The sequence below is a fragment of the Sus scrofa genome, chromosome 4, assembly GCF_054392235.1.
Source record: "Sus scrofa isolate SSC_HxYL_T2T_F1_AM1 chromosome 4, Sscrofa_HxYL_maternal_Yorkshire_Landrace_v2.0, whole genome shotgun sequence".
Lineage (NCBI taxonomy): Eukaryota > Metazoa > Chordata > Mammalia > Artiodactyla > Suidae > Sus > Sus scrofa.
The window spans coordinates 91,266,422-91,338,510 of NC_139386.1; the positions used below are offsets into that span (position 1 = coordinate 91,266,422).

A 72,089-nucleotide genomic window follows, 5' to 3' on the forward strand; every position below is an offset into this window, starting at 1 on the left:
TCTGGGGACATATTGTAGAGTATGGAGACATTAGTTAGTAATACCATATTTTATAGTACTTGGAAGTTACTAGGAGAGTAAATCTTTTTTTTTTCAGGGCCACACCTATAGTATATGGAAGTTCCCAGGCTAGGAGTCAAATCAGAGCTGCAGCTGCAATCTATGCCACAGCCACAGCAATGCCAGATCTGCGTCACATCTGTAACCTACACTGCAGCATATGGCAATGCTGGATCGTTAACCCACTGAGCAAGGCCAGGGATTGAACCTGCATCCTCATGGACACTAGTTGGATTCTTAACCCACTGAGTCAAAATGGAATCTCATAAAAGAATAAATTTTAAATGCTCTTACCCCCAAAAGAATAAAAAAAAAAAGCAATTATGTAAGATGTTGGAGATGTTAACTAACCCTATTATCATGATTGTTTCACTATATATACATGTCTTGAATCATCACATTGCACATCTTAAGATTTTTTTTTTTTTTTTTCGCTTTTTCAGGGCTGCTCCTGTGGCATATGGAAGTTCCCAGGATAGTGGCCGAATCGAAGCTGTAGCTGCCAGCCTACACCACAGCCACAGCAATGCAGGATCCGAGCTGTGTCTGCAACCTATGCCACAGCTCATGGCAATGCCAGATCCTTAGCCCACTGAGTGAGGCCAGGGATTGAACCCACAACCTCATGGTTCCTAGTCGGATTTGTTTCCGCTGTGCCACATGGGAACTCCCGTACTCCTTAAACTTAAAAAAAAGTGTTATCTGTCAATTACATCTCTAAAAAAGCTAGCAAATATTAAAACAGCGTGCAGCCTAAACAAAACCCACTTGTAAGCCTAATTTGGTTTGCAGGTCATCAGTTTGGAATCCCTAATTTAACCCCTAAAACTTTAAGATTTAACTAAAAATAAATAGGCATGGGAGCTACAGTTCATAGAGTCAGTTGAAGGCAAATCTGAATTATTGCCTGGCTTTCTGTCTCTCGGTCCAAGGCTATTCTTCCACTCCAGGTTGCTTTCGCTTCCAACAATTGGAAAGCAGCATTACTCTATCATGATTTCTTTGCTTTCCTAACCTTCTTTCCCATCCCTTTTGTAAGAGATATGTATTTATGGTTCAGTAAAAAGAAGACTGTAATTTTGAATCAAAATTATGGGTCCAATCCTGGTTCTATTGTACAGTAGCAGAAGGTATCCATTTGTGGGTACTGGAGACTGCTCATCTAACTCATTCAGTTTTAAATCTTAATGGTATTCAATTTTTTTAAAAAAAATTACTGTCCAAAGACTTGTACACTGGGCCCATTCTAGAGTGCTTTTTATTTGAAGTTCAGAGTCACCACTTTCACTTATTAAACTAATGACATTTTCTGTTATTGAGATCCTCCCGCCAAAAATGTCATCCATTGTACAACAGATCTCCATTGTAAAAACTGATTTCCTATAGATCTAATTACCCCCCATTAGAATCATTTTAGAAAAACTAACCTTATAAGTACTTGTTTAGGGAGCATAGAGTTTAGACAGATTTGGGATTAAAAACTTGCTCTATCACTTAAAATCTTTGTGACATTGGATAATCCTTAAGGCTTTGTTTTCCAATCTGTAAAATGGAAGAATAATAATTGGTTCATCAGCATATGAGTAAATAATGGTAAATGCAATGCATCTGGCAGATAGGAAATGCTAACATAATAGCAATTTATATTACATATTCAAACATCTCCATTAACCCTCTTATTTCCTTTCCTACTAAAGACTTATATGACCAAAACACAGGTTTACTCTAGAGGTTCTAACTTCTTTGTTCATAGAAAGATTTTATGAACATTTTTGTCCTAACCGAGAGTCTGGAAAACTGAAATATGTGACATAATTTGAATGGAAGTAGCACTTGGCTGTTTAACATGGATCTGACTGTCATAAATATATTTCCTAAATTTTCCCAGTAGGACTGTTCCCCAGGTGGTCCCTTAACTAAAACAACATATTAGAGGAGAATAAAGAATGTATAGTTTTTCAAAAATTTTGTGCTTTGGATTTTCAAAGATATTTATGTTCCAAATGAATGACAGGTGAGAAAAGCTCCTGCCATACTCTCCCACCTTTTCCACAAAGGGAAAATCTTGAGTGACAGTTTTGTGCTCATAATCCAATGTTTAGAGAAGTCTCCAAAGGATTTCTTCTTTGAGCATGTGGAGACTTGGTTCAAGTTGATGAGTTTAACTGGAGAATGATGGGGCTTGGCCCATTGCTGGTGTGGGGGTTTGGGCTGGATCAAGTAAAGAAGGGATGTTGGGTGGGAAAAAGGGTCTGGGGGGCTCTTCTTGTATTATCCCTTTGCCCCGATCCCTGAGGACTTCTAAAACTCTTCATCTTATGATAGAGGTAGCATGTTTGGAATTGAAATTTTGGTACACTCATCTAGGGATGGAGTTCACTCTGTCTTTTGATTTCAAAGGAAACTACCCATTCAAGATTTGCTCCCTGGTTAGAGTTTAAACCAGAATGAGAAATACCAGTTCTGATGATACTTATAGAACTTACAGTATGCCATGACTTCAAGCACTAGAAATTTCTAAACCCCTGGCAGATGAGTCCTTTGATATAGGATCTAATTAACTTTATAATTTGAACTCTTTTGAGCTTAATTACTATTTTTTTCTTTTGCTTTTATTTTTAAGGGCCGCACCCATGACATATGGAAGTTTCCAGGCTAGGGGTTGAATCAGAGCTACATTTGCTGGCCTACGTATGCCACAGCCACAGTAACATGGGATCCGAGCCATGTCTTCCACCTACACCACAGCTCATGGCAACGCCAGAGCCTTAACCCACTGAACGAGGCCAGGTATTGAACCTGCATCCTTATGGCTACTAGTCAGATTTGTTTCCGCTGTGCCTCAATGGGAACTCCTTAACTCCTATATTTGACAAATAAAGAAAATAAGGCTCAGAGAAGTTGAATAAATTCCCTAAAGTAAGAGTTGGCAAACTATAACTCATGGACCAAATCTGCCCACCACCTCTTTTTTACAAATATAGTTTTATTGGAAAACAGCCATACTCATTCATCTACATATTGTCTATGGCTGCTTTCATCCTCCAATAGCAAAGTGGAACCGTGATAACAGGACTGTATGACCCTCAAAGCCTAACGTATTTATTATCTGGTCCTTTACAAAAATGTTCGCTGACCACTGACCTAAAACCACTCAACCCCTTGGCAGAAAAGCCAAGATTAGAATTAAGTTCTGAATCTTCATCCAATGGCCTATCTCTTGTATCACACCGGAGAAAAGAAATATTGTGAGAAAGAAAAGTGAATGAATATAAATACTCAGGGCCCTCCAAATAAGAGAAATTACTGAATCTGAGATATTTCTTTTATTTATTTATGTATTTATTTCTGCCGTAATCAATACCAGGAGACCCTCTTAAATCTACCAGTTCTGGACTTTGGCCAAGGCCAAAAATTGAAGATGGATTTTTTAGTTCACTGAGTCCTCCTTGGCCTCTGTTCACCTTATCCCAGATACCTGTCAATCTGCTTATTAGATATGCTGTTCTTACACATTCTTTTTCTGTGCCTTAAAAAAAAAAAAAAAAAAAAACTGTTTAAAGATCATTCAGCATCCTAATAAGGATTTCATGAAGATTAAGCAGCAAGGGTATTTAAAGAACAAATCACACCCGACAAACTTCATAGCCTTTTACAACGTAATTTCAAATTAGCAGATGAAAGGAAGGCAAGGGATCTTATATCTCTGCCTTTTAGTAAAACATTTGAGACAGGATCTTTCACAAAATGTTAGTGGCAAAGCAATTTTATATCAACCTTTGCCAATTCAAATGGGCTTGAATGTTTCCATTTAGACTGAAAAAAAGAGTGATGAAAAATGGCAATGCAAGGAGTTTGGGCATGGATGTGGCACCTCTGAGATTATTGAGAAATATCATAGTTGACCTTGAAGAGGGCACAATAAGGTCATGATCATCAAATATGTGAGTATAGTCAAATATATAAGAAAATTCCAAGGAAGTTCAGGCAAATAAGAAAAGGGAATTAAATCAAAGTAGATGTATGTTCATGGACACAGCCAAATGACAATCCATGGAAATAAACACATAAGTCAGAGACTTATCACTGAATCAGCTCTTCCAAATTTCAGAGAACCAGAAATAACTAAACACCAAAAATATTGAGCTGGAAGTTAGAGTTATTACTACTGAATATGAAAAAATGGGTGCAGCGCACCCCATCCCAGTTGTGAAACTGAAGAAATATGAGTAGCATGGCAGATTGGCAGTTAAACAATAAAAGAGAATCATTGATTCATTTATTCATGTATTCATTCATTCATTCATTCAAAGACCATTTCCTGGGTGCCTGCCTTTTGCTTGTCACAATTTTAAGCACTGAAGTTATAACAGCAAACAGAGCAGGCAAACATTCTGCCCCTCATGGACTTCTCCCTTTCTCTTTCTCTAACTCTCTCTCCCCTCTCTTCACACACACACACACACACACACACAGACAAAATTTCTCAGAAAATAAGTGCCAAGAGGTAAAGTACAGCAGAGTAACATGATAGATAATGATGGGAGAGTGGGGGATGGAGGGGATGGAGTGCACTATTTGAAATGAAAGGCTGAGGGCAAACCTTCCCATGAGGTGGCTTGAGTAAGGGAAGGATGTTCATTCATAAGAAACAAAAGTGTTGAGGTCCTGAAATGAGAACACACTTGACCTTTGGAAGACTGAAAGGAGAAGTAAAGAGAATAAAAAGAAAAGTTCTTGGAACTGAGATCAGAGAGGCAGACAGATTCCAAAGTGATATTGTCATGTAGGATTTGGTAAGGATTTACATTTTATTTTTACTGAGATGAAGAGACATTTTAAGATAAGAACAAACACCTTTAAAAGATCACTGTGGTTGCATTATGAAAATGGACTATAAAGGGGCCAGGTAGAAGGAAGACCAGTTAAGAGTTATTGTAATATTTGAAGTGAGAGATGATCTCAGCTTGGACTTGGGTGGATGTAAGCAGTGGGAGTGACTGAAATAATTGGATGGTTTGTTCATGGTTTATGAGTAGATTCTGAAGGTAGACCCAAAAGGATTTATCACTGGTTTGGGTGTGAAAAGTAAGAAAATAAAAGAAGTCACAAACATATCTAAGGATTTTGGCCACAGCATCCAAATGAGTCAAATAGCCATTTTACACAAATGGGAAAACTTGCAAAAAGGGACGTTTCAGGTGGTAGAAATCAAGTGTTTAATCTCCACCAATTTAGTGAGTCATAGGAATGCACATACCCCCTTCTTTATACTTGATCTTTCCAAGAATCTTCAGGAGTTCTCCATCATACAACCCTAAGAGGCCATCATGAATTGAAGTTTATGCCGTGATAACCAACCTTAATGAGCACCTATCAAGCTCAAGAAGGAAAACATTTAGTAACAAAAAGAGAAAATGAGAAAGTCACAGAGCAGAAATAAAACTGTTTCACCAACAAAAAGCTGAAAGTTAAAGTTGTTGGAAAGAGTAGCAGAAAATGGCAAAGAGCAATTTGGTTTTGGTGGCTTTACACTTAAAAACAGATCTTGGTGTGAGCAAACTTACGGATGGAAAAAGAAAAACAAAAGGAAGATTAGGTGAGAAGATGTTAGTTTGTGTGCTGCATTTAGAAAGTAGAGTGTGATGTGTGAGAATCTATTGTTCTTAAATTCAGAGCAGAAATAGCAAACTATTAATAATGTTCAGTTGTAGAGCATTATGATTAGTTGATTACCTCCAAAAGTTATTTTATTTCTTGGACCTTCAGTTTCTCTGTTAAATATAAGGTTTGGATTAGATAACCCTTTACATTTCCATCTTCAACATTTGTATAAATTCTAGATTATAGCCATGCCCACTCTCTTATCCTCATTTCATAACATGGGCCCCTCCTACATGAAGATGCAAGTTAATTGGAGTTCCCTAGTGGCCTAGCAGTTAAGGATCTGGCATCGTCACTACTGTGGCTTAGGTTATTGCTTCAGCATGGGTTTGATCCCTGGCTGGAGAACATCTGCATGCTGTGGGCATGGCAAAAAAAAAAAAAAAAAAAAAAAAAGCAAGTTCATAGATGAAGAGGAAATATTAAAAAACATTCCATTAGGAAGATAATAGTGGCATCAACCAAAAGTAGGGTCAAGAAAATGAGATCGGGTCCACCTTCATTACCATGGGAAATCACAAAAATTCCCAGAGTCCTCTTATCCTAAGAATTCAAACCTTACCACTTCTCCCTGAGGTTTTTTGTTCTTCTTGAATTTCCTGTAAGATACATCAGCCATATACTGCAGGATCTGATTCCTCACAATCCAAATCTCCCACCCCACCTCCAACCATCAAAGGTAGTGTTTCTGAACCTCCCTATCACTGACATTTTGAGCCAAATAATTCTCTGTTGGGCAGGGGAGAGCGGAGGTCCTGTGTGTTGTAAAATGTTTGGCAGCATCCCTAGATTCTACCCACTAGACTCCAGAAGTAATACCCTTCCATCCCCTCCTGTTGTGACAACAAAATATATCCCCAGACACTGCCAAATGTCCGCTGGGGGACAAAATTGTCTCCAGTGGGGAACAACTGATTTAAGACAAGTGGTCCAATGATTCCACTTCCTTCCTGGACTGAAATGCTAGCCCGGGTACCATGCCCTCTGACCACTGCTCGTCAAAGCAGTTTACAGATAACAACATTTGCCCATGATATAAATTTCCATCCACACAATTAAGGGAGACATGGTTTATTTGCATATTAGCACATCCAGCTGCTTGTTTGCCTTTGCTTGATATTTCAGTCCAAGTATAGGGGTTTGGCATAAATAATATCCAATCAGCTGAAGGCTGAAAGATATTGTAAATATCCAAGTCCTAAACTACTGCTTCTTTTTTTTTTTTTTTTTAAAGTATAATCCATACAAACCACTCTTAGATGGAAGGGGGAAAAAAACCCTACTCCAATGCCATTTCTTAAATAGACCCATTAAAAATGAGCTGTGAGTGAAATACGGCTTTATTAAACAGATGACATTACATCAGGAATGATGAATCATAAAGTTTCTTTTCAGTATTACAATGGTATACGACCTTTTAAACTTTAATCATTCACCTCATATTCTGAACTACCATCAGGTGTGCAGGCTTCTTGCTGATTACATTAACATGAGGCAGCTGGGGAGCCATTGGCATCAATTCTCGACAGCCTTTTACCCGCATGGCTTAGCGACACACAGCCAGAGCAGGGGCAGCCCCAGGCCTGTCTGGAAAGGGAAGTGTAGACTCTCTGTGATTGCCAGGGTCCAGGAGTGACAGGGAAAGAACTCTCGTGTCTAATACATTGTTGTATTCCCAGAACCTGGCAAAAGGTCTGGCACATAGTAGGGACTCTATCAATCAATGTTCATTGTACAAATCTCAAAGTCCAAGAAATTGGAAAATGGTGCTGCATTTGGACAGGGCTTTCAGTTTCCAAAAATCACGATTTAGTCTTTACAGGGACCTTGTGAGGAAGGCCAAGGTTATGTTGGTAGTAAATAGTAGCGCTAGACAACAAGTTTGTTTTCCCTTCACAACTTTCCACAGTCGATATGAGACAGTACCATGCTATTGCTAAGAGCACATGCTTGGCTTCCATCCCAGCACTTCTACTCAGTAACTGTGTGCCCTTTCACGAGGCACTTAAACTCCCCAAGATCCATGGTCCTCAAAGGTCAATGGTGAGGACTGTTTGAGAGGATGCATGTAAAAAGCTTGGCATGATGGATGGCACATGGTGATTATCCAATAAACATTATTTATAATTATTAACAGCTTGAAACTATCCTGGAGAAACAGAAAACTGACATCACAGAATCTTTAAAGAAAAAGCTGAATTTGAAATCATAAGGACTTGATGGACTATCACCCCTAAAAATTAATTGATACCCCAGCTAATCCCCACATAATTTTCTTTTTGACTACTCTTTCTAGAGGAGAGTTGTCAGGATACAGACTAAAGGAGAGTTTGTCACTTGCTCTCAATAACTCCGTCCTGCAACCTGGTACCAAAAACATCCTTGGACCTGTTTTGAGAAGTTCCATACCATGATGTCATTATGTCAGTGATGCTCTGACTAAAAGGTAAGTATTTTTATGGTAGTTCTCCTGCCTCTGGGAAGTATTAAGTCTTCCCATTAATACTTTAAATGGCACAGGAAAAATATAAAGAGGTTCATTCAAGAAGAATTTTAGTAAATTTTATATGATTGATCTGAAGCAGATTAACAAAAACATAGGAAATTTTGAAATAAATCCATAATCTTTTGTTATAGCCATTTAGGAAAACTATCATAATTTTCCCCTGAATGTCCACAAATCTTTCTTTGGGGACAATATAAAAATTTGAGGTCAGCCATTATTTTGTCCTAGGGAAGTATATACTATATTTTGCATGAGACTCAATCTAAAATTGAATTCGTGTATCATTTAGTATGCTTTTTGGATATAAATTCCAGAAATGCCAATTTAAGTAACAAATGATAAATAGCAAAAGTCAGGAGATATGTTGATTTTAGAATTCATTAACTTCTGGTGGTGCAATGATTATCAGCAAGGAAATAGAAATAGACCCATAGACAGAAAACAAACTTATGGTTGCCAAAGGGGAAAAGGGGAAAGGGATAAATTAGGAGTTTGGAATTAACATATACACACTCTTATATATAAAGTAGATAATTAACAAGGACCTACTGTGTAGCACCGGGAAATATACTCAATATCTCATAATAGGTAATGGAAAATAATCTGAAAAAGAATATACATACACACATATGTATTTGTATATATAACTGAATCACTTTGCTACACACTTGAAATCAACACAACATTGTTAATCAACTAAAAATTTTTTTTAAATATTAAAAAAAGTAGTTTAAAAAGATCCAGTTTCTTTTCATATGTCGTTTGCCATTGTTGGTATGTTGCCTTGATTTTCTCTCGATCTGGCTCTGCCCAAGATCTCTAGATAGCTACCACATCTCTTCCACATAATTATATCCAGAGGTGGGAAAAAAGAGAACTGTTTCCTCTCAGAAGTCTCTTTTGTTAATAATAAAGAAACATTTCCTGTAATTTCTCTTTGCTTATATATATTTTCCCTACCCTATTGGTTACATCTGGGTTCTATAACTACCCCCAAAACTAATTCTTGCCAGAGATGATACAATTAGGAACAATTAAGATTCACCCCATTGAACTGGAAGGGTCCTCGCCTTTTTGTACACATGCTTATTTAATGCCTAAACAAAACTGAAGTTCTGTTGGTAAGGAAGAAACTGATTGGGAAACACTGCTGGGTGGAGAAAAAATGGGCATCATCTCATTAGCCATTAGGGTCGGTGATTCCTAAACATGTCACCATATTAGAATCGCCTGAAACATTCGGTCATTTATATTACACCCACTGGGGAGAACACAGGAATCAGTATTTTTGAAGCTCCCCAGGCGATTCTAAGTTACATAGAAGTTTGAGGGTGACTACTTTAGCTATTGGTTCAATACTAGGCATGCTAGCAGGGTCTACTGATCTATTTCAGTGCTTGTCCACGGCAATCCTGTAGATCTCATTCAGTTTCATCAAGCACATATAGAAATGTCTTGTGCTAGAGTGTTGGCTTGACTAGTACATGAAATACACCATCATACCACTACAGAAGCTACACGATACCAAAAATCCGAGAGACAATGAAGAGTTTCTATAAGTGAACTGAATGTTCTAACATACCACATATTTTACCATTTTGAGTTTTTAACTAGGTTATTGTTGCCAAATGATAAAACAGATGAGAAGGCTCTGGACCTCCACTATCGTCATGGAGATGTGGAGTCATAAATGTTGTCTAACCCAAACCCTGGGACACTAGCTTCATGAAGGCAAAGATTTTTATCTATTTTGTTCACTGCTATGTCCTTACTACCTAGAAGAATGCCTCATGCCCCGTCCCATACTTATACCATGCCTTAGTTTTTCCAGTTTATCACTCCATAGCTTAATTTCCTTATCCTTTGTATAGGAACATTAATATCCTATATGCCTGATGTGGGGAAGGAATAACTGCATTTCAAAGATGCAACACTAAGATCCACCAGCTGAGCAACACAGCCGGAATCATTGGATCTCCCTGAGCTTCCGTAGGGAGAGAAATACTGCTTTGTATCTCAAAGAGTCTCTATGAGTCTCCAATATGGTGATGTATGCAAAAGTGCCTTCCAAAATATACATTCCTATACAATTATGAATTATGACTTCAAAAGGGATAAAGGTAAATGTTTAATTAATTCAACGCAATATTTAGGGCACCTTCTCTCTAACATGCACTTTTCTTTTTCTTCCTTTTCCTCTGTCGCTCTCAAAATGTTAATACGGGTCTCCTCTATAAATAACGATAGTGGCATACTGACAACCAGATTTAAATGCTGCAGCACAGCACCCTGTACAAGAAGGCTGACACAGAGCTTCTATTTTTATATGTTTAGTGATATATCCAAGTGTCACTCAACAACAACAGGAAAGGAGCGACTGTGCTGCTATCGTTCACTCATATCTTCACCCCTCCTCCGCCTACTACTCAGACACATCCCTGACAAGCGCTGCGTGGCTCCACCTGCTCACCAACCTGTCAATATTTGGGTTAAAAAGAAAGACTCCAGCACATGACTCTTAATTTTCATTAGGATATGTGTGGATATTGTGAATAAGAATCTATGTTCAGCTCTTACAAGACCACAGGAATTTCATTGCTGTCCTTTCTGGAAATGCTCTATCTCAGGGTCAAACAATCTCTGCAAAGGCTATGCTGGAATTACTGAGATGGGAATTGAAATACACTCTGACAGTTGACTGAGGGCACTGGAGAAATGCAAGGAAATACCTTGGACTCTATGATTCAAACTTTAGTCAGGACAGAGCTAATTCTCTGGACTTCAGGGAAAGGTGACTCCATAGCTTTACACCTTGACTGAGCCAACTGAAATTATAGCCCCTTCTCTTTTCTACAGTCTTTCCAAAGTCTGAACTGAGGCATATTTCAAGGACAATTAGGGGGTTAAGTGCTTCATCTACTGAGAATTAGTATGGCTCACCACTATCTCAAAGCACCTACAGGAATGTTCACCTGTAAGAAGATGAAACCCCACCAAACAGACAAGGGACATCCAAACCTTAACAGCGCTTACAGACAGGAGAAGGAGTAGACATAAGCATTCATAATTCATTATTTCGTGGTTATTCACATTATTCACATATGCTATATGTGATTTACAGATTTGCATGTCTTATAAACTTGATTGGGATAGCTGGTCATAGTGAATTAGTGCCACTATGAAGCCAGACAGTCATGGTTCAAATTTTAGTTTTGGAATTTCCTGGCTCTATGATTTTGAACATTCGTTTTATTTCTCCAAGCCCATTTCCTTACCAGTGAGATTTGACCATGCCGAACTTAGAAGACTACTATGAAGATATGAAAGTATATTCACAAAACACTTACACAGTGTCTGGTTTAAAGTAAATTATAGCTAATACTTACTAAGCCCTAATGTATATTAAACACTGTTTTAAGCACTTTCTAAGGTACCTCTAATTGTATTAGTAGTTTAAATGGCTTCCTTCTCTCTGAAACTTTACTTCCATAATTGGATTTTACCCAAGCTAATAGTGTCAAGATGAGGACTGTTTTCTATTTGTTGTTCCAGATCATAATGTCTTAAAGAAAAGGCACGGACTTATAGCATGATGGGTCTAATCAGAAAGAAGCCAACATTGAAAATCTAGTACAAGATGCACACTACTGTTTATAAAATAGGTAACTAACAAGAGCCTACTGTATAACACAGGGACTCTACTCAATATTCTGTAATCTGTAGTAATCTATGTGGGAAAAGAATCTGAAAAAGAATGGATTATGCATATATAGAATGGAATCACTTTGCTGTACACCAGAAACTAATACAATGTTGTAAATCAACTATATTCCAATAATTTTTTTTTTGGTCTTTTTAGGGCCACACTTGCAGCATATGGAAGTTCCCAGGCTAGGGGTTGAATTATAGCTGTAGCCACAATAGCAATGTGGGATCCAAGCTGTGTCTGGGACATACACCAGAGCTCACTGCAATGCTGGATCCTTAACCCACTAAGCAAGGCCAGGGATAGAACCTGCATCCTCATGGTTACTAGTCAGATTCATTTCTGCTGAGCCATGACAGGAACTCCACTCCAATAATTTTTTTAAATGGACTATACAGGCTGCAGATGGAAAGTTATGACTGAAGGTGGGGCAGAGTTGCACCCAGAGAGGCAGGCAGAGTCCTGATTAGTGGAATCTATTTTTCTCTCTCCTGAGAGCCACTATGTTCTGATTGACCCAGAACTTGGACCTGGTGCTTGAGACTTGTGGTCAAGGGGCCCAGGGCAGTGTTACAGCTCTGTAATCAAAATTACCCTCCTGCCCTGGGGTAAGAACTCTAATCTTGCCCTGGCTCTAGCACTATGATGGCGTGGTTGAGACAGGACCAGGAGGGGCTTTGGCTCTGTCAGCGATACCAACAATACATTAGCAATGCAGTGATGCTGACCTAAAGGGAACGCCCCTAGCATGTAATTCCTTTTCATCCCAAGAGGACTTAGATGTATGAAGGTCTTCTCATTCTATGTTCAGGTATCAACAAAGCAGATAAAATAGATAATAAATGTATCCACCAAGATGAGAAACTCCTTCCTTTTTCCAAGTTCAGATTTGGCTACAGAAGGCAAAGGGAAGACAATGTGTATTCCTGGAACCTTATATAATCCAGGAACTAGGTGATTTAAATCCATTCTTTCAATTTAGCCTTTATTTTTGATAATGATATTATCTTAACTTTATACATGGGGATATTGAGTAATAAAAATATTAAGAAACTTGACTAAAACTGCATCACAAGGTAAAGATTTAAATTCAAAATGATATTTTCCTGGTTCTAAAGCCCTTTATAAAACAAACTCTCACTATAATTAGTGTGAAGAATAGCATTCTGTTATTTAAGACTTTCTAATTTATCTCTACTGCCTATTGGGTCATGCTCAACCTTTTTAGCTTTATATGCAAGGTTTGCTACCATAACTATAAAATCATATTTACAATTAACAAAACATCGTAGTCATTATTAAAACAATTATGAATGCAAAGACAGCTCATAGTACCAAATAGGTGCTTAAATATACTCATTGAATTGAATTTGAGAGAATTAGAATTAGCAAACAAAAACAAAATAATAATGTTTGAGGTGAGAAAAAAGAGATGTAAGAATGTTCCAACAACAATTGGACCATATCTTATAAGAGAACCCAATATTTCAGAGTTGTAAATGGGATTAGAGGTCCACGCAAAAGCAGATATGCACTATAAAACCCTGAGAAGGGATTATACAGCTTCTTAGTGAACATCATCAATGATGAAAAACTCAAACTCCTGAGATACCTATTTCATTTTCCAAAAACTCAAACTGTTGGAAGAAAAATTAGGGTTCCCCTTGCTTTGCCAGTACGCTATAGTGATGTCTTCCATGTCTACTCTGCAAATGGCTATGACACACCCAACTCTAGAAAACTTCAGAATTCTGTAGTTTCCCTTCAAGAATAAGCACCAATGTGTCTGCAGATGCATGCATTTGAGCAGTGGTTGCTTCTTCCTGCTGGACATGAATTTTTAGCCCCCTAGGAATTCAGGGCTAAATGTCCTTCCATTGAAAAGACAGAGGTCCCTGGAACAAACAAACAAACAAAAAGATTGCAATGCATGACAGCTTTCAGCAGAAAAGGGGAACTGAAAATGTGCCAACTTGTAGGGGGATGTGGAAGTGAGAAAACCTTTGATCAGTACTTCATTAGAGGATTGAAGGGGAAAGGATTTGGAAGCTGATGGAAAATCAAGCAGTCTAGCAGAATTGTAAGCCTTAAATGCTCTTTTCAAAGGGTTTACTTATTTATTGAATTTCAATTTTCTTCAGTGCTCTTGTTTCTGGTTTTCCTTTAACTTACTAATTTTCTGCTAAGCCCACTGGTCAACCAGTGCTGAAAGGGATTGATAAATCTCTACCAAGCCATTTTTCAAGATACCTCTATTCTTCAACTGGTGAACTTAGTATGGAAAGTTTTTCTGTTCCAGGAGGGTTTTCTTAGGGTGATCTTAGAGCTTTCTAGCCTATGAATATATGGGTACCATATGACCAAGTTAGGCTTACTGGTGATGGTGAGAGAATGAGAGAAGTTATAGGCAAAAGAGAAAGACTTGGGCGTTAAACACTGCCACTGATATCAAATCACTACTTAAAAATCCCCTTGTAGGAAGATAGTGAGCCTGATTATCCAAAACCTTTGGATGAGGTACTACACCAGCCTCTATCCTATAACCTTCAATAAAAATTAGCTCAAATAGTTGAGCTATTGCTCAATGTCCAGAGAAATTAAAGATCACTGAGTAAAACTACCTCTAAAGAAAAGATAAACTTTGGAAAATTCTGAACAATAGTATATTTTATGGAAAACAATCTTATTGCACTAAATATTTGCTCTATCAGGATTATTTACTAACAGAAATTTGAGGTGTTTTGAGACTAAAAATTGCATTCTTAGATTTTTATTAACATACAAGTTTCAATTATAATTAATTGGTATTATGGTTAAAGCTAAACACTACATCTGCCTTAAAAATAAGAGTTGGTGTCCTAAGAAGGCCATTAAAGCCCCTAGACAATCCTCTTTACACTCTCAGGTTTGTAAAGCTTCTTTCATATGTATAAAGAAAATAAATCTCTGCCGAACCACTTTTCAAGATACCCCTATTCTTCAACTGGTGAACATAGTATGGAAAGTTTTTCTGTTCCAGGAGGGTTTCTTAAACAATGAATATTGGTGGTTTTGTCCCACTTTCCATAAAATAGATTTCCCTCGTATTTCTTATCCCTCCTGTTTTTCTAGCTACCACCCCCTCCCTTCCTCTTTTCATAGAACTTATTTTCCCAAGCTGTTCTCAGTTAGTCTGTGTCTGCAAAGAGCGCTGATGTTTCCACTCTGTGAAGTCTCCAGTGATTACACCCAATCTCTTTCATGCTAGAACTACATATTTATCAACCCCAGAGAGAAAAGATGAGGCGGCACCAGGGTAGTGAGTGATGTGAATTCCTGTCAGAGCAGAAATTGTGCTAGGGGAGGTCTCTAGACAGAAAAAAAAAAAAAAATCTTTGGGTTGGGGATGGGTGAAGAGTACAAAGAAAAAGAAAAGAAGGGATGAGTTTTAAAAAATGCAGGAAGAAGGCAGTAAGCAATTAGAGAAGACTCAGTGTGTGCACAGTTGTCAGTCCCTGCTGGAAATGCCCGCCAGTGGCCAGAAGTGGGTCATGAGTGTAATGAGCCAGTCAGCCTGACATCTGCACTCTTTAGTCCAGCCTCAGGTTTCCACCTGGATCTAGCAACTTGCGAGCTTCAGAGCAGAGAGGTAAGTGCGTGATTTTCTTTGGTTCTTGCCTCCCTTGTCAGACACGGACACCTATTTCCCCACATAGGGCAAAGTCTACCTTCTTGACTAACCAGAAATAACCAGAGGAAGCTATAGTCCAGACTGGGTCTCTTCCTTCCCTCAAAGGCTGTACTGATTTAAGAGAAAACTTGCTCTGACCCCTGCCAAAGCTGATAACTTATGAGTTTCTAATTAACACCCACCCCAGGCCTTTGAATTTGTAGAGATGCAAATGATGCTCATTTCTAATAATTTAATTCTTCCAATGACAGCCATCATTTTTGTGAAGACTTCAAGAAAACTGGGCAAGAATGATGCAAAGTTCATCCAAACCATGGCTACTGCTTGTGAAACTTCCCAGAGCACCTTTGATCCTGGCAGTGGATTAGTATGGTCATTATCAAACGCACATATGGCAACCACATTTTCTGTACCTCAAACAGAGACATATTAGTCTAACAATAGGAAAGAATATTTGATAATGGAGAAATGGTAGCTCTCTTACTCCTGCTTCTTAGAGTGTTAGCGGCCTCTCTTTGCTATCTTCTCCATGACTTTCTCCATAAATTCTAGATTGAGAATAACTTTTCTTCTACATGTTAATTTTTCTTAAACTTTGCCCTTTATTCCCCTAGCTTTATGCTCTATCATGTCACCTTAGAGAGAGCATGCATCTGTTAAAGTTGAGTAGAGAAAAATCTAAATGCTGCTTAATCAATGCTACATCATTTTTCCAAATGCACGAATGGTATTCAAGCAAAACAGAAAAATGGGGGAAGACATGTATTGATTCTAGCAAATTTGCTTCAGCTTCATGAAAGGAGCAGAGAACAAAACTCCAGGTTAAGAGGTTGGGCCTATATAAGCTTCCTCAGGTTCTTGGCATTTGGGAAAGAAGAAGATACTATTTTCACTTTAAGGAAATGTATGCAAGGAATTGTGGATCACTCCAGGAAAAAAAAAATGTGAACTGGTTAAGTCATTTTAGTATCTCTGAATTTCTTTCTTCCCAATCTTTACCTTACTCCCTGTCTCCTTTTCTTTCTCAGTAGGTCTAGGTTGGCTCCTGACATTCTGTATTTCTAATAAAACCCCAGATGATTTCAGTGCCATGAACTGCCTTTTTGCTTTTTTTTTTTTTTTTTTTTTTTTTTTTTAGGGCTGTACTAGTGGCATATGGAGGTTCCCAGGGTAGGGGTTGAATTGGAGCTGTAGCTGCCGGTCTACAGAAACTCGGGATCCGAGCTGCATCTGGAACCTACACCACAGCTCATGGCAATGCTGGATCCTTAACCCACTGAGCAAGGACAGGGATCCAACTTGCGTCCTCAAGAATATTAGATTCATTTCCTCTGAGCCACGATGGGAACTCCCATGAAATGCATTTTTGAATAGCAAGAAACTAGATGTCCAAGTATGAGACAAGCTAAAGTCAATACAAGGATATGTGTATTTTCAGAATATTCTGAAGAGCATCCTCTTAACAAGAACTGAAGGAAGGGGTCACTAATGATTGAAGAGTGGAGAACAGACAAAACATGAAATTTGGCATGTCTATATGCAGACTTTAACATTTGCTACCTGAGTGACTTCAGACTAGTCATTAATATTTATGATGCCTAATTTTCCCATATCCAAAATTAGATTTGTAATAATACTTACTTCCAGTGGTTGTGAAAAACCAAAGGTACAATGTATGATAAAGCTGCAAAGTGAGACTCACTCGCTAATACAGTTGAATTTAGCAAGCCATTGCAAGAGATAATTTTAGGCAAAAGGGTTTTCCCAGGGCCCTTCAAATCACATCAGCACGTCATGTACTTATTCTCCCACTTTAACAGGCAGTCCTAATTGACTGTATGGGAATGTACAAAAACAAACATCACAATTAGAATCCATTGATCTAAGCAGGTGACTTTGTTTTAATCAATCATCCAGTAGTTATGGAGCAATTTGATATATGTTTTTATCTTGTACATATGCTTCCTGAGTTGTCTCAGGCCCCATAGCTTCAACAAAACTAAGATAAATAGCTGAGCAAAAATTTTCCAGTCTGTTCATTGCTCCACTGTATCTGAGTCCTTTTCTTTTATGGTTTTTTCTAGAAGCAGATTAGAAAGAATTTCAAGTCCCAAGAGAATGGTAGCATGTTTGGTACACAGAGCACCCAGCTGGTTGGGATTGCAAGGGACTCATGCTATTCTTTGCATGATTTCACAATAAAAAGAAGGAAGAAGCAACTTGGTCTCAGAATAAATAGAACAAAGTGGATGCCACCCCTACTTGCACCCTGGAACAATACAAGGGCTATGTTAAAATTTCCTGAATACTTTGAAGAGAGCTTATTCATCATTTTGTGCTAAGATCTGACCATACTTGCTACCATTTATGAATTTAAGTTTCTTTTTTTATTTGGGCAATGCCCACGCATATGATATTTCTCAGGCTAGGGGTAAAATCAGAGCTGTAGTTGCCGACATACAGCCACAGCGATGCCAGATCTGAGATGCTTCGGCGAGCTACACCACAGCTCATGGCAATGCTGAATCCTTTAACCCCTTGAACACAGGGATTGAACCTGTGTCCTTACGGACGCTAGTCAAGTTTGTTACCACTGAACCACGACAGGAACTCCCGAACCTAAATTTTAAAGAAACAAAAATACTTCCAAGATGTGGTATCCAGCTCCATACAAGATCAAATCCAAGAATTCACAGTGGATGAAAGAGGCAATATGAGTGCTGTATTCAATTCATGAGGCAAGGAAGTTCATTAGACAAGAAAAGAAGGTGAGAGTTGCCAAATAGTTGGCTGACAAAACCAAATCAAAAATGGGTGCCTAGAAAAGTAGATGAGGTGATAGGACATGGTAAGAGGGAAGAATTTACTCAGCCATCTGCCAATTCTGCTTGACTTCTCTCTAGCTCAGGGCTGTTTGCCTAAGACTTAGTGCTAGCCTACGGCTTTGGCTACTGGGCATTTACAGGCACCACCCAAAACCCAAATGAGTGATACATCACCTTACCAGGGATCCTAATGCATCAAGGCCCTGCTTATTTTATGTCTGATGAAATTGTAAGTTATTGAAAAACAGACCTGTATTTCATTTCCACACGTCAGTTCTATGTCCCAAACAGAAGTGCAATAAATTACAAATGAATGGAAAATTGTGATAAAGCCTCATGTCTAATGCATTTGGGATGAGGAGTTATGCTAACTTGGGGATGTAGTTGCACCCATCATGTTTTGCTTTCCTGACCTGTGTAGAAACACAGGTGCTATCTACAATATAAATAGGGACATTATGTTACTGGGTCCTTTGCCATGGAAAACAAATAATTTGACTGGCTTTGGCTAGATTTTGCTGTTGGGCAGCAGAAGCATTGGGAATTATATAGAATATCATTCCATGTCAGAAAAGAAGGGATTCTTTTCTGTAATAGAAGTCCCCGATTTCTTGCTCCAGGTTGATCAGAGAATTTCTCCACTGCAGACTCCTAACTAGAAATGTGTTTTTCTCTTGCCAGTCTGGATTATGATAAATATCTACCCTACCCCTGTGTCTTATTAGTCTGCCTGCTGACAGGAAGGGACTCAGCAAGTTGGTAATGTGGGAGATTCCGTTTTGATATTTGGCACAACTCGATTTGATTTCTAGTTGTCTTTATTAATCCTTCCCCACTTGATTTTGGCTGTCTTGGATTCAAATGACATCTTTAAGGAGAGAAACAAAGAATTTGCAATTGTTTCCCAGCAATGTGCAAATTGGCACTTAATTGAGAATTAATGGTGTGCTAACTGCTCGCTGCAGCCATTCCCACTGCAAATTGCACTGGGACTGCTTGCACTTTTGACTTTGACATGCTTTTTATAGGGTTACATGAGTAATTTGATCTGTAAAAGGGAGAGAAGATTCCACCTCCTGAAGGAAAAGTACTAATTAGCAGCAAAATCTAACTGCCTTTCTCTGGCAGGGTCTCCTCTTGCTATGTTGGGCTTAATGCAAACCCCTGCCATGCTGAGTTTCTACACTGATTGTCCAATACAGCCTTTTTAATTTTAATTTCCTTTAGCAGAGTTGATATTCAATTAGCCACACCAATGAAGGGTTGCATTAGTACGCATAATAATTCTCAACTTTGTATAGAGCTTTAGAGATTGCAAAGAGCTATTACATTTGCCCCTTATAGACATGATTATTGTATTTAGCAACAATATCAGACCCATTTTACAGATGGATAAATTTAAATTCAAAGGTATTAAAGCTATGTCCAAGGCCACAAGTAAGGAAGAAGTGAAGAAGATAGAAGATCCAGATTCCAACATTTTTAACCCATTGCTTTTTTCCCTACTCTATCAAAAGAGAGTGTGGTTGATGCTTTTTAATCCCGTGTCTATGTTGTTCATTAATTCACTCATTTTTTTCAGTACACAAATCAACTGATGAACACTGTGTAAGTAACACCTGCAACATATTCTTGGAGAAAAAGAAAATGCAGGATGGGATTCTCAAAAAACTTGTTAAAGATATGGCAAATATACACAGCATGTAAATGTTAATGTTAGACAAAAACCCAATCCTTGAGGGTAAGAACTATGTCTGGTTCATGATTTTATCCTTCTACAGTTCCTAATATAGTGCAGGACCTAGCAGAGAGCAGACAGTGTATAAATACTTGTTGGAAAAAATAGTAGAATGACTGTGCCCTATCTTACTACATATTCTCAGTCCTTTCTTCCTTTTTTTTTTTTTTTCCTGCTTTTTAGGGCTGTACCCACGGCATATGGAAGTTCCCAGGGTAGGGGGCAAACTGGAGCTACAGCTGCTGGCCTATGCCACAGCCACAGCAACACGGGCTCTGAGCTGTGTCTGTGAACTATACCACAACTCACAGCAATGCCGGATCCCCAACTCACTGATCAAGGCCAGGGATGGAACCACAAACTCATGGATGCTAGCTGACTACTTCATTTCCGCTGAGCCATGATGGGAACTCCCTCTTAGTCCTTTCTTTATTTTTCTTTATAGTACTTAGTACTCTTAATGTATCTTTTAATACGTATTTATTCTCTGTCTCTTCCACTGGAATATAAGAGGACAGGGATCTTTGTCAGTTTCACCCACTGATATCTTTCAAGCATGGAAAACAGTACCTGGATTTCACTGAATACATGGCTAAAACCTGGATGATATCATTTGAAAGCTGGCTTGGTTGACCAGAAAAATCTAAGACTGAATTTTGTATTTTTTTTTTTTTTTTTCCCTCCCTGGTATTGAAGCCATAATCTGAGTTTGGAAACTTCACCTATTTGCCTGTCCAAAGAGAGAAGTTTTCTCATTCTCTGAAACAAAATCTTATTTGGGGACTTATTCATTAGTATGCTGGGACAGTTTGGAGAAGAAATGTTTTATAGATCTTTAACCCTGTCCTTCCTTCCAAAGTACGAAATCCAATGACCTCCTGCCTTAGTTGACTACTATACAGAAAATCAGGCTAAGAGTCTTCATGTCTTAGAAATGCCTCCCTGTAAATTTAGAACAGCCTCAGAGCAGGAATATCCAAACAATCAAGTGGATCTGAGAACTTCAGTATGCTCGTTAAAAAGCCTAGGGCCCTGGGCCATTTTCTGATCTGTGACGAAAACATCCTTCCCAGGATTCTTCCTTGACTGGGATTGAGGGATTGAGAAGGAGGAGGAAAGAGGCCTCAGTTTTCTGCTGTTAGGATGTGAGATTTCCTGCTGTACCAACCCTCATTAGCACCTGGGGGGGGGTGGGGAGAGCAGGCAGCAAAAGTGTGGAGGACTTTGGCTCAGAGCCCAGTCTAAGTCCCCTGAGATGGTCCTTAATAACCCTTTTGGGAGGGGCTGGAAAAATTAATTAGGATGTATAAAGATAGTCCGACTACTTAAAATCAGAAGAAGTTGGAGAGTATTAAATTATTTTTAAAATCCATTTATTTTACCAAGGGGGCTAGATTTCTTGTTTGTGGGGTTTTACCGTAAAAAGCATAGTTAATATTATAGCAAGTGGTAGTTAAGAAAGGTTGAGACATTCAGAGTATTACTGACAGTGGCATGTGGCTTCTGGATCTGTGCTCTCCCATTCAATTGCTACTAATCACCTATGTATGGCTAGTTGAGTACTTGAAATGTAGCTAGTGGGACTGAGGAACTAAATTCTTAATATTATTTAATGCAACCTAATTTAAATCTAAAACTGGATACCTGATTCAGTTACTAGAAAAGTATTAGGGTATATTTGGAACACCATGGCCATGTAAATCTACTACTTCAACTGTAGATTGTATTAACTCTAAATGTTAATCAAGTATTGCTAATGAAAATGTAGTATCTAAATGCAAATGTGCTGTAAGTGTAAAATACACACTGGATTTCAGAAAGTTTTACAAAAAATGTAAAATACCTTAGTAATAATAGTTTACATTTATTAAACATTGAAACACTATGCTGGATATGTTGCATTAAAATTATATTATTTTGGAATTTCTGTCATGGCTCAGTGATTAATGAACCCAACTAGGATCCATGAGGACACAGGCGCAATCTCTGGCCTTGCTCAATGGGTTAAGGATGTGGCCTTATTATTATGAGCTGTGGTGTAGGTCGAAGAGGCGGCTAGGATTCTGTGTTGCCGTGGCTCTGGCATAGGCGGGCGGCTACAGCTCTGATTCGCCCCTTAGGCTGGGAACCACCGTATGCTGCCAGTGTGGCCTAAAAAGACAACATAATTTATTAAATTAAATAGTATTATTCAATGTGATTTCATCTGATTTTCTTTTACTTTTAAAACTGATTTCTGCACATTTTAAATTACATATGTGCCTCATATTTTCATTAGATAATATTTTTCTAGGAATAGTGAAGCACTATTATGGGTTGAATTGTGCCCACTCCCTTCCCAGATTCATGTGTTGAAAGCCTAAACCCAATACCCAAGAATGTGACTATGTTTGGAGATAGTCTTTAAAGAGCTAATTAAGGTAAAATGGGGTCATTGAGGTGGCCCTAACCTAATATGAAAATGCTATTTTGAAAAAGAAGATTAGGGTATAGACACACAGAGATAAGACCATGTGGAAACTCATGGAGAAAATGGCCATCTACAAGCCACAGAGAGAGGTCTTCAGAAGAAACCAACCATGCCAACAATTTGAATTTGAACTTCTGGCCTCCAGAACTGTAAGGAAATAAATTTCCATTTAAGTCATCCAGTCTATAGTACTGTTATGGCAGCCCTCGTAAGCTAATAGAAGAACTAAAATGAAGCCTGCTACAGAAGAATACCTCAGAGCAGCAGCTGCTAACTCCATATTACTTGTTCATTGTCCCTCTCTCTCCCAGTACTATGACTTCTGTGAAGGAAGGGATTGTTCCTTTCTTAAGCACTCTGTATTGACAGCACCTAGTATAGTCCCAGCCTCAGAGTAAATGTTCAATAAACATTTGTTAATTAAGAAAGTGATTATGTAACTCATTTAATCAATATAAACAGCTGATTTGGGTGACCGGCCAAAAAATATCATCTATTCCTCATTAGCATGAGTTCATAATCTGAATTTTTCTCAGATAAATTGCTATCTTCATTTGACCAGGTTCAACACAAATATTCTGTCTCAGCAATCAGTGCTGGCCCTCTTAAATACAAACTTATCAGCCATTAATACCTGATACTCTCTGAGACTGTAGACCTATAACTAGGCAATAATTTCTTTTTTTAAAGGAAAATAAAACCAGTCTTAACATTCTTGGTTTTCTCACTAACATTTCACATGGTATTCATAATTATAGGTTGATTAACTGAATTAAGCAAACACCTTAGAGCTTGAAGGGCCATTTTGCTGTCCAGTCATCTCACAAATGTAGGACAACCTACTTCAAAATCTGTTGGATACTCAGTTCCAAAGGACATTTTTCCCCCTCTAATTTCCTCACACTCATCTTTAAGACATCTCCTCCCCCAATTCAAACTACACTTGCTTCAGGATTGCCATTTGATAGTGCTTCCTTTCTACGCCTGTCCCCACCTCTCAGTGTTGACACTGCCTGTCCTGGTGGAGGTACTGAACAGCTGCCTATTTTTGCCTATCACTTGCAGTAATGGGAAGACAGCCTGGATTCTGAAAAGCCCAGATTCTGCAATTGAAGAGAATCATACATACCTGACTGGCATGGGGCTAGAGATTTTTCCACCAAAACCCACTGTGATCATGTTTATTTCATTTCATCCAGTAGGTAGGTATTGAGCATGTATGATGTTTCCAGCTCTGGGGACATAATGGAGAGCTAAACAATTGTTTACATTATATAAAAGGGTGCTAGAGGTGGTGTGGAGGCAAGAAGTGGTGAGATGAATGTAGACAAATAATTCTCTAATAAATGAATAAGATGTTTGAGCTAACTGTGGTCAAAGGAAACAGGAGAAAAATTGACAGCATCATGCGCAATAGTCCAGTGATGGAAAGATACGTGGGACATTTGAGTGATATGAGATGAAGATGATGTTGTTGCCAAGGTACAGATTTTTGGAAGCCCAGGTAATCAATTGGGGATTTTGGTCTTTATCTGAAGATATAGTATTTTTTAAAGGAGTGATATAATATTGTCTATGTTTTGGAAATGAATGTTTATCTTCTGGAGAGCAAATTGTTACAAAGGGATTAAGAACACATGAAGGTTGTCAAGTCAGGAGGCTATTGCAATAGTCCAGGTGAGAAACAGTGGTAACTAAGGGACTAGAAATAAAGATGAAGTCAGATGAATGGATTTGAGTCTTTTATTAGAGTGCTCCTCATACTTTAATATGTATGTGCATCACTTGGGAATCTTGCCAAAATGTAGATCCTGATTTAGTAGTTCTACAGTGGAGCCCACAGATAGACCTAGAATTCACTATTCTAACAAGCTTCACACATGGGCAACGTCTGGTCTTCAGAACACACTTTGAAGAGCCAGGTTCTATTCAATAGAATCTATTTGACTTGGTGATATAGTACAAGGGGAATGTTGAGTTTAAAGGGCCTTTAAGACTTCCAAGAGGAGATACTAAGTAGGAAGCTGTATAAATAGGATCTATACAGAGGGGAGTTCTTAGCTGGAAATATAAATTTTGAATCATCTGAATACAAGTGCTAATGGAAGGTATGGCTGTGGATGACATCATCTAATGAAAAATAAAGAGTAAAACAGTGAAGAAGTCCTAGAACCAAGACTTAAGAAACACACACACACACACAGGCAAAAAGGAAGGCAAAGCGGAAGAAAACCAGAAGTTTCATGTATTATGAAAACCAGGAGAGTATTTTAAGGAGAGAGAGATCCAGGGTTGAATGTTGCTAGCAGATTAAAAAGATTAAATCCAAGTTGTTCTGATTATTTTCACCTCAGCTGCTTATTGGGACTAGAGTTGAGTGCTAATCTTTTCACCCATTTTCCCTTGTCCTATTTCTTCAGACTGGACTCTCTTCATATGCACTTTTTTCATCTCCAGCTTCAGGCAGATTAACTCAGCAAACTTGGAAGCCAGATGATGAAAACTGAAAAACTGTAAGATGGAAGGGATATGGAACTCCAGTTCACTGCTTGAAGAAGGGCAGTCAGAGTTAACAGTTTTAGACTTTATAAGGAGAAATAAATTTATGTCATGTGAACAATTATATATTTTAGAGTTTGTTTTTCAAAACAGCTTTACTATAACTGCTAAATGGAAAAATGCATGCATTTCTCAATTACCAGATTACAACTCAAACTGTATTTTGTTTCCAGTACTAGAGACACAAGACATGAGTTAATCAAATTTTTTTGTGTGTAGCAGCCTGGGTAATTCATGTTTTTAAGTCCCTTTAATATCTTATTGGTTGTGCATTCTAGGTTTTAAACAACTTGTTTAGAATGAACTTTTAGAACCACACCCATTTCTAAGTTGGGAACTGCTTACATAGCAAAGGATTTATTGCTGAATGATCAATTTGATATGCTTGTCATAACTGCTAAACTATACAGACATGGGCCATTTATTCCAGACAACATAATGTCTGAATTGGATTGAAGAAACTGGATCAATAGACCTTAACCATCGACCTGAAAATGGTCACTCCATACAATCGTGGAAAATCAAGTAGTCCAGTTGTCTGAAAAAATAACAATTGGCAGACAAATTACTTTATCAGTCATCTTTGGTTTTAGTGGGAAATTGTATGGTTTTAATTTCAAAAAGGATATGGTTCACTAACCTTATAGTGACTGATATTAAAAAATTGAAATGTATGTTATATCACAAAGCTGATGGAATGGAGTTCAACTAGATGCGTTTTTTTTTACCAAAAAAAATAATAAATTTGTTTTAAGAAGTAATAATAAAATGCCAAGTGATTGTAGCAACGTCATAGGGAAGAGAGAGAGGAATTGGGAATATTCTAAGTTACTACATTACATATGAAGTGATATAGTGTTATTTTAAGATGGACTTAAATTAGTTATAAATGTGGCCTACACCACAGCCACAGCAATTCCAGATCTGAGTCATGTCTGACCTACACCAAAGCTCACAACAATGCCAGATCTTTAAAACACTGAGCAAGACCATGGATCAAACCTGCGTCCTCATGGATGCTAGTCAGATTCATTAACCGCTAAGCCATGACAAGAACTCTGACACTAATTTTAAATTTAAAAAAAAATCAGATAGGCTAAAAATAAAGGGATTGAGCAATCCAGTGTCCACTGATAGATGAATGGATATTTTTTAGTGGTGGTACATATTTTTTAAAGGTAGAATATTATTCAGCCTTAAGAGAAGAAGATTCTGGTACATGCTACAACACTGATGAATCTTAACATTATTCTAAGTGAAATAGCCCAGTCACAAAAGGACAAATTATATGATTCCACTTACGTAAGGTACCTATAGTACCTCACTATCTGTCACTAATTCATAGAGACAGGAAATAGAATGATGATTTCTAGGGGTGAAGAGAAGGAATGGAGGGAGTTAGTGTATAAGGGGCAAAACAATTCAACTGGGAAGATGAAAATTTTCTAGAGACAGATGGTAGTGATGGTTGCAACACAATATAAATGTATTTAATGTCACAGAATGGTACACTCAAAATGGTAAACTATACGTTATATATATTTTACCACAATAAAAAATAAAAAAGGGATAGAGATAGATATATCATGCTAATGATAATAAAAAGAAATTTGAAGTAGCTATATTAATTTTAGATAAAGCAAATTTCAGATAAAGGAAGATTATCATATCTGTCCATAAAAGGGACATTACATAATGATAATGAGGTCAATTCTCAAAGAAGACATACAAACCTAAACATGTATGAACCCAACTCCAGAACATCAAAATACATGAGGCAAATTTGATAGAAATGAAAGGAGAAATTGAATAGTCCACCATTATATCTGGAGATTTCAAAACCCCTGTCAGAAACTGACAAATTAAGAAGGCAGAAAATCAGTAAGGATATAGATCACCTGAATAATACCATCAATCAATTTGATTTAAATGACATTTGAGAAATTTCTATCCAATGACAGCAGAATACATATTCTCCTGAGCTCACATGGACTAATTGCCAAGACAGACCATATTTTGGATCATAAAACACCTCATAACCAATTTTAAAGATAGAAATCATATGAAGTATACTGTTAGAGCAAATAGGAATTAAGGTAGAAATCAATAACAGAAAGATAGCTGGTAATATTTAGAAATTAACACAATTCTAGATAACCTCTAGGTCAAAGAAGTCTCAAGATAATTTAAAATATTTTGAACTAAATTAAAATTGAAATACAAACATCAGAATTTTGTGAGATGCAGTGAGAGTAGTGCTTAGAGGGAAATTCATAGCAATTATATATATGAATACGTATTATATTCATAGCATATATATGTAAAAGAAGAAAGATCTAAAATAATTAAACTAAGTTTCCACCTTAGACTATAAAAAGAATAACAACTCGAGCTTAAGGAAGTAAAAGAAAATAGATGATAAAAATTAGGGCAGAAATCAATGACTTTGAATTCAAGAAAACAATAGAGAAAAACCAATAATACTGAAGATGGGTCTTTGAAAAGATTGATTAAAATTGATAAACTCCTAGCCAATCTAACCAAGAAATAAGAGAAGGGACATACATTATCAATATTAAAAATTAAGAAAGAGTCATTACTACTGATCTCATGGACATTTAAAATGTAATAAACTCAAATGAATCTGTGCCAAAAAAACTGCTAGCAGATTAAATGGATTAGTTTCATGAAAAACAGATTACAAAACTCACAAAAGAAAAAAATAGATAACTTGACTAGCTCTATACTTATTAAATAAATTAAATTGATAATAACCTACTGAAGAAGAAAATACAAGTACCAGGCCCAGATGGTTAAAAAGGAAATATACCAATTCCTCATAATCTCTTCCAGAAAATAGATGCAGAGTTTAACATTCACAAACTTATTCCATGAGATCACCACTACCCTAATACCCAAACTAAGTAAAGATATTAGAAAACAGGAGAACTCCAAGTGAACATCTCTCATGAACCAAGAGTCAAAAATCCTCAACAAAATATTAGCAAATTGATACAACAATGTATAAAAAGAATATCCATCACAACCAAATAAATGTTTTCTCGCTACTCAAGACTGATTGAATTGAACACTTAAAAATTAAACAATGTGATTTAACATATAAACAGGCTAAAAATAAATATTGTGTGTTTTTTGTTTTTGTTTTTGTTTTTGTTTTTTTGCTTTTTTAGGGCCACACTCATGGCATACTGATGTTCCCAGCCTAGGGGTCAAATTGGAGCTATAGCTGCCGGCCTATGTCATTGCCACAGCAACGTAGGATCTGAACTGTGTCTGTGACCTACACCACAGCTCACGGCAAAGCTAGATCGTTAACCCACTGAGCAAGGCCAGGGATCAAACCTGCAACCTCATGGTTACGAGTCAGATTATTTTCCACTGCGCCACAGTGGGAACTCCAATATTGTATGATTTTATCAATTGACAAAAGTAATGCATGTGACAAAAATCCAAAACTCATCTGTGATTAAAAGCTCTCAACAAATTAGGAGTAGAAAGACACTTTTCTAATCTGATAGGAATTGCATTTATCAATAGATTGCTTTAGGTTAAGATTGTTGAAATCTTAACAATAGTGAGTCTTTCAATAATGAACATGATATCTGTCCCTTATTATTTGTCCTTGATCTAGAAATTACATGCAATCCCAATCAAAATCTCAGCAAGCTCTTTTCTAGATAGCAACATAGAAGTTATAACTTTTACATAGAAGATACACACACACACACACACACACACACACACACACACACACACACACACACACACCGATTTTTCAGACTCGTTTACCTTACAGGTTATTACAAAATATTGAGTATAGCCCCCTGTTTTTTGGCTTCATCTATGGCATGCAGAAGTTCCCAGGCTAGGGACTGAACCTGCACCACAGCAGTGACCCGAGCCACTGCAGTGACAATGTAGGATACTCAACCCACTCAGCCACATGAGAACTCCAAGTATAGCCCATTTTAAATGTACAGTTCAGTGGTGGCATTAAGTTTATGTTGCTGTACAATCATCACCCCCATCCATTTCCAGAATGTTTTAATTTTCCCCAATTAAAACTCTATCCCCATCAAACACTAATTCCCCATTTCCCCCTCCCCCTGTTCCTGGCAACTACCATTCTACCTGGTGTTAATGAATCTGATTAGCCTAGGGATCTTACAAAGGTGGAATCATACTGTATTTGTCCTTTTGCACCTGGCTTATTTCACCTAGCATTATGTTCTCAAGGTTCATTCATGTGACATGTGTCAAAATTTCATTCCTTTTATGGCTGACTAATGCTCCACCGTACGGATATACCACATGTTGTTTATCTATTTATCTGTTAGAGAGTTGTTTCCACTCTCTAACAGAGTTAAGAAAATTTTTTTTGACTGAAAAAATTGTGGTTAAAAAAAAGACATAACCTGGAGTCCCCATCGTGGCTCAGTAGTTAACGAAACCAACTAGTATCCATGAGGACGCGGGTTTGATCCCTGACCTTGCTCAGTGGCTTAAGGATCCACCGTTGCCGTGAGCTGCAGTGTAGGTTGCAGATGTGGCTCAGATCCTGCGTTGCTGTGGCTGTGGTGTAGGCCGGCGTCTGCAGCTCCGATTGGACCCCTGGCCTGGGAACTTCCATATGCTGCATGTGTGGCCCCAAAAAGCAAAAAAATAAAATAATAACCTGAAGTTCCCGCTGTGGCATGGTGGGTTAAGAATCTGACTGTAGTAGCTCGGGTCACTGTGGAGGTACAGGTGCCATTCCCGGCCTGGAACAGTGGGTTAAAGGATCTGGTGCTGCTGCAGCTGAGGCTTGAGTCACAGCTACGGCTCGAATTCAATCCCTGTCCCGGGAACTTCCATATGCAGGGGTGCAGCCATTAAAAAAGAAGAAGAAAAAGAAGAAGCTATTATCTAAAATTTACCATCAAACTTTCGCAGCTCTTTGTAAATAACCGTTTCATTTATTTTAAATTTATTATAGTTGATTTACGTTTTGTCAATTTCTTCTGTACAACAAAATGACCCCATTACACATATACATACATTCTTTTTCTCAAATTATCCTCCATAATAACCCCTTTTTTTCAATGACCCAGCTTATATGTGCCATCTGATACCAGCTGAAACTTGGTAAATTAACACTAGATTTCCTGCCTCAGGTAACAGTGTCATGAAAAGACTGTAACACTTTTAACTTCTGTTAAGTCCTCACTTTTTCATCTGAAAACCTGGAATAGTATTTATCTCAAAGCTCTGGTGGATTTCCAATGAAATAACGAGAGAAATCATAAAATAGCCATACGTATGCATATCACTTTTTACCATGGCTTTCCTATACAGTATGGGTTGCTAGTATTGTGCAATCTTTTTGAAAGGACTCACAATATTAGTGACCTTTACAGAGCACTTTAGGGAAGTGTGAGTACACTGTGGATGGATTGAAGCTAAGGCAGTAGAGGAAGGGAAGCGACGTATGGCAAAGCTCCAGGAAGTGGGGTAAGAGAGCAAACATTGGCCAGGAAAATTCGCTTCCATCAGGAAAGAAACTGGTTACTAAATTCAAGCAGAAAGTAGGCCCTCAAACAAGAATTTGGTTACCAGTTTGGTTTTTGAACAAGTCAGAAATGACATTCAAAAAAAAAAGTTGACTTTCATTTGTACAATATAATTTTTAAAATACCTTATATTGGGAGTTCCCGTCGTGGCTCAGTGGTTAACGAATCCAACTAGGAACCATGAGGTTGAGGGTTCGATCTCGGCCTTGCTCAGTGGGTTAGGGATCTGACGTTGCCGTGAGCTGTGGTGTAGGTTGCAGACGCGGCTCGGTTCCCGTGTTGCTATGGCTTTGGCTTAGGCTGGCAGCTACAGCTCCTATTGGACCCTTAGCCTGGGAACCTCCATATGCCGAGGGAGTGGCCCTAGAAAAGGCAAATAAATAAATAAATAAAAATACCTTATATTTTTCTTACTGGATTTTTTCAACAATAATGCAAAGTCAATGTTTTCAAACTTGTTTATAGGTGAGAAAGAATTTCAGAGAGGGATCCAATGACCTGTCTAAGGGGACCCTCTCACAAGTGGGCAAGCCCGCACCCTTCAGAGAAACTGGCACATCTGTGCTGAAAGAGCCACCTGAGTCTGAGAAGGAGACAGGATGCCAGGGACAAAGAGACGGGTAGCACAGAGTGGTAATGCCAGAGCAGGCACAGGATCATGTAACTATGAAGAAAATCAGCTTGAATACTGAATGGGGAAAGGACGGTACAGTGAAATATTAATCCCCTTATGCTGGTCCCTTTAGTTTGTAAAGAGCTCAGAGCTTAAGCAGATCAAGGACTCTTAAGGGTTCTGACAGATGAACAAACTAGGATTTTGATCTTCATACTTCAGCATGGAAATACTGTTTCTGATGGAAGGCTTCATACAACTTGGGACCATAAATACACAATAGGAACATTCCAGCAGCCTTCACTGACCAGAGTGTCAAGTGTTCTTAAACATCCAGATGCCCTCATTTGCCTTCTCAGCAAATAAAGTTTCTCGCTATTGGACCTCTGAAATACTAAGCTCTTCGGTATATCATTTTTCCATTTGCAGTAACTTGAGACAGACAACTTTTTGTCACACCCCGAGGGTTTCTTTTTACTTCAATTATATAATAAGTTTCCTGGTGTTTTTGTCCCCAAATGTAGGTTAAAAAGTGCTTGCTAAAATTAACTTCTGTTATTCTGCACTCATGGGGCTTTCTGAGGAAGGGCTGTCCACTTAAAATAGCTTCTAAGGGAACTATTCAGGACACTTGTAACTTTAGGTTTTATTAAATGACACAAGCTGCTGATGCCAGTTTTCCTTGACATGTAACTGATCTCATTTGATCAGGAAAAAAAAATGTTCTCTGTGTTGCTGGTGAAGTAATGGGGCTCTGTGGCCACCCCATATTGCCATTGCAGCAATCTGGATTGGGGGCAAGTGCAGTACAGCATGGGGGATTCGAGGTGAGTGCAGTACAGCATGGGGGAAGTCTGAGGATGAATGAATAATGACAGCTTGGTGGAAATAGTTCAGCTGAGGCTAAAGGGCACTCAGGGACTTTGACCTCGTTCCTGCTGGCCAGCTGTTTATCTTGGAAAAGACAGAAGGAAAACACAAATCATAGAACTACCTCGCCCTATGATAAGAGGCAGGCATTTGAAATGTGCAAGTTTACAATGATACACAGTATACACACAGAAATGAAATATGTTATTGTTACCCAGTCACAGAATTGGTTTTCAAATCTAGAATGACTGTTCTCTCATAGTATATTTACACATATGTAGAATATATATGAATATGTATGACTATGCATATGAATATACGATATATATAAATAATATATATATGTGTGCCATTTTTCTCCAGGTCATACCAACCTTGGAGATAACTAGGGTTGAGTATCAACCTTGTCGTGTTGGTTATTGGCTTTGAGGCATCATGCTGTCTAGCTGTCATGACTCCTTAGTCCTAAGTGTTTCACACTCTTCCTCGATGGCACTTGTGACTATTACAGCTAAAGACCTAGTGCTGTTTCTGCTGCCCATCAAAAGTGCCCATGGCTACCAGTAGGGCCCATTTATGAGCTTCTCTGTTCAGTCACTCTTTATTTTCCTGTCATTGCCTACTTCTGCAGTCCCCTGGATTCCCAGACATCACAATGGCAATATTGGCTTCTACTTTTTGAGCAATGATGGCTAAAGGCATTAGAATATCCTGAGATGGAGGATGGCTGTTGTTCTCAGCACGACATGTAGGCCTTCAAGTCTTAGGTTATGGAACTTCTGAATGGAGTAAAGATGGGGGCTCAAGGTTCCATTAGGTCTGGGCAAAATTCTACCTTTCTCTCCTGCCCCTACTCCAGGCTAGTGCCTATAGCTTCACCACACAATTTCTCTTAAGGGCTGTCAGGATGCACCATTTATTACTGTTTCTGGAAGTTAGTACAAGATCCTCTTGTCATTTACCATCCCTCAATACTCTTATCCCAATACCCATATGCTGGACGTCCCTTATGGGGCTGTATTTACAAATCCTGTCTATTGCCTAAACTCTTCTTTTTGTGTCCTCTGGAACTTTTGATCTCTCGTCACTAGATTTTCTTCTCTTCCCAAACTGTTCTCAAAATACCCTCCTTTCCTTGGTCTAATTTAAATCTAACCTAACTACCCCCTACCCCCAGTACACTGCCTCCCCTATAACCTTCTATTGTAAGATTTCTCTTCCCTCCAAATCCTCCCCAGCACCACCATGCGGGATAGATGCTCTTATCACTCCTCTTTCTATTTCCATTTCCAGACCAGCCTTCTCCCTTTCCACTACCCAGTGAGGACATTTATTCCATCAGGGTATACCATCAGTAATACCTCGTTGTTACAGTCATCTTCAGACGCCTAAGTTAATATCTAACCACCACCTTTCATGTTTCCATCTCACTTCCCCTTGCATCTAATTCTAACAATCAATCATTCCACTGGGACATAAAACCCAAAGGTCACACCACTTTTTAATTGTCCTTTCCTTGCTTTCATGTTGTTGTATCCCCCCTACTAATACCTAGCTTAAATTCTATCACCTATTATTTTTTAAGTCATATCATTGCATATGCCCTTATCTCCATTGTCCCTCTCTCTCACTAACCTTGCAAAAACCCCAAACCCAGTTATATCCAGCTCTCTACCTACTCTACATACGCACTTATTCAGAAAAGCACCTACAGACATCCTCTTTGGTCTCACTTTCAAATTCATGACCACTGGATTCATGTGGACTATTAATATCATTTAGCAATCTTGATATATTTCCCCAGTCTATTTCCTTTTCCTCTTTCCCATGAGTATTTTCTGCCTTCTCCTTTGTCCTCAAACCTTCAACTCCTCCTGCTTTCTCGAACTTCCTAGCTGATGACCGTACTTCCTATTTATCTATATATAAACAAAAACGTAAAAGCAGTTAGAGAAGAATGCCCCCACTCTTCGACGCTCACATTTACCAAACTGTGCTTATCTATGGCCATATATTCTGTTTTCCTTTCTGCTGCTATGAATGAACTGACCATCATCACATCTAAACCCCATCCCATGGCTTGTGCAGCAGGTCCCTTCCTCCTTTGCCTACTCAAGGATAATACTCTAGCAATACCCTTTCTCTCTCCTGCATCATAAAGACTTCCTCTATTCTAGATCATTCCTAATGGCATATAAATATGCTCTAATATCTCTTAAATTTAAAACAATTTTTTTCTTGATCTCGCATTTCTCTCCAGGTTTTACTTCACTTATTTGCTTTTTTTAAAGCAACATTTCTCCAAAGAGATTTATATTTTCACTATCTCCAGTTCTTCTAATCTCACTTTAATACATGCCAGTCAGTCTTTTAACCCAAGACTTCACTGAAACACCTCTTGACAAGGTCACCAAAGATGTTGCTCCACCAATACACATTTCTCAGTTTTCATCTTACTCATCCCATCAGCAGCATTTAACACAATAAATCATTTCCTCCCTCTTGAAACACTTTCTTCATAGTCTTTTTTCTCTTTGCCTGACTGTTCATTTTCTGTCTTCTTTGCTTCTTTCCTCATATTTCTCCAACCTATAGGGTTCAGTTCTCAGAGACCACTTCTTCTTTTTTTTTTTTTTTTTTTTTTTTTTGTCTTTTTGGGGCCCACCCACGGCATGTGGAAGTGCCCAGGCTAGGGGTCGAACTGGAGCTGTAGCTGCCAGCCTATGCCAAGGCCACAGCAATGCCAGATCTGAGCTGCATCTGCAACCTACACCACAGGTCACAGCAATTCTGGATCCTTAACCCAATGAGTGAGTCCAGGGATTGAAATAAAGTTCTAATAGATACTAATGGGGTTTGTTGCCGCTGAGCCACAATGGGAACTCCTCAGAACTCCCTTCTTCTCCATCCACACTCACTCTCTAGGTGACTTAATCTGGGCTCATGGCTTCCAATACCATCAATATGCCAACAATTTCCAGATACATGTCATCATCCTGGAAGTTCCCCTAAAATCCAGACTCCTAAGTCTACTTGCCTACTTGGTAGCTCCAATAACATACCCACTAATTAATTTCCCCTGCTAAACTTTCATCCTCAGTATGGCAATTTCAGTCTTATAATTTAGATCCAAAAGTTTAGAGTCATTCAGTCTGTCATCAAAAAGATGACTCTATAAAACTCCTAAAAGAGATCATTTTTTCTAACATAAACCATAACAATATTTTCTTAGGTCATTCTCCCAATGCAATAGAAATAAAGGCAAACATAAACAAATGGGACCTAATCAAATTTACAAACTTTTGCATAGCAAAGGAAACCATAATCAAAACAAAAAGATAACCTACAGAATGAGAGAAAATATTTGCAAATGATGTGACCCACAAGGGCTTAATTTCCAAAATATACAAACAACTGATACAACCTAATAAAAAAAAATTAAAAAAAGGCAACTCAATCAAAAAATGGGCAGAAGGCCTAAATAGACACTTCTCCAAATAAGGCATGCAAATGGCCAGTAGGCACATGAAACATCACTAATTATTAGAGAAATGCAAATCAACACTACAATGAGGTATCATCTCATACTGCTCAGAATGACCATCATTAATAAGGCTACAAAAAATAAACGCCTAAGATGGCATGAAGAAAAGAGGATTCTCCTACACTGTTGTCAGGAATATAAATTCATGCAGTCACTATGGAAAACAGTATGGAGATTACTTTACAAACTAAAAATAGAGTTATTATATGATCCAACAATCTCACTCCTGTGCATACATCTGGAGAAAATGCTAATTCAAAAAGATACATGCACCTTAATATTCAGAGCAGCATTATGCACATAGTTAAGACAAGGACACAACCTAAATGTCAATAGAATGGACAAAGAAGATGTGGTACATATATACAATGGAATACTCCTCAGCCATAAAGACATAATGAAATAATGCCATTTTCAGCAACATGAATGGACTTAGATATTATCACACTAAATCAGACAGTGAAAGTCAAATGTCATATAGTATCACTTATATGTAGAATCTAAATAAAAATGGATTTATTTATAAAACAGAAACAGACTCACAGATAGAAAACAAACTTACAGCTTCTAAAGAGGAAAAGGGGTGGGAGAGGGATAAGTTAGGAGTATGGGATTTGCAGATAGAAACTACTATACATAAAATAAGTAAATTGGGTCTTACTATATAGCACAGGGAATTATATTCAATATCCTGTAATAAACGATGATGGAAAAGAAAAAGAATATGTATGTATAATTGAATCACTTTGCTGTATACCAGACACTAACACATCATTGTAAATAACCTATACTTCAATATAAAAATCTGTCAGCAAATACTATTGGTTTTCTACCAGTAGAGTACATCTAGAATCTGACCTCTTGTCATCTTCCTATACTGTAGCCACTCAGCTACAAATTGCTACCAATTCTCCCCTCTGTTATCTATCACTACTTCCTCTCCAGGACCACTACACTGGCTGACTCTACAGCCTTTTTTATAGTGATTTCAAAGCTTAACTTTCTCACATTTCCCCTTAGCCAAAATTCTCTAGTGGCTTTTCATACCATCCAGAATAAAAGTTAAAGTCCTTAAATTCCCAATAAACCCCTATATAATTTGCCCTGCCCACCTCTCTGATTTTATTTCCTCTTTCTCTCCCTCTTTTCCAGCCTAAAAGCTCCTTATTGCTCCTCATCTCTTCTCCTTCAGACATATGTTCCAATGGTACTATTCATAAGATCACTCTAAAATAGAAACCCCAATCCCTGACATTCTCTTTCTCACTTTTCTGTTGTATTTTTTTTCTATTGAATCCATCACCATTTGCCATACTTCTGCTTTTGTATTCAACTGGAATGTAAATGTCATGAATATAGAGACTTGGTCTGCTTTATTTACTGTTGTATTCCCAATGTCTAGAATAGTGATTGGCATGTAATAGACACTCAATAAATATCTGTTGATGGAATGAATGGTGAAATTATGACACCAAAGATAAAAAATCTATCTAAAAGGAAAACCAAACAAGGAGGACATCTAGAAAATTGCAAATCTATGTGATCCTTGAGCTTCAAGGCGAATTTGTATTTCAAACTACTCTTTTGATGTAGAATAAGAGAGCCTGGTGACACAGTGAGTCTAAGAGACCGAACATTGACACTGAGTTGGAATTATCTTATTATGACCTTCCAGGTGAGAGAAAGGGAAAGAGAGAGAAGAGAAGAAATCAAAAGGAAAAAAAAAAGATCATGGACAGGTAGAAAAACAAATGTAAAACTATAAAGTAAAAAGTCATTTGAATATTGATAGATAGTAAAGATGGCTCAGAGGCATAGAAATGAGTTAAGGGAAGAGAAGTAGAAAAGGAAGGAAGCTTGTAAGGCAGAAAATCATCTCTGATAACCCGCCTTACATTAATTTAAGATAATACTCCATTAATCTTCATGGTGGAATCTTTAATTGCAGAATCTTTCATCAGCCTTGTTATTTGCTGCACCTGTCATTGGAGACACTCAGTGGTTTTTGTTGTGTTGTTGTCATTTCTCACACTAATTAGAGGGCTGTTTTGTTGTGTTCTCCTTCAGTGTGGTTGGATTTAAACAGTAACACTGTCAATTATGCTCCTGTTCCCTGAACAGATTTCACGTAGCATTTTGGGCAGATTGCAAAGGATAGATTATTTTAAAACATTAATTAAATACCCCCACAATATTAACAACTTTCTTAATACCCTTTAACAATCCCATAATCCATCCTGCATCTGCTGCATAGTCGTTAAACCTCAAATATATGTGTTTAACATTCAATTGGGTGCTTAATGATCTTACCTTAACTGGGCCTATTAAATTTAAAGACGTGCATAATTGAGTTATTGCACATTAATTATAAATACCTATTGGCTATTAAAATCACATTCCTAGGGTTAACACCTATCACTAGATTTGGCTAACCCTTGCCCAATCTGTGTTCTTCTCAGCAAAGAGACACTTACTCTGAAAAAGATATGAGAAAGCCTATCTCTTACTGGGGTGATGAAGTTGAACTGAAACTGCAAATCCCAGTCTAGCCAGATAGCATGAATACCTCTTACAGAATTACACAGAGACAATCAGTAATAATTCTTCACAACTTTATAGCACTTAGTACAAAGGACTTTCGCTAAATATCATTGCTTCTAAACTTCCAGAAACACTGACATCTATACAAGAAACATAATTCTCTCTATGACAGATGGGAACATGTTAGGCGTGACGGGTTCAAGTGAATTTCCTGTTCCATTCAGAGCTGACCGAGGCACTAGGAGGGCAAATGGTGAACCTGGACACATTTTGCTTTGCAAAGACAAAAAGGTAGGGGCAATAAGGAAGCAGTGGGGAGTCCTAACCAGTTTATACTGTCTTTCATTCTTCTATAATCCTCTACTCTCCTTCCGTTTGGCTTCCGCCCCCAACCCAGCACCACTCCACAGCTTTAAATATGGAACTGTTTGTTTCTTCCCAACCAAATGCAGGCCTTAAGTATCTTCTCTACATATTCACAACACCAATCTGGACCACTTCTTTATCAGTCCATAGACTTGGGTTATCGTTTGGTTTTTAGTTGATATAAGCATTTAAAGCTAGTACGGTGTAACTGTACACTTACCAAGGGCCACCACAAGGTCTAATTCTGATTTCTCTCCAGCTCATGCAGTAACAGTCAATGGTGAGTATTTTAATTCCCCTTGTTGACATTCATTTTACCCTTCGGATGATACCCATTTAATATACATTGGAATCTTCTTTCATATGGCATCTTGTATTAGCCTTGAAGACAATACCTATGAGTTTGGATGCCATGGGACTAAAGTTGTGTTGTATGTCACTCTCCCCTCCCCATTTTTTTTTTTTTTTGCTTGTGCCGGAGATCTGAAGTTCCTCTGGGTGTTCTTCCTCTCAATAATAAAACATGACTGATAATAAGAAACGGCAGCCTTCCAAGTGGCTTCCTTTGTAGAAAATCCCTAAACACATTCAATCCAAATCTAAACAGCCACATTTGAAACAAAGAGAGAGATGTAGCAAATGGCCCCCCACTCTGTTTTCTAATTGTCTCCAGAGACAGAACATGTCTATTCGAATCTCTCTCAGCCCAGTCACATCAGTGCACTGACGGATCCTGTCCTTTTCCATCAGGCTTGGAGTTTTCCTTCTTGGGCACAGGATAAGGTAGAGCAGTATGATCTGGGAATTCACATATGACTTTTGTGGTTTGCGGACCTCTCCATGGTGCAGCTTTGAAACTCAGGCAAAGTTTTCATGTATAACAACAACAAAGCTTGACAAAATGTGAACTTTACAATGCAATTAACATCTCTCAGCTCATACTCAACTATTGTTACTTCTCATTGTTCTCCTTTGATAGGTTAAGGAATCAAGGTGTTTTAGTTTCAGTGCCATCACTAAGAGAAAGTCAATCTCTCTGTGCATTTCCTGCAACAGTCAAATGAAGAGAACAAGACTACTCAGCTTACCTTGTAGAACTTTTGTGAAATTCAGTGGAGAAATGCACATAAAAGTTTGAAAAGAGGCAAAACATTATATGCAGGTAGAAGGATTGTATTATTTGTTCCAAATAAAAAATGAATGGGGGCCATGTGTATTCTACACAGAGCTAAAATTATGACAATTACATGAGCATCACAGGAAAAGCACTAAATATAAAGGAAGATGTAGACATACAAGAGTACCTCCCATAAGAAAAACGAGGAATCATATCTTGAATGTTGACAGAGATTTCCTTTTTAAAAATGTGATAGAATGAAAAGAGAACTGAGCTGAGCTATTGGAGAATGAGACTTTAGTCCCAGTTCTGCCACGTATCTATGTGACTTCAAGCAAATTACTGAGCTTCTCCGGGGCCTTCATTTCCACAACTGTAAAATGAGAGAGTTGGACTTAATGGGCTCTGAGGGCCTTGCTGACTCTAAAGTTCTATGTAGTTCTATACCTGCACTCTGTCCATCACGCCGACACTGATTCTGACCTGATCTAGGTGAGCATGTGATGGGAATGAGACTTCATCCACTATGAGCTTGATTATCCCAAAGTGCAAGTCAGAGACTGGGCTCTTATAACCTGTGCTTGGAATCCCTCCCACTGTGTGAGCGTCACTGTCAGCATATACATAGCTCAGAGGCAGGTCCCAGAGCCCCTCTAAGATAAGACTAGGTAGTCAGTGCTGGGGAGATGATTTTGAGAGCCTGAAAAACACACTGCAAGGTATTGACTGTGTTATACAGTGACAGCTACCTGTGGTCAGTTCTACTTTGTGAAGTAGCATACCAATGGCTCTGTGGCCCCTTCATCATGAACCCCCAGCCACTTAGGCCAGCATCCTCATTGTCACCCACATTCTTAGGAAATATATTTCTGCTGGGTCTTAGCTGATGGTGCTCTGCATACTTGGAAACTTCCCATCCTCTCAGTCTATCTTCCACTTACTCCTACAGCCTACACTCCATCCCACTTGTGTTACCTGTGGTAACTCTCCTTTATTCCTGGAGCATTTATGACCCACCACTTACACTGCTCTCTGGATTTCTTTTATCTTGAAGGTATTAGCTCCCATAAGTGTCTTTTACAATTTTTTTTTCTTATCTGAGAATATAGTGGCTCATAAATTCCATTTTAATTGAGTTAATGAATTTTCAGTCTCCTCTTAAATAGTCCCCGCTTTGCATGTGTTTGATTATCATCTCTTCAAAAAGTTCAGTTTGATTTTACATCATGGGCTGTTCACTCTAAGTAGAAAGACAGTTTGTAAATTTAATTTTTTAAAATAGGGCAGACTACTTCAGAACTGGGGATAAGTCCATTTACTAAAAGACCTTGACAAAGATTTATAGTGAAATATTCTTAACCATCAGTAGTGTTCTTTTTAAAGAAATACCATTTTATTAATTATTGCCAAACACACTATTTTAGGTGAAACCATTTAAATGCTTGGAAGATAGAAAGGGTTTCACATAAAGAAAGTTGAGTTGGTAAGATTCTTCCTTTCCCAAGGATAATTTCCACACTGTAATCTCTTGCTGACATGTCGTGATGGTTTGAATGTTAACTGCATATTCCATTTTCCACCTAAGTTTCTGCAGATAGAGATATGTCAAAGAGAGATCAAATGACAGCTTTTAACAGGGCCTCACAAGTGAAAACCTGATGGGGGATTTTCATAGGTCCAGAGTCCAGCCAAGTTTGAAGTTGGAAAACTCAATTTTAGCAGCCCACCTAAAGGCCATCAAACTCTTGGACTCAATCAAAATAAGATATCTGCATCTACCAAATTCACACATCAGCATATCAATTCATTTGGAGTGGGAGACGTATATGGAAATACCATCTAAATTGCAAATTCAACCATATTACTCCTCTGCTTAACATTTTCAATACCTCTTTTCTGCCTACAAATTGCTAATAAGGCAATTCCTGATATAACCACTTTCTAATTCATCTCCTTCCATACCTTCCCTCATTTGCAGCCTATTAAAAGTTCCATTTTTTCCAAACACACAGTGCTCTCCAATGTCTTCTTTATAGTGTTCACGCATTTTACATCTGTTTTGAATGTTTTAAACATAATGCCAACCCTGATTTACCATCCTAATCCTCCATTACCACTTCCAATCTTCACAGGTAAATGTAAGTTCAGATCTCTGCTCATCTAATATGGCCTCATTGTCTCCTCCCTACCACATATTAGGTAACGTGCCTTCTCTCCATAGTCCTGGTCCATGCTCTGCTTTTCTCTTTAGTGGATGTTGTCTCTTTACATTATGATCATTTGTTGACTTCTTATTTGTCCAACTGGTCTGTGAACTCCTAGAAAACATTAATCATCATTTTATCCCTGTAAACCTTACTTCTGGTGTGTCCAGGACATGGGGGTACTTAAATATGTTGGTTAAGTCAGTGAATGAACAAATATTCTCAGGACCTTCACTTCTGGTAGGTCAGAGCACGCAGAATCCAAGTCACAGTTCAGAACCTTGCTTGATGAGACAAATTTAGGAAAAATGTTGCTAGATGTTTGTAACATCTATTTTTATCTGCTCAAGGTGACCAGGTGAAGTGCCCTTCTCTTCTCTATAGACACTTTTGTTAGCATCTCAGTATCCTTTTCCCTAGATAATACTACTTAAATTACCATCCATTCTTGCTCTGCAGCTCACTTTATTCTAGGCTCTGCACATAATTTTCCCAGGTAGTCATTGCTTATTATTTTACGAGCTTTTGTTTCTCAACACCAGTTGCATTTCAGTACTGAGGCTGCACCATGCTGGTCATATTGATAAACATGAGAAACACTGTGGTCTTTTGTCTGGCTAGTTTTCTCACTTTCCCTAGATAGAAGCTGGGGAGTATCTTAGTCTTATCATTGCCACATCATTATCATTTCTTCAGAATCAGTTATTTCTGCCAATAGGTAATTCTATTTATACGTTGATGCTTATTAGTTTCCATTTCAGAGGCTGATTTCTGCCTAATCTTTCCTCTATTTATGAAATGGAGCTACAGTTCCTGCGCCTGTCATTACTAGACATGCCTTTATAAAGAGCTGCCAAATCAAACTAAATTTGCAGTGTCTGGGCCCTGGCAGTAGAAAGAATGTAGTCTACAAAGCCATCTTCCTAGGTTTTTATACTCTGGAAAAGTTAGTCCTAGAGAAGGGGTCCTATGGTAGATTCCTCTGAAGGATACAGCCTCAGCTGCTGCTGGCTAATGGCTTGGCACCATGGGGAATTTCCCAGCTTGCTTTGCAAAGTCTGCCCAATCTTGGCTCACCACACAGCTCAGATAACCTTCCTAGGGAAGCTGGCTGTGCTTCTTGTGTTCGTTTATTTTAAACACAGTGTCTTCTCCTCATCCCTTGATGCCTATTGTGTGGTTTAATTACTACCTTCTGCCTAGTGGTTGCCAGCATGATATGATGCTAGACCAACACACACAATGCGATGTGTGCTTGGAGGGACTGACAAGCCCAGCTTCTAAGCCGGATTCTCAAAGGGAGAGACCAATGAAACCCGTCTTCGAGCAAGTGATAATTTCTGTGCCATGCAATTATACCCTTTAAAAAATATACCTCTGGTGCACTATCCTGCCAACAGTTTACTGACGACGAGGAAACAAAACCAGCAGTTGATGCTAGAATGGCTATGGAAACCCTGTAATCATTTTAAAAATAGATTTATATAGGGAATCTGGTTGTTATGAGTGTGGTTTTACACTGTTTCAAAAGGAAAAAAAAATTCCTCTTCACACTTGAGCCATTTTAATTTCTACTGCAACACTGGGGATATTTGGGGTTGGAGGAGAGGTGGGAGGAGGTAAGGAAGTGAACAGGAACAAAATGTGTTGCTGGGATTTTTTTCTGTCACATACTTACCCGAAACTTACCCACCCACAGACACCCTCCCACACACTGCACCCCTATCATTATGGGAACATCTCATGGATCACACCCACTAAGAAGCCATAAAAGCAAACCTTGTTATCACAGCTACCCACTTGCAAATAACCACTGCCCTAAGTTCTGCTTGACCCCATTTCCCTCTCTCCGTATGCAATACCCTCTGGACTCTTTCCCCCGCCATGCATACATAAAATGCACATGTAGAAACAGTCATCCACTGAAGGATTTACCCATGATGGGAACCGTTGTGGATGTGCCAGGGCAGATCCCTGTCTGCTCCCCACCCCATTTCCCTGAAATTTGCAAGTTAAAGTGATAAGAACCTAATAAAATCAAAGAAGGTAAAGTATTTGATCAGGTGATGGTACAAAATACCTATTGATCTCAGCCCTGGCTGATTAGGAAGCCTGGCCTGAGAATTTCAATGCCTTTTGCTAATGTTGTCAATTGTATGACCAGTGTCCAACTGATTTTACGAGAGCTGAGGTGCATGGATAAGAGAGTAAACTCTTCAATTAGATGATTTGGGTTTGAATCCAGGTTCCTACAAGTACTTGCTTATAATCTTGGGTAAATTTCTTCTTCCCATGTTTCATTTCTATCATCTAGAAAGTGGGGATTTAAATAGTACATACCTCAAAATGTTGTCATGAGACTTCAATTAGTTAATACATGTAAAACAAAGTACTGTTTAATAATACCTATTGTTGTTGTTTGTATATTAAGATTCAGGGGATTACACCTATTAAGTGAGAATTTTTATCCTGTTTATACAACTCTGTAAATATTCAGAACCATGTGGTTTGGATAACTTTATATTATTCTTTGAAAAATACAAATAAATGGCTCAGCGACTATCCTGTTTGGTCAGGAAAGTGGCATCATATGACTGATTCAAAATGACAGGGCCAATTGCTTCCAAATAGAGATGATCTGAAATAGAAGGTAGATGATGGAATAGGAAACAACAGGGGAATTACATTTAAAATTAAAGGGAGAGGAAGAAAGAGCAAGAAAGATATGGCAGAGGAATAGAAAAATTAAAACATAGTAAAAAACATAATCATGAAAAAACAAATACTTTTAACTAGCACTTAGGTCCATATAACCTATGAGACTATTTTATCAAAGTTGGGTTCTTTAAAAAAAAAAACTTAATTTACCATATTTTCCATTAAAATTGACCTGCCCTTTGAATATTGGGTAGGTATTAGAGAAGATGGACTATTTTATGCTATGAAGAATTTGAAATTCACCTTATTACTTCAACTTCAGATTCAAATCAGCTATATCACTAGATGATAAACTTGCTAGCAGAGATTCTGATTCCTTATTTTGTCCATTGCCCAGGATGTAGCATGTTCTCAATAAGTATGGACAAAATGAAAGAATGAACAATCGAGCAAATGAGTGAGCTCTCTCACTCAACATGCTTCTGATGGAATGAAGTATTAATAATGTGGAAATAAACTGTGACTCAGTGGAATCCCATCAGATGTAGAGTCAGAGGTGAGATCTTGTCTTAGCTTTGGCAAATATTGGCTTTCTGTCATTTACAAGTCATCTGAGATGGTTTAATAGCAGTGACAGTAATAATTGGCATCTCACATGTATCATATGAGGATTACCTGGGAAAAAGTGGGTGAGATGCTTTGTTAACCATAAATCTATGCACAGAGGCAGTGCCTTCTTTTCAACTGGGTAAATAAAGGCTCTGAAAGAAATTGGCTCACCATTGGTAGAGTTTTGATAAGACAGCTTTAATCCAGGTGATACATTCATTTTGAAACCATCTTTACTTAAATCGTGGGAAGGAAGAGAAATTTGAGGAACAGAGAGAAAGATAAGAAGGTAAGGAGGAAATGAGGAAGTTAGAAGAAAAGGGAAAGAAAGTATGTTCACCTTTGACTGCAGTTGTTCAGTGGTAGTGAGAATAAACAGCATTCTGGAAATAATTCTTGAAAAATGAACAGCCTGTCCTTGATTCTTTTTCCAGATCAACTCGAAGGGTCAGGGCTGGGATTTGGAGTGAGTTTTCAATTAGCCAGCACTCCAGAAGCCTGGATCCGGCCTGGGAGACGCTTGCCAGGGTAGTGGCTTTTATCTTATTCAGTCATAAGGAACATGGAGATCAATTTTTCCCAATCTCAGTTATAGCTGGAAATCCATCCTTTTTAAGTCAGCAGGAAGATTAATCTATTGAATGGTTTTCGGGATTTTGCTGACATATAAACATTTTAAGAATACATTACATTTTTTTTTCTCCCTCCCTAGCACTATTTTTTAAATGAAGCCAACATACCATGCCAGCCAGGGGAAGAAAGATGGCTACACATTCTCTCCCCACAAGGGTACAGACCCATTTTTTCCAAAGCCTGAAGCACAAACTTCAGTATACAATGGTCAGTGCCTTCCTCTCAGCCAACTATCCCAAATCACAGGAGAGTCTATAAAGATATTTATGATTCCAAATAGTTCAATTTAAGGGGTCCCTTACATTACATAGTATTTCTTTCTGCAATAACCACTACAATGATTTGGTTGTTTTGCTGTGCCTAAAACTGAGGGTGTCTGGAGAAGCCCAACCAGCAGTATTTTTAGGTAGTATAAGGCTTAAAGGAGTCATTTCTAAAACATGGGTTGTAGAATTTCTGAGAAAGTCATTTCAAGGAGTTCAGAATACACCTAAGCATCATCTGTAGAGAGAATAAAAAGCAGGTTCCCACACATGTATTTCTACATTTCAAATGCATTTAGGTACAATTATAATATAACAATGAATATGTATAAATGGTACATTTAATAATGAACAAATACATAAATAAAATACAATAAATAGTATATACTAAAATAATATGATAAATAAAATATTAAAATATAAACTGTATTCTGAAAAATGTATACTATTAATTATACCACATGTATCAAAATTGAAAAATATTGAACACAAAGTAATTTTATGTATTTAGTCAAGCAATACTTAAAGTCACAGTTATTAATATGAGTAAGCACAATCTACTAGGTCTATAAATAGGTCATTTTACTCAAAAAGTTCTAGAAGCACTGATGGAGAATGGTTACATAGAGATGGGGGTGGGCTTGAGTGATGTGGAGCTATTAAAAGGAAATAAGCCCCAAATAACAATGATGTCATGTGCTATTACAGAGTAGGTCACGGGGAGTGAAATTTGGGGAGTGGACATGTGGCTCAAACCTGTTGTCATAGATCCAGTCAACTCTGTGAATGTCAGAGAGCTGAATGGACTGGATCCTCACCATCTATGAAGTTGTGCAGAATGTGGATACAAAGGCAGGCATACCAAGGAGCTAATGAAACTTAAGGTTTAGCATCCCTCCCTTGCTTTGCCCTTCCCAAGTCCTGGGAAGAACTCTAGGGAAATGTTCACCTGATGATAAGATCTTCTAAAATTTGCAAAAATAAAAGCATTTTAACATCAATCAGTTAGGTCTACTCTGCTTTCCACTTTGGGACACTTGTCAGGTGTCATTAGAGTGATTGTGGTAATTGGAGGATTTGGGAAATTAATATGCAGGTGTATTTAAGTCAGATATAGTGGGATAGATTCATGTAGTTTGCTGTCACTTCTGCACATATAGTTAAGGTATTGCTAACCAGCATGGATTAGCTGGAATGGCATCCAGGATTACTTGCACCTCTCTCTGAGATGACCTACTTGTTAATGAAATGAAGCTGTAAGCTGGGGGTTTTAGGATGAAATAGATAAATGGCTATGTACCAAGGCTAGGTGGGTAACAGACGAGAGACAAGGTTTGAAAAGTATAGCATCCAAAGTTAGCCTATATAAAAATGTTATGGACCTAGAAACTATCATACAAAGTGAAGTTAAACAGTGAAAGACAAAAATGGTATGATATCACTTATATGTGAAATGCCTAAAAAAAAGGATACAAATGAACTTGAAGAATAGAAACAGACTCACGCACTTTCAAAAACTTATGGTTACCAAAGGGCACAGGTGGGGGTAGGGCAGTGGGAGAGAGGGACTGGGGGTTTGGGATTGGCATATGCACATTGAGGTATATAGAATGATTGGCCAGTGGGCATATGGTGTATAACAGAGAACTCTACCCAGTATGCTGTTATAATCTATGTGGGAAAAGAATCTGAAAGAAAATGGATATATGTGTACTTATGACTGAATCACTTTGTTGCACAGCAGAAATTATCACAACCTTGTACTATATTTCAAGAAAAAAAAATCCCAGTAATCAGACATCTAAAATTGTAAGCAGAAGGTTCAGTCCTAACCAACACTTGGTAAAGATAGAAATCCATTCTTGTAAGGAATATACTTGATTTTTATGCAAAGTTTATCATTATAAAATACAATAGAATGTATACTTCTATGAGATACAAGCCTGTAGCAGTATGATAAACAGATATATGTGTCCATGAGTGAGGTTGCATTTTACCACTAATAATGAAAATCAAATTTTGATCCATCATGTTGAAAGAAATAATGAATTGTCTTTTTAATCTCTAGTTATAAATATTACAAAAATTGCTTTCATATGAAAAGATGATCAAAGAGTTTTTAGCAATTATCTTTAAGGAAAAATTATTATAGAGATGCACAGAGGTTAACTCAGGTAATTAATCAAAAAGCCATATTATTTTTCTGCATTTTATTATGTTTGTGGTATTTTAATTTGCCATGACATCTTTTCTCATTCTAAATAAATATTCACTTTTATATATAAGGTAGTATTCATAATTTTCCATAATTTTTCCTCAACAGGGTCCCCTAAATTTTATATGCCACAAAACCTGTATCCACCCCTGAGGAAAAGAATATTTGTTCACTGATATCTTTTGGTATAAAGTGCATATTACTGTCATCAAGTTATCATATATTCTTAGGGTTAGTACAATAGTTTCTTTCCTTTTTTTTTGTCTTTTTAGGGCCCTACCCACATCATATGGAAGTTCAAAGGCTAGGGGATGAATTGGAGCTGCAAGTGTCAGCCTACACCACAGCCACAGCAACTTGGGATCTGAGCTACCTCTGCAACATACACCACAGATCACGGCAACACTGGATCCTTAACCCACTGAGCAAGGCCGGGGATCAAACCTGCATCCTCATGGATACTAGTCAGATTCATTTCCACTGAGCCAGAACAGGAACTCCAGGGTTAGTACAATTGTTAAGTGGCAAAGAACTCAGGCTCTGAAGTCAGATGCACTTGAGTTCAAATCTGAATTCTACAGCTTCTCTGTGTCCCAAAGAGTTTGTCCAAACACTTACAGCTCTTTTCCATCATCTGTAAAACTAGAACATTTTTGTTGAAGATTAAATTACAGTATATGTAAAGCACTTACTACTCTACCTAGTTCATGGGATGAACTCAGTAAATGTGCTTGAGAAAGAAACGCTGCATGCACTGTACAGACATATACTTCTTAGTGAGGTCAGCATTACCAAACACACAGAAAGTACCACCATGTGAAGCCATTAAGCAAGACCAGAAACAAAAATGTCAAAAACACAGCCTTGCCCACAGGAAGCATTCTACCTAGTTGACAGTATTAAAGTTAGTAACTTACTCCCTAGACCTGAACTGTTTTTGTTTTTTTTTTTTTATGCTAAACAAAGAGTAATTCATTGCGAGTCTAGTTTATTTTCCTCCATGTGTACTTACAAGGGTCAGGGTAGGTTGTGCAAGCTGATAAATTGTGTTTATTTATTGGCAGGACTGCACCAAATAACATGCAAATGATATGCAAAATGACATACACATTCACATCAATGACTCAGCCACTTATGGTAATAGCACTCCAACCCTGCTCGGCCTGTGATTGTGGCAGTGTTGTTGTTTCATAAGTATCGATTGCTCTCAACTTCTGCTGATGCAGCCAGACAGTTTGTCAGGAGCTAGGCCAAAGAGACCTATCCCTTCAGTTTAATCTGTCCTTCATTCACCTCTTACATTTATGCTAGGACTTGCGCCTCTGGGTTTGGAGTCCATCTGCATTGTATCATAGACTGCAATATGAGTGATATGGATCATTGTTACTCCCCAATGTAGACAATATGCTACTCAGGTTGCGTTTGTTAAAGTTAAAGGACACTCTTATTTGGGCCCCCTCAAACCTAGACAGTTTGCATAGACTGTAGGATATAGCCAGATCATTCCTTATTACCCCCAGGAGGATCTACAATGAAATCGTACTCTTGCTGGCATCTGGCAATCAACGCCAAGTCTTCCCTCTGAGCACCTGTCATGTGAGGTGGCAGTGCTCTTTCCCTGGCAAGCAGATAGGCCCTGATCAGCCTCTCTCTCCATGATAAACATGTCTGGATGTGACAATCATTTCTTTCCCTAGGAATGCAATGATGATGTGATTTCCAGGGCCCTGCTCTGGATGTATGAGGAACAAACCCATGATCCATCATCCACAATAAACTGTCTTCGTGTAGGTATTAATTTAGTCTTATGTAATATATAGATGCGATTTGTTGGCTGGCAAGCAGAAAGCATGTGTTTAAGCAGGCCGAAGATATTTGGGCCTCTCCTGCACATCTCTCTCACTTGATCGTATAGACCATACACATTGATTGCTGCTTCATATTGGAGGCTATTTTCTGAAATGCTTTTTCATGGTCTTCATTACAACACAATGCTCTTGTAGAGAAGAGAGGGAGGATGGTTACAGCTAAACACACTGGGCTTTTCAGGCATCTTAATTCACTAAGCCATCATGAGGATAAAGGACAATGGGAATGGAAAGGTTTATTTTTTCTCTTTAATGGTTTTGGAATAGATGCTAATTTTCATGGGCTATTTGTTAATCTGAATTTGGGCTCTTAAAGACATACTCAAACCTTATGAAGACCAAAGAATTTAATTTGTGCTTTGAGGAAGCAAACTGGTTATAAAACATCAGGCTCCTCTTTTAATTCATAGTATCTTCTACTCAGCTCAGGCCAACAAAAATATGATAAATCCATGTACGGAATTTAAAATTTTCTAGTAACCACATTAAACATATTTTTAGAAGATAAATTTAATAATATTTTATTTAACTAAATATAGTAAAAATATGTCAATATGTAGTCAATACTATAATGTATTTTATTGTATTTATTTTTGATAGTTTCAATATGCATTTTTAAATGTATTTCCCTGTACATCAAGGTAATCAGATAGTTAACATTTTTTTGTATTAAGTCTGAAAAGTCCAGTGTGTGTTTTATGTGTACATGAAAACTCAGTTCAGATCAGCCACATTTCAAGTACTCAATAGCTATAAGTGGCTGGTGGCCACTCTATTGGACAGGATAGCTCCAGATAGCCACAGGTAGGTCCCTAACCTAGACTAACCTGAGGCTTCAATTTTATCTTTTTATCAGACAAGGATAAAAGATATCCCCTATTGATGCTTTACAGATTTACTAATAAATGCCAGTAAAGTTGTTGAAAAGAAGTGGAACAATGGATCTATAGACTAATGGAGTGTTTGACAGACAAGAGCAATAGGTTTTATTCTGGATCCCACCACTGTTTAGAGATGTGATAGAATGCAACTTTCTCCTTTACAGAATGAAGTCCCTAGTCTAGATAACTTACTAGCTCCCTTCCAAATGTAAAATTACATTTCATTTTTTACATTATTAGTCTATCTTATGTTTCAGAGCAAGAACTGAATTGTTCTTCATCCCCACTGTTATGACTGTCTGAGTTTTAATGTTTTAATGTTTTAAGTGTTGGCTTTCTCACATCTTCCTTGGAGAGTCTGCTTCTTAGATTGAGGGCTCCTATACTCAGGAATTTTTCCCTGTGCTGAACTTAATTGATGTTTTCTTTCCTGCATTTATTTCCTTGATCCCTCATCATGATCTCTTGGACCTCTCTGAGCTCTTTTATCCCCCTCCTTGATGATCTCTGTAGGCAATTAACATGGCACTCCCTTCTCCGCCTTTCCCAGTCATGTCCCCAACATACACTCATTTCCTTTCAGGTCCCCTCATCAGCTAGGTCCTTGCTCATTTTTCATGGCTGTCCTTTGTGTCCCTATCCAGGGGAAGAGGCACTTAAATTTGGACCAGAATGCCAGAATGTAACCCCCTCCCAAACCCACCTCCCTCATTTTATGTTTTACAGGGTGAAGACAGCTTGTTGGCTAGTGGAAAGGCAATACGAACTATTGTTGATTCCTGCCTTCTGTTCCCAGGGCTTTCATGAATGATTATAATGTTTCTGGGTCCTCTTTTATGAATTCTGCCTTTCCCAATCTCACTGTCCTCTAGGGGACACCTTTGTTTCCTTGTCTCATCCATCAAGACTGTGGGGGGAGACCTCCCAGATTCTGTTGATGTGGTATGAGAAGAAGAAGTTTTTCTAGGCCTGTGCTCTCCAGTATGGTGGCCACTAGCCATAGGGAGCATTTGAAATGTGTGTAGTGGAGCTGAGGAAATTAATTCTCAATTTTAATTAGTTTTAATTAATGTGCCTGAAAAACCAATAGTTAAATCATTTATTGGAAAACATTCAAGAATGTCTGTAACAACTTGAGTATGTGAAGCTCTCTTTCACCTATAAATTTTATGAAATCTAAATAGAGATCAAGTATTTCTGGCAAATCGTAGCATTTTTTTTTTTCTTTTTCTTTTTAGGGCTGTGCCCTGTGGCTTATGGAAGTTCCCAGTCTAGGGGTTGAATCTGAGCTGCAGCTACTGGTCTATACCACAGCCACAGCAATGTGGGATCTGAGCCACGTCTGCAACCTACACCGCAGCTCATGGCAACACCAGATCCTTAACCCACTGAACAAGGCCAGGGATCTAATCCACATCCTTATAGATACCAGTTGGGTTCCTAGTTGGATTTGTTAATCACTGGCCCATGATTAGATTAGAAAGAGGCTCATAACATTTATACAAATATCTCAAAGTCACATGTATGTAATAAGTGACAGCAGTGGATCTGAATTCCAGGCAAATTTAGTCCACTCTACAACCCATATTTCTTTCATTTCACTGCACTGCCTCAGACCCTACCATTCAGATACTAATGCTTATCTGCCTGGAGCCTGCCAGATGCCCAATCTGATGCTCCTTAGTCCATGAGATGCCGAAATAGAAGTCTCTCTCTCTCTTTTTTAAACTTATAAAGTTTTTCCCATTCACAATCTCACTTGCTCTACCTTCATTTTATAAATGAAGAAGCTGATAGGTGACAGAGGCAGGACCAGAATGCAGGAGTTCTTTCTTTTCCTTTTATTAACAACTAATAAACATGATGTATATAAAAGGAGAGAAGTTGCACATATCAGGATGGTTAGATTTAAGGCCATTTAAGGAGAAAGAAAAGAGAGCTTACTAACAGATTTGGAAAGGCTTTCTTTTTTTTTGTCTTTTTTTTTTTTTTTTTTTTTTTTTGTCTTTTTGTCTTTTGAGGGCCGCACTCGTGGCATATGGAGGTTCCCAGGCTAGGGGTTGAATCGGAGCTGTAGCCGCTGGCCTGCACTAGAGCCATAGCAACACGGGATCTGAACCACATCTGGGACCTACACCACAGCTCATGGCAACGCCAGATCCTTAACACGCTGAGCAAGCTCAGGGATTGAACCCAAAACCTCATGGTTCCTAGGTGGTGGTGCCATGATGGGAACTCCTGGAAAGGCTTTCTTACTGGTGTTTTAGAACCTGGAAGTCAGGAGGTAAGAGCATCAATCTTTCCTTGTTTTTCTTCTGATTCTTCATAGACTACCATTGGTAGATATTTTAAATGGACTTTGTATAATGCTAGAATTTTTCAACCTGGGGGTCAGGACCCATTAATGGATCATGAAATCATACTAATGGCTCACAATGAGCATTTTAAAAAGTAAAATAGAATGCAATAGCAAATACCAGAGTGTCTCTCCTATAATAAGGGTAAACTTTGTTTTATGGCATTCTATCTTCAGTTATATGGGTATAAATGCATGTGCCACAACAGAAATTGTATTTCTTACCTTGAGTGACAGTAAAAATAAAAAACAAGTTGGAAAACACAGCTGTATGCCACCAGAACAATCCACAGCCATACATTATGCTGCACCAGCATTGTACCAGCACTGCAGTGGGCTGTTGCTTCCAGGAAACCTTCTGAATATACTGGATCAATCAAGCTGACTGCCTCAGCCAATTTCACAAGGCATAGCATTGTCTCAATTGGTCCAAGAAGATGTCAGTCAGGATGATATACATTCAATTATGTAAGTCCACACCTTAAGTTAATGTTTCAATATATGACTTCCGCTACTCCCCCAGATCACGTCATCATTGTAATTTTTTACCTTCTGAAACTCAGAAAAATTAAACTCTTTGAGCAACATTTTGTATATGGGTCATCGTGGTGGATGAATAGTGGAAAGGATTTTAGATGGTGAAAGATATGTGTGTATTTATTCTCCTGGTACTTACTGAGTTCTTTCTGTGGGTCAAAGTTAACTTGTTATGGTCTGTGATGTTAAGGAGCAATCAATTGTGTTAGTGTACACAGGACTCAACTAAGCAGGGAGATGACTTTGTTTCTCTGAGAAAGTGATCTTTAAGCAAAGAGCAGAGGTAGCCTTACCAAGAGCTGTGTTACAAAAGAGACGGGAAAAAGCTCCACTGGCTTGAAGTGGATTAGAGGAGAGCAGGTAGCCTCAGACGCTAAAGAGATTTGGTTTTGAAGAGAAGAAAAGAGAATAGGCAATGCAGTTGGACAGAGAAGTTTGGTCAAAAAAGATACTGTTTTGTTTTGCATTTTTAGATGGAAAGAATGTGATCTTTATAAAGACTACTGGGAAATCTCTAGGAGAGAGGATATGCCTCCTCACTCACTTTGCTTATTCTTTTAAGGCCAAGATGCATATCATCTCCTGTGTAGAAATCCACTTCCCCCCTCAGCTCCCTCCCACCCATATCCTTCCCCAACTGATAATTAATTTGTTCCCTGAGAGTCCACAGGTCTCATTTATAGTATTTGAATATTTATTCACTATAGCAGCATTGACTCTCCTTGTCTGTATTTTCTTTCTTTTGTTCTTGTTGGCCAAGCCTGCAGCATGTGAAAGTTTCTGGACCAGGGATTAAACCCCCACCACAGCATTTACCTGAGCCCTGGAAGTGACAATGACAGATCCTTAACTTGATGAACTACCAGGGAACTCTTTGTCTTCTCAATTAGGCTTTGGTTTCTTGAGAGAAAGGACTGTATCTTGGTCAGCTGTGTTACTCTTTGTAAGATGAGTGAAATATAGTATGGACTCAGTAAATGTTTGTTGATTGACTATACAGGAGGGCTACTGAATGCTAAAGGAAACTGCAGAACTAGAAGCAGAGAAGATAAGTGTCCTTATCCATCACATCTCTTGTCCCCTTTATACTCACAAACACTACTGTTTCCCATTCCTTTAATGACCTAGAATCACTGTTCCAATTCCTTTAAGAACATTGAGGATTAAAATTAACAACAACAACAAAAACCAGAAGCTGTCAGGTTGTCCAGAGGCAATATTAATCCTTCAAAATGATCCCGTTTAGCCTGCATAATGATTTTTAAACTTGTGAATTAGTCATCAACAATTAAATATAGGGGATTTCACCTAGGATTTAGGTATCCAGCTTCTTCTGAAAAATCAGAACACTCAGCAGTACTGGAACCAATTTCCTACTTAGCCATAGCTTGCATAAGCAGATAGGTGCTGCTCGTTTTAAACAGAGTCTGATACCTAAACTGGCTACAGTCCTATTACACTTACCTTACTCCTATGAGATGTCTGCCTGGACTCTGAAGAGTTTTCATCTTGTGACACCTGAATTCCAACCAACTAATCTACTACATCTCGTGTTTATCCTGGGGAGAATAAGGACCCTACTGGCATTTTTGCCTAAGTAATTTTTTTTTTTATTATGTGTAACTGTGTGTTCAGTGAAGGACTTCTGGACTCATTTGGAAGGCCAAATGTTATCTATCTAGCTGGATCTTGTCCCAAGGGACAAGATCAAATCCTAACTGGGACAACACAAAGGAAGCTCTCTTGATATCTGCTACATGAGATCCTGGCTGCTTCTCTCTCCCTAACCTCAGCAAACCCTGCTGCTGAGGCTCCAGGATTCTCAAGAGTCAAATCCAGTCCCAAACCAATGGCAGACCTGCCTGTCATTTTCCCCTCCAACCTGGCAGATGAAGGGAGCATATCCATGCTGGGCAGGGGCAGGGACCACCCCTGAGAAGAGGAGAGGGAAATGAACATAGTAGAAAATAGAAACAGCTGTTGGACTTCACAGCTCTTGCATAAGCTGAGGAGGGTAAAAGTTCTGTGGAGACACAAAAAGATGGCAGCACAGTGGGGAGAAGGAGCACCTGTGCAGGTGTAAGTGTTCTCACCAGGTGATGGTCATCCCACCAAGTTACTGTCCAGACTTTGAGGGCTCTTCCTCAGTGACAAAGACACCTCGTCTGGTAGCTCATGCTATCTATAAACAGTTCTGATGACTGTTTCTTCAGGTAAAGCTGAAAGCTCTTTACCTATTGGAATCAGACTCTCAGTTTCCTGAGAGGGTAGGGAAAACAACGTAATGATATGAGAACATTGATAGCCCAACCACTCCTTACTGAATGTTCCCTAAATGTCCAGGAGTACCTCAACACTTCACAGACATGATCTCAAAAGAATAAGAGTAATTCACGTTCCATAGCTGTGATAGGCAGACTAACAACTCCAAGCACATCCACATTCTAATGCCTGGAACCTGTGAATGTTATGTTATATGGCTTGGGGGGGGGTGGATTAAGGTAGCTGCATTTCTACTTTAAAATATGATTATCCTGGATTATCTGGTGGGCTCAATGTAATAACTGTGGTCCTTAAAATTGGGAAGAGGGAGAAAAGCCAAGTCAGAGTGTTATCATATAAGAAAGATTCAAGGAGCCATCGCGGGCTTTGGCTCTGAAATTGGGAAAAGCCCACAAGGAAAGGAATGCAGACAGCCTCTAGAGACTGAAGAGTGTAAAGAAAGACTCTTCTCTACAGTTTGTGGAAGGAATACAACCCAGCCAACACCTTGATTTCAGCACAACAATGCCAGACTTCTACCCTACCGAGCAAAAAGATAATAAATTTGCCTTATTTTGAGATACTAAATTTATCTTATTACCCCTAAGTTTGTGGCAGTTTGTTACAAAAGACATAGGAAACTAATACAACACCTAAATTCATTGCAAAGGTGAGTCACAACTTATTTTGTATGTTGTCTCCAGGCTAATCATCCCCAGCCCTTACGAGCTAAGCCTGGCTTACACACAAAGTAGAAAATAAAATAATAAGGTTGTTTGGCTTGTTTTAGCTTGATTGGTATTAAACATCATGTTTGAAATAGCCAGGATCACTGTTTTGCAAAATGGACTCTTTAGGAATCATGATATGTTCCTCCTTAGTGCTACCATTGTGTTCAATATTTTGAAACTTGCCTTTAGAGGACTGCACAGAATGCTATTATTTTACACCCAGGCCTCCTTGCTGCTTTTTAAAACCTCATTTTGAAATAGAAATATTAACTTTAATAACCTTATTTTTCACCTGAGCATTAAAGATTGTGACTATTTGCAAAAATTAAATACAATAAATTGGCCACCAAGACTACGCCCAACAAATTGTTCAGAATATTCTATAGGCAATGCTCCCCAATGAAATGGCAAAACACTTTTGAGTAAGGGCAGTATCTTTGAATGAAGGTGTCACAAACCCTGCTATCAAAGGGAGAAACTAGAGCATATAGTTGTTGTTACGTTTCTTAAATACAAAACACATCAGTTTGAAACCAAACACAGAGACTTCTGTAGTAGCCATGGGAACCTTTGTTTTTCTTCAATACTTAAAAGGGGGAGGGAGACAGAAGAGGCAACTTGTCTTCTCATATCTCTTCTTCATTCTGTCACGAAGCTAAAGCTAAAATCTCTCCCTCATTCCCCAGCCTCCACCCTTGCAAGAAAAAAGAAATGGGTCAATATATTACTTAAACTATCCTGCTGTAATTATATATGGTCTCAGTGTGAATTACTTGGGGCTCTGAGAGTCTGGGAAGCTGGCTAGAGGACTCTCACTGCCTATAGTGCAGTTTTGTTTGTGTGGTTTTTAAAATGTTGATCCCCAAACAGTAACCAGCCTAATAACTCTCGACACTCCATCACTAATAAACTTGGTAATGGATTTCTTCTCTCTCTCAACATTTCATAGGTTTTGCCCAAGCTGCCAATGAAAGTGAAATGTGCTTTGTGTTTCTCGCTCGCTCTCCCTCTTTTTTTTTTTTTTTTTTTACCTTGTTCGTTTTTAAGTTATAGTCACTGGAGAGGCTTGATAAGTTTCTCTCTTATCTCACTAAGACATCTGAGACTGATCCATAGTAACTGAATAATCAATTAATTCTCCTGCAGAGTTCCATTTACATAATGAAAATGCAACGCGCTGATATTTTATACAAGTCGTTTTTGGTCGTCTAGACTGATAATATATTGTATATTGATTGAGAAGGAAAGCCTAATGGATCTTCTGTTGTTGAAGTTGCAAAATTACAATTAAAGGAAAATGACAGAAGCAAGCATCTATTGGATTTATATCTATATATCTCTCTTTAATATAGGATTCTAAATGTCTGGGCCTGATTAAGACTTTGCTCTCATTTAAGCAAGAAGGGCATATAATGTGTGGCTATTCGTGTTCTCATCGCTAAGGCCAAAATCAATACTATACTGTTTGCAAACAGTGCTACTGTACAATGCTGAATCCTGGGTCCTCCGTGTGACCAGGCACCTGTGACTGAAATCATCCCTTCACCGTTTATTTGGTAAACTCCATGTCTAGGGAAGGGAAAGAACTTGAATAGAGCTTAGCCTAAAAAAATGAAAATTAAGGGCCTTGTGGTCTGTATAGTCCTGTGGGGGAAATAAGACTTGGTTCTTAGTCCCAGTTCTTCTGTATGTGTTTTCAGAATCAGGTAGTCATTAATGATTTTTTATTGCATCTCTACCAGAGGAGGCAGTCAAGTGTAATAGGTAGGCTCACAGGCTCTGAAGCCAGTCTTTTTTGATTCACAGTTCTACCTCCAGCACTCAATAACTGTGAGATGTTGTATTAGTTACTTGACTTCTTTGAGCCTCAGTTTTCTCATTAATATATAGACATAACATTAAGGCTCACCCTATAGCGATATCATCAAAATTAAATGAGCTCATACTTGTTAGGTCCTCAGAATAAGATCTGTCATATAGCAAATGCTCATTAAATTTAGTTATGATGAGAGGGAGCAGGGCATATGGTCCAGCAATCACACTCCTGGGCATATATCTGGTGAAAACCATAATTTGAAAAGATACATGTGCCCCAATATTCATTGAAGCATTATTTACAATAGCCAAGACACGGAAGCAACCTAAATGACAAAGGAATAGATAAAGAAGATGTGGTATGTATATACAATGAAATATTATTTGGCCATAAAAAATAATGAAATAATGCCATTTGCAACAACAAAGATGGACCCAGAGATTATCATACTAAGTGAAGTAAATCCAACAGAGAGAGGCAATTATCATATGATATCACATATGGAATATAATAAAATGATAGAGGAACTTTTTTTCAAAACAAACTCAAAGATTTCAAAACCAAGCCTAGGGTAACAAAGGGGAAACATTGAGGGTAGGGATAAATTTGGAGGTTGGGATTAACATATACACACTACTATATATAATATAGACAGCTAATAAGGACCTATGGTATAGCACAGGGAAATCCCCTCAATACCCTGTGATAGCCTATATGGGGAAAGAATCTGAAAAGGATTGGATATGTGTATATGTATAACAGAATCACTTTGATGTGCACCTGAAACTAACATAACTTTGTAAGTCAACTATACTCCAATATTTTTTTTAAAGTTAGCTATGATGACTAGCAAATCTACAAAGAAAAGCATCATGGACCTGGTCCTCCAAGTCAAGGGCTTTTCTCTTAATTGTGGAGAACTGATGCATAATTAAAATGGAATTTAAAAGAGGAAAGTTGGAGCACTAGCAATCGGTAGCTATTCATTCAAACATTGGTGGTAGGATTACATTCACTATTTTTCTTCTTCTTTTTTCCCTTTTTTTTCTAGGGCCGCTCCCACGGCATATGGAGGTTCCCAGGCTATGGGTCTAATCGGAGCTGTAGCCACTGGCCTACACCAGAGCCACAGCAACGCTGGATCCGAGCCGTGTCTGTGACCCACACCACAGCTCATGGCAACGCCAGATCCTTAACCCACTGAGCAAGGCCAGGGATCAAACCCGCCACCTCATGGGTCCTAACTGGATTCGTTAACCACTGAGCCATGACGGGAACTCCTATTTTTCTTCTTTTAATGTTCTCAGTATATTCTAATATTTTCATGATGGTCATGAATTACTTTTATAATCTCTTAAAAAACAAAATAGTTTCAATTTGAAGGGAAGAGGGGAACCTTCAGCCCAGGAAGAAGCAGTGGTACCTGAAGTTCATATGCTGTAGTTCTGTATTTTATTCCCATCCCATCTTGTAGAAGTTCTTTCAGAAATGTGTTATCCATGTTTATTCTCTGACCTCTCAATAGCATCTTCACTCATATTTGGGGGTGCCATCCAAGCAGGAACCATTTGATAAATCAGGATTAAATCCAGCTATTGCACCTTCATTTGTATTCATATAGTTTCCATTTGCCCATACAGCCTTTCTCATCTCATCACAAACAAACCCTCACAGGCAGGGAACAAGAACAAGCTACACTTGTTTTAATTTACTTTTTTTCATGGGCAATCTCCAGAGCCTGAGGTAAGAGAAGGCTCCGGTGCCCCAAGGTGCTTATAAAGATGCTTAAGGATTAATCAGCCCCTCTTTGTTCTATAATGGGACAAGGAGACCTCGGAGCTTCTTCAGCTCTGGAAACAGAGCAGATGTGGAGTAGCACAGACTCGGAAATGAAAATTGAGTCAACACACAAAACCCAGGAAGTTTAACACAGCAAAAAAAACAGTGAAGATAGAAACATCCACCTCTTATAAATCCAGTTAACCCATGCCGGAACATAGCTCTGGGCTCTGCCTTCATGAAAAAACGTGTTTGACATGTGAAAAGGAAGAGGAAGCTATACAACTTTTGTCTCTGGATGGTTCATTAATTACCTTTTCCAACAATGGGGTGTGAACTCGAGTTATTCAGAGTTCAGTTAAAATTAGCATTGGTTGCTGACATATTGCATTCTCATCCCAAGGAAAGGAATTCTTTTCCCATGAAGCCTAAACCAAAACACACACCTTTACAGCTCAGTAAAAATGTATGCAGATTCTTAGAACACACAGGGTAAAAAGAAATTGGAGTCTATTATTTGACATTTACTATTTATTATTGGCTTTGTGCCCTAATTAATCACTAATAATAACACTTCATATGGATACCTAATCTCCCTCCTACAGGTGGTCTTAACTCTAATGTTTTACATGTTATAAAGCATCTAGTCTTAATAATAATATTATGGTGTGAGAAAACAAATAAACAAAATAGACATAACTTTTCTTGATCTTATGCCTGACAAGGCATCATAATAAAATCCCTTTGAAGGAAGGATGTAACTGTTTACAACCGGAAACTGAGATGCAAAGATAGTCAGGGGCAGAGTTAGGGTTCTGGATCCCCTGAGTAATCTTTAGAGGTCAAGGTCTGACTCAGAGGCCACGAGGATGAAGAGGCCATACAGAGGGTCCAGGCTATCTGAAAGATACCTTGCATCTGCCCCAGAGTGATGTCGCAGGAAGATGGTCCCAAGAGTAGTAATGATGTTTGAATAGATTTAGTTATAATTTTCTCCAGCACTCAAAAAACATACATTTTTCTAGAGACCTGGCCTCCCACCAAAAAGGCTGTAAACTTATGGAGATTAAATGTTAAAGAACTGTTTTGTTTTGTTTTGCTTTTTGCTTTTTAGGGCTGTGCCTGCAGCATATGGAGGTTTTCAGCCTAGGGGTCCAATTGGAGCTACATCTGCTGGCCTACACTACAGCCACAGTGATGCCAGATCTGAGCCATGTCTGCGACCTGCACTACAGCTCATGCAATGCCGGATCCTTAACCTGCTGAGTGAGGCCAGGGATTGAACCTGCATCACCGTTTCTAGTCAGATTCATTTCCACTGTGTTACGATGGGAACTCCTAAAGAACTTTAAATTATATGGTTTCCTTTTGCTCTGGAATTAGAGAACAGCCTCCAAACTAGCTGGCAAAGAAATACTAAATAACCCATTTCTAAAGAAACGTGAAAATAACTGGGATAAATACCACACTCAGGGCTTCTTCTTCTTCTTTTTTTTTTTTTTTTTTTTTGTCTTTTCTGGGGCCTCACCCATGGCATATGGAGGGTCCCAGGCTAGGGGTCTAATCGGAGCTGTGGCCATCGGCCTATACCACAGCCACAGCAATGCCAGATCCAAGCTGTGTCTGCGACCTACACCACAGTTCGTGGCAATACCGGATCCTTAACACACTGAGCAAGGCCAGGGATCAAACCCACAACCTCATGGTTCCTAGTTGGATTCATTAACCACTGAGCCATGACGGGAACTCCACTCAGGGCTTCTTAAGAATCAACTATCAACTCAACAAGTTGTCAGTCTAGTGAGAAGATTTTTTTTTCCCTTTCCTTGTGGAGGAGAGAAATGGGTATTTTCTACTACAAAAACTCAAATGAAGCAAGCTTCAAATATCAGAAAAATATCAAGAAAGAGGATCAGACATCTCAATATCAGGATGGGTGTCTGCTCAGGCAGTGGGTTTGTTAGGCGTGACTTGCACCTACTTGAACAGAGGTCAAGGGATTTGAGAGGAGGCACCAGAAAGCAACCCTCTCTAGTTTTCCCATGACCAAGCAGGGCCCACAAAAAAAAACCTGCTGAGTTCTTTTCCAGCACCCTACCTTGCTGGCTGATCACCAGTGGAGGGCAACCCAGAGCTGTGAAGTGTATCACTGTGTGCAGTTGGTGAGGGGTTGGAAGAAGTCAGAACCAAAGACCATTCTCTTACCTCCTGGAACTCTGCCGGGGGATCCTGCTCCTCCTGGGTCCCATCCCAGAGCTAACACATGAGCTTGTGCTCTCACCATTTGGACATCAGCTACACAGAAACCCCATAGCTGCCACTATATCAGGGGGAGAATTGAAAACAACCAAAAGAAGTTCAACGGAAACTAAGGGAGTTCCCATTATCCTGTTGTGACTCAGCAGATTAACAATCCAACTAGTATCCATGAGGATGCAGGTTTGATACCCGGCCTCACTCAATGAGTTGAGGATCTGGCATTGCCATGAGCTCTGGTGTAGGTCACAAATGCGGCTTAGATCTGACTTTGCCTGCAGCTCTGAATAGTCCCCTAGCCTGGGAATTCCCATATGCAGCAGGTGTGGCCCTAAAAATAAATAATAATAATAATAATGTTTGTCCTTTTCACTCTATTCCTTCTCTTGATTCCCAGACCAGAGAAAATAAGCTTTTCCAAGGATGAGCGAGGAGGGTATCCAGCACTAGACAGCACTCCAAAGTAAGGGAGAAGATGATTAGGTTACAGAGTAGATTTCATCCCTCCCTACTTGCTGCCCTTCCAGACCCAAACTGGCCACTTCTAGGGGCCCAGGGAAGGAAGAAGATAGGATTTAAATTACTGTGAAATAGAAGTTTTTAAATCAAAGAAACAAAAATTTAAAGAATCATGGAAGAGGAGTCTCCTGATGGCTCAGCAGGTTAAGGATCCAGCATTTCATTGCTGTGGCTCAGGCTGCTGCTGTGGCGTTGATTCAATACCTAGCTGAAGAACTTCAGCATGCTATGTGGCCAAAAAATAATCCTAAAGGAGATGAAAGAAAAAAATAAGATCTCCCTGAGACAATAATAGTTTAACATTATGAAAATTGTAAAAATGATTTAATAGTTGTACCATCCACGTGTTAAAAGTAACTCAATAAATTGGTTACATAGACGATTTGTACATACTGCCTTATCTTGGAACTAGGACATGAAACAGACACCCTTTGACTTCAACCCTTGAATATGTTCCATTCTAATGAGCTGCTTCCTTCCCCCAACATCAAATAATTCACCCAATTTTTGCAAGGAAAGAAATGAAAGGAGTTGGAAAAAAATTTAGTAAACTTTATAATGCTTTTATCTTCAAAACCCTCTTTAAAATCACCACCTCCTCCAACTTGTCTCTTAAATAATCAGATTTTAAACTCTGTACTTGTAGGGACTAGACAAGATTAAAAACAAATGGCAGTGGAGGTGGAGGCACTCTACCATTGTGCCTATCAACTTAATAAATGCAGTTATCCTCATCAGTCAGGTCCAGAGGCCAGCGCGAGGCCCTGCAGTTTGCTGAGTCAGACCCAGCACATTTAATAAAAGGGATTGAAAAATAATGCTTGATGCTGCTCTAGTTCACATGAGTAAATTGTGAGGACACCCCATACATTAAGTGAAACATTCATTTCCATAATGTGATAGGATCATCTCCATTGATCCCACTGAGCTCCGAGGACAGAAACTTGCCTTGTCTTCTCATGGAAGGCTTATCAGGGGCTCAGGGGAGTTGACAGGAGGCAATACTAAACCCTACACTTAAACCCTGGCAAGATTTCTGCTAACTTCTGTCTTTGAATTTTCTGGTTTCCTTTGTTTACAGCCATCCATTCAATAGAGAATGACAAGAATCCTCTTTCTTTTGCGGAATATACACCTAGAAATATTTGGTTTCCATTTCTAAACATCCCCATAGTTCATGGCTCTTTGGTATTGAGTTCATGCTTACTAGTGAGGTTGAATCCCAGCATAAGTGTCTGATAGGTATAACAGAGTGAATTGAAAGGTGTCATCTTTCCTAATACTCTTCAAAGTCTTTTCATTCTCCCAAGCATATTCTTAGTCGCTTAGACTGGAAACTACATCCTGTCACCCAAACCTGTATTGTTAGTTGTATACGTTGCCTATTTCTTGCTCCATGGACCCTGAGGTATTTTGCAGTTTACATTTTTGCTTCTCTGACCTAGACTCTTCCCAGAACCTTCTGATTCATTCTAATTTCATCCAACAACATTCAAAAACTGGCTAAGTGGAAATGAATCTGACTAGCATCCTTGAGGACACAGGTTTGATCCCTGGCCTTGCTCAGTGGGTTAAGGATTCGGCATTGCCATGAGCTATGGTGTAGGTCACAGACACGGCTCTGGACCCACGTTGCTGTGGCTGTGGTGTAGGCCGGCAGCTACAGCCCAGATTTGACCCCTAGCCTGGGAACCTCCACATGCCAATGTGGCCCTAAAAAGACAAAACAAACAAACAAACAAACAAACATAATAAACTGTATCTGTTAAACTTAACAAGCTCTGAACACACTCATGTGACCCAACCCTTGTCTTTGAGGAACTTTCAATCGAATAGAATAGTGTTGAGGTGAAAAGGTCCTTGGAGGGTCAATTCAAATGAGATCACTACTCAAGTGGCCTCTGAGAGTGATTCTGGAAAGAAAAGTTAGGATGATTGTCAAGGGAACTAAGATCCTTGTCACATAAAGATCACATACCAAATTGGAAGAAGATGCAAGAACATAACTGAAATGAAGAGCCATGAATGAGATCAGTGGCTTCAAGGGTTGAGAGCAGAATTGGTGAGGTGTTTAGATCAGATGGAAGTGGGCCACTCAGGACTGATTTTTTTGAACAGCAGGAATCTATAGCCAGACCATGTGATACCTGCCTGGGCCAGAATGGGAGCAGATAGTGACTTCAAAAAGTATTTCCACTGGAGTTCCCATCGTGGCACACTGGAAACAAATCCGACTAGGAACTGTGAGGTTGCTGGTTTGATCCCTGGCCCCCCTCACTGGGTTAAGGATCTGGTGAGCTGTGGTGTAGGTCACAGATGCAGCTTGGATCTGGCATTGCTATGGCTCTGGCATAGGCCAGTGGCTGCAGCTCCGATTAGACCCCTAGCCTGGGAACCTCCATATGCCATGGGTACGGCCCTGAAAAAGGACAAAAAAGACAAGAAAAAAAAAAAAAAGTATTTCCAGGTGGACAGTCTCAGTAGGTTAAAATCATTAACTTTTTATATGGCAAAGTTTTTTTATAAAGCTCTACAATTATTAGTAGGCCAGCATTATCTTTAAAATATAAGCATTAAAAGGGAATATTAAATAAGCATAATAGCTTCTTTTTAATTAGGATATCACTTTACCATAGATTTGGCTATACTTGGTAGATTAAGCATTGAATAATATAATTCAAATAAAGCAATTTCCTCCACAATTAAGTAAAGACTCTCTTAATAGGTATTCTTGTTATTCTCCCAACATAAGTTCCGTCATAAAATCTTGTTGGGTGAAGTGGGTTTACATGAATCCCTAACAAAGTAATTTATAGAACAGGCTAAATCATGGGTTCTCAAGATTACTTTACAATCTATAAAAACCAGGGCTCACAGAGTGCCACCTCACAGCAGGAAAAGTTCACGTACCAGATATCACAGATCTGCATATCTATCATGGCAGCTTTCTGGAGGATGCTGATAATGCTCCTGCCTCAACACAATCAGTATATCTAAATAAGGGAAGAGGTGCCTGTTTCTAATGTACCTAAAGAGCATGTGGAATAGGGGGCCCTGCTCACAGGCCAAACTGAATCATAGTGGGACCAAGGTCCTCAAGTCCTTTCAGATGAGAACCATGGAGCTTATCTCTGCTTTGCCTGTGACAGTTCACAGTCCTTGATGCCATTTGGGGGGGTTGTATTCATTATTCTTTATGGTAATTGACAAGATGGACTTTGTTCATGAGAACACTCATCAGACATGCTTAAAGGGGAGCATCTAAGTTACGCATACAGTAATAATAGCTAACATTTATTAAACATTTAATATATGCCAGACACCTTTGAAGACACTTTATGATAGTTATCACATTTTATCCTCACAATAACTCCATGAGATCAAGTCATATTCTTATCCTCACTTTACAAATGAAGAAACTTGAGATGTGGGTAATTAACTTGAAGATTAATTAAAACTTAAGAGTTGCCTGTCAAGACTATCTGGCTAGAGAATATATAAAAATGCCACATGAATTGGGACCACCAAACAAGCCAACTGGGCTACCATACAGATGATTGAACTTCATGTTTATTAAGGTTTGAAAGAGTAAACTTAAACAGTTACCAAGGTTATCATATAGTAGAATTCATGGGAAGTATGAGTTTTGGAATCTAAATGCCCAGGGTTTGAGTCTTTTTAGGGCAGTGTACTCTCATGATCAGGACCATAGTAATTAAACTCTTCATCTTTTAATCATCTGATTAGTTAATATAGGTTAAGAAAAATAGCACTGATAAAAACAATGTCTTTGAATAGTACTGATCATATTGTTTTGAGAACTTCTTTGAATATTTTTATTCTATGCAATTGTTTCTTACGGTGGGAAAGATTGGCAGCATTATAAAATATTCACAGTATAAAAATGCATCTTATATCTTTGGTAACTTTAATCCTATGAAACAGTGTAAAATGGTAAAAAAAAAAAAAAATTCAAATAACATCCAGAATCTAGAATGTCTATGAAAAAAATAAGATCAGACTAACACTAAAAATCTTCATCTTGGTACTTAAGTCAATTGCCATGTTAATGGATCCCACCATAATCTTGTGTCTGACACTTTCTTGTATCCCGTGCAAGTATTTAGATGGCAGTTGAGCAGACAGAATTAAGTTTTCAACAATGAGAAGAGTTTATGGATATGCTTTTGCCCACATATGATATGCTTTTGCCCACATATATACAAAATGCATACAAATTCATTTTATTCTTTTTACGAATGTATTTTTGACATAATACTTATGAGTTTTTTTTTTCTTTCTATATTAGAGTCATTCATTGCACAGCATTTACAAATTTTTATCTATCACTTGGCAAGTCACCAGAGACAAAGATGACTAGGACTTGGGGTCTGCCCTAAGATTTTAATTCAGGTGATGATTCAGAGATATTGCACCAGCAAATTATGCTGATTGGTAGCACTTGTGAGGAACCATGTTCTGATCTAAGCCTTGCCATTCCCTTATTATCCTACCAGAGGTAAATCAACTCCCCCATACTTCTCAGTCCTTTGGATTTCTTTTTTATTTTATTTTATTTTATTTTATTATTTTATTTTATTTTATTTTTGTCTTTTTAGTACTTCACCCACGTCATATGGAAGTTCCCAGGCTAAGGGAATTGGAGCTGGCCTACGTCAGAGCCACAGCAACTCCAGATCTGAGCTTCGTCTGTGACCTACACCACAGCTCAGGGCAATGCTGGATCCTTAACCCACTGAGTGAGGCCAGGGATCAAACCTGTGTCTTCATGGATACTAGACAGATTCGCTTCCACTAAGCCATGATAGGAACTCCAGACCTTTAGACTTCTTATTTTAAATGAAGGCCTTGATCAAAATCAGTGTTTTGCTTTTATTCTTCATAACACGTCTTAGAGAAAAAAAATCAAACAATATATAAAAGCATAACAAAGGAAATAAAACATACTTGAAACCCCATGACTATTAATAATTTTGGTGATCATCTTTCTATACTACTCTTTACATGTACACATGACAGAGTTTTAGATAAATCATAGTATGTGTTTATAGTACAGATTCTATTTTTTAGTAGCATTTTTCCTTTTATCTTCTTTTTCTTCCTGTCTGACTGGACACAACACTAACAACCCTCCGACTTTCACCATACTCATAAAGCAATATATATACATGATAAAATATATCTGTATAGAGAACTTACATGACATTATAAAAGCTGGCGTTGTTAAAATCTAACTCTTCTCACATAAAAATACATCCTGATAATCACTCTGGGCTAACTGGTATAGGACTATCTTCATCATTTTAACGACTGCATAACCTGTCATTGTATGGGTCGGCTACAATTTCATTTCCCTATCAATGAACATTTATTTGTTTTCAATTTTTAGCCACAGAAAACACTATGCAATAAACATCCTTGCATGTTCTACTGCTTTTATTTCTTTGGGATAAATCCCCGGAAATGGGATTGCTGCATCAATGAATAAGTATATTTTTTACTTTTAACATATATTGTCAGAACTTTCCAGAAATACTATAATAATTTATTTCCACCGACAGTATTCAAAAACACTCTGTAGTTGCCTGGAAGTCTAGCCAACTCATTTACATTTTTGCCAATGTGAAGCTTATAAAGTTGTTTTAATTTGCATTCCTGTGATTCCTATAATTGAACTTGAGCACTTTTTCCATAGTTTAATGGCTGCTTCCACTTGTTCTTAAGAATTATTCTTCAAGTGGAAATGCAAGGTCCCTTAGGTTCGTGACGGCCACCATAGGAGGAAAGAGAGGGACCAAGATACCAGAGCTTCATGTCCCCTTGTTCTTTCCAACTATAAAAGTTCATTTATTTGGTTCCTTATGGGATTTGATATATAAAAATTGTTTGAGAGGTGTTAGACTTGATGCTTTTTTATATTCCCTCTCAAGATTTTAAAATAATCGTACTTGTTAGGTTTATTTTATTTTTAGTTTTGGTATCATTATTATTATCATCATTATTATCCCATCTAGATTTTAACTTAATTGTAGGCAGAATCTCCTTCTTACACTCCTTTTGTATCATTGAATGATACTAAGACTGTAGTTCTTACACTTTAATATGAACAGGAATCACCAGAGGACTTGCTAAAAATGTGGTTATGCACATGCCAATGCCAGAGACTGATTCAGAAGGTGCTGAGGTAGGATTTAAGAACCTGTATCTTAGCAAGCACTTCAGGAGACTGTTACACAGATGGCCCATCAAGCATACATCATGTGCTGATGGGGATGTGAAAAAAAAGGAACACTTGGGCTCTGTTGATGGAATTGTAAACTGGTTCAGCCACCATGGAGAACAGTACAGAGGTTCTTCAAAAGGTTAAAAGAGAACTACCATAGCCTCCAGTAATCCCTTTTCTGGATATATATCCAAAGGTAATAAAAATAGAATATCAAAAAGATAACTTCACTCTCATGTTTATTGCATCATTATTCAAAATAGCCAAGATGTGGAAACAACCTAAGGTCTATCAATGGGTGAATGGATAAAGATGATGCCACATATTACATATGTATATATATATTCTGTTGTATATACACACACAATAGAATACTAATCAACCATGAGATGAGAGAAAAGTCTGTCATCTGCAACAACATAGATGGACCTTGAGAATGTTATGCTAAATGAGGTAAGTCAGGCAAAGACAAATATTATGCAATATCTTTTATATGTGTAATCTAAGAAACCTGAACTTATAAAAGTAGTGAGTAAAATGGTGGTTACCAGGGGCTGAGGGGTAAGGGAATATTGTTTAGGTGTACTCACTTGTAACTAGTAGATAAATAAGTCCTGGATATCTAATACACAGTACAATGATTTTATTTATTTATTTATTTATTTATTTATTTATTTGTCTTTTCTAGGGCCTCACCCGCCGCATATGGAAGTTCCCAGGCTAGGGGTCTAATCGGAGTAGTAACTGCTGTCCTACGCCACAGCCAAAGCAATATCAGATCTGAGCCACGTCTGTGACCTACACCACAGCTCAGAGCAATGCTGGATCCTTAACCCACTGAGGGAGGCCAGGGATCAAACCTGCATCCTCATAGATTCTAGTCAGATTTGTTTCCACTGAGCCACGACGGGAACTCCCCACAGTACAATGATTATAGAAAAAAAATGTATTATGAACATTAAACTTGCTAATAAACTAGATTTTAATTTTTCCCAACAGTAGCAGAAATAATAATTATATGATGAGCTAGAGTTGTTAGCTAACACTATGATGGAAATCATATTATAATGTATAAGTGTATCAGATCAATATGTGGTATGCCTTAAACTTACACAATATTGTTCATCAAATAGAGTTCACTTTTTTAGAAAAGAAGATATTCTGGAATTTGGCACTTAGTGAGTGTTCAACACATGTTTAATAGACTCTCTTTAGCTAGCACTGGGGTCTCCTTAGGTCTGTGTGCTTTAGTGAAGCTACATAAATACAGCACTAAAAAGTTTATGTAAAAGTTTCATACTGCAGTATGAAGCGGTCTTTGAAGTCCAGCTAACCTCTTCAGAAACAGGAGAAAATCTTCATTTTCTACGGGTATCTGGGAGGCCAGAGAGAATAAACTCATATTCGCCTGGTCCATCAGGAGTTGCTGCAGAATGCCTGCAATATGTCCTTAATTTCTTACCAAAAGAATTCCTCATTCTGACCCTATTCCATACCCAGCCATTTCCATCTGACCCTCTTTCCATAATATTTGCCAGTAATTACGCAGCCATTACTAGCCAGAGGACGGCCTTATACATAAAGAATTCAAGTTCTGGCTCCAGAAAGCTAAAATTCACTTCAATAAAATCATCTCAGAGGAAACGCCAAGAAAGGGAGTCACATAAAGCCTGGTTTCTAGAGAGTAGTATATTAAAGAAATAAACTATCGCTCTGATAAGATGGGCCCTGTTCAATCTCACAGTCTTTCCTCTAATCCTATCTGCATCCCAATCACCCTGATTTCCTCTGTCACTGGGTGACGGTACAAAGGGAAAGATTGCAGATCTAATTAGCATAATATGGATAAGCAAATGAGGCCTAATCAATTATGGTTCACACTTGCTTTCATCACTTGTGCCAACAGTCGGCAAATTCACTGACAGTTCAAATGCGACATTTTTAGAAGCCATCAGTAAATCAATAACAAGTGACAGTAATTTAGATGCACACTTCGTTCTGCCTCCATTTCTGTCCAGGAGATGCAGCCTCACAACCCAGAGACACCTGAGCTCAGCAGTCAAAGCCTTTCACCACTTAAATTGTACACGTGGGCCAAGTCTGCCTCTTGACACTTGGCGCCACAGCCATTTCTGACGGGTTACACAAAGTTTATGGTAAGTATGGTGGCTGGAGGTTTTTCTTCAGTTTGTATTAAATTTTTGGAAGAAGCCTGATATATGGATCTGTGAGAGGCAATATGGTCTGGTAGGAGAAGCCACAGGGCAGCTGACCTGTTCTGTCCTAGCTCTAACACTCATTACTTGTATAACCTTGGGAGAAAGTCACTGTTAATCTGTCTGTGTTGCCACTATACCATCTGTTGAGGGGGGGGAGGGGATGGAGAAAGGGGGGAAAATGTTAATATGAACCAACCTCACAAGGCTGGGTTGGGGATGA

The 72,089-nt window shown here is 38.4% G+C and overlaps 1 long non-coding RNA gene across 2 annotated transcripts; it reads left to right on the top strand.

Annotated features, from left to right (window-relative positions):
• The first annotated feature begins 15,435 nt into the window (after nt 1–15,435).
• Nucleotides 15,436–25,891, top strand: LOC106507442 (uncharacterized). 2 transcript variants are annotated; one of them, XR_014844997.1, is made up of 4 exons: nt 15,503–15,564; nt 15,858–15,978; nt 23,705–23,841; nt 25,060–25,891. It is a non-coding gene; the product is annotated as an uncharacterized LOC106507442 (long non-coding RNA). The 2 variants fall into 2 exon arrangements; XR_001303422.3 differs by lacking the exon at nt 15,858–15,978 and having other exon boundaries at nt 15,436–15,564; nt 25,060–25,889.
• Nucleotides 25,892–72,089: the final 46,198 nt, after the last annotated feature.